Source organism: Chiloscyllium plagiosum, unplaced genomic scaffold, assembly GCF_037043375.1.
Source record: "Chiloscyllium plagiosum isolate Xiang-an unplaced genomic scaffold, Cpla_swu_hap1 HiC_scaffold_16, whole genome shotgun sequence".
Taxonomy (NCBI): Eukaryota; Metazoa; Chordata; class Chondrichthyes; order Orectolobiformes; family Hemiscylliidae; genus Chiloscyllium; species Chiloscyllium plagiosum.
Genome location: NW_028270154.1, coordinates 92,674,014 through 92,744,611, shown reverse-complemented (window position 1 = coordinate 92,744,611; position 70,598 = coordinate 92,674,014). Strand labels below are relative to the sequence as shown.

Genomic DNA, 70,598 nt, shown 5'->3' with positions numbered 1-70,598 from the left:
AGTGAGGAGTTGAACATGTGGCTACAGGGATGGTGCAGGAGTGAAGATTTCAGATACCTGGATAATTAGGGGCTCAATCTGGGGTAGGTTGGACCTCGACAAACAGGATGGTCTTCACCTGAACCAGAGGGGTGCCAATATCCTGGGGGGGGGGGGGGGCGAGGGGGAGATTTGCTAATGCTCTTGGGTGGGTTTAAACTAATTCAGCAGGGGGATGGGAACCCAAATTGTAGCTCCAGTATCCAGGATGAGAGTAGTGAGGTCAGAACTTAGACTTCGAGGTCACAAGAGTTCACCGGCAAGCACGAAGGTGGTTTGTCTACTTCACTGCCAGGAGCATCCTGAATAAGGTGGGTGAACTTCCAGCATGGATTGGTATCTGGGACTTGGATGTTGTGGCCATTTTAGAAACATGGATAAGGCAGGGACAAGGAATGGTTGTTGCAGGTTCCAGGATTGAGATGTTTCAGTAAGAACAGAGAAGATGATAAACGATGGGAGGGGGGGGCAGGGGTGGCATTGTTAATCAAGGACAGTATAACTGCAGCAGAAAGGATGTTTGAGGACTTATCTATTAGGGTAGTATGGGCTGTTTTAGTGTGTTGGTGGATTTGTGGGCTACCATGATGTCATGGGGTCTGAGTAGTCTGGCAGTCATTTCCGAGATGTCTTTGATGTAGGGAGAGTGGCTTGGGTTTCTGGACGTGGTCTTTTTCTGTTTGTTTGGGTTTGTTGCTGAGAAATCGGCAGACTGTGTTCAAAGGGTACCCATTGTTTTTGAATACACGATATAGGTGACAGCAGCTAATGAACTTGAAAGACCCTAAACAGACAAGAAGCAAAACTAATGTCATTTACAAAATACCATGAAAGAACTGTAACAAATACTATATTGGACAAACTGGCAGAAAACTAGCCACCAGGATATATGAACACCAACGAGCCACAAAATGACATGACCCTCTCTCACTAGTATCCTCACATACAGGTGAGGAAAGGCACCACTTCAACTGGGACAACACATCCATCCTGGGACAAGCCAAACAGAGACACGCATGAGAATTCCCAGAAGCATGGCGTCCAACTGGAACTCTATCAATAAACACATCAAGTTAGACCCCAGCTACCATCCCCTGAGAAAAAGAACAGGAAATGACATCATCACAGGAAATGACATCACATCCGGGAATTATAAGACCAACCCAAAGAAACCCAAACATATAAATAGAAAGCAGGAATCATGTACACTGCTTTGCCTGAGGCCCACTGAAGATGTTACCGAGTAAACATCTGAAAATGAACCTCCCAGCTCACAGAGCAAACCTACATCCAGAACCTCAACCTGAGCTACAAATCTTCTCCAAAAAAAAGCAATTAGGCAAGATTTAGGATGTATAGGATGGGGAAGGAAACAGCAGAGGATCGGCAAAATTGAAATGTGGAGCTTATTCAAGGAACAGCTACTGCGTGTCCTTGATAAGTATGTACCGGTCAGGCAGGGAAGAAGTGGTTGAGCGAGGATGCCATGGTTTACTAAAAAAAGTTGAAGCTCTTGTCAAGAGGAAGAAGAAGGCTTATGTTAGGGTGAGATTTGAAGGCTCAGTTATGGTGCTTGAGCGTTACAGGTTAGCCAGGAAAGACCTAAAGAGAGAGCTAAAAAGAGCCAAGAGAAGACATGAGAAGTCATTTGCGGATAGGATCAAGGAAAATCCTACGGCTTTCTCAAGGTATATCAGCAATAAAAGAATGACTAAAGTAAGATTAGGGCCAGTCAAGGAAAGTAGTGGGAAGTTGTGTGTGGAGTCTGAGGAGATAGGGAAGTGTTAAATGGATATTTTTCATTACTATTCACACAGGAAAAAAGACAATGTTGTCGAGAAAAATACAGAGATACAGACTATTGGACTAGACAGGATTGAGGTTTACAAGGAGGATGTGTAGCAATTCTGGAAAGTGGGAAAATAGATAAGTCCCCGGGTGAGATGTGATTTATCCTGGGATTTTCTGGGAAGCCAGGGAGGAGATTGCAGAGCCTTTGTCTTTGATCTTTATGTTGTCATTGTCTACAGGAATAGTGCCAGAAGACAGGAGGATAGCAAATATTGTTCCCTTGTTCAAGAAGGGGAGTACAGATAACTGTGGTAGTTATAGACCAGTGAGCCTTACTTCAGTTGTGAGTAAAGCATTGGAAATGGTTATATCAGATAGGATTTATAATCATTTAGAGAGGAATAATTGGGGATAGTCAACACATTTTGTGAAGTGTAAGTCATGCCTCACAAACCTTATTGAGTTCTTTGAGATGGTGACCAAACAGGTGGATGAGGGTAAAGCAGTTATGTGGTATATATGGATTTCAGTAAGGCATTTGATAAGGTTTCCCATGGTAGGCTACTGCACAAAATACGGAGGCATGGGATTGAGGGTGATTTAGCAGCTTGGATCAGAAGTTGGCTAGCTAAAAGAAGGTGGTGGTTGATGGGAAGTATTCATCCTGGAGTTCAGTTATTAGTAAGGTACCACAAGGATCTGTTTTGGGACCACTGCTGTTTGTCATTTTATAAATAACCTGGATGAGGGTGTAGAAGGATGGGTTAGTAAATTCGTGGATGACACTAAGTTCGGTGGAGTTGTGGACAGTGCCGAAGGAGGTTGTAGGTTACAGAGGGACGTATGTAAGCTGCAGAGCTGGGCTGAGAGGTGGCAAATTGAGTTTAATGCGGAAAGGTGTGAGGTGATTCACTCTGGAAGGAGTAACAGGAATAAAGAGTACTGGGCTAATGATAATATTCTTGGTGGTGTAGATGAGCAAAGAGATCTTGGTGTCTAGGTACATAGATCCCTGAAAGTTGCCACCCAAGTTGATAGCATTCTTAAGAAGGCATGCTGTGTGTTAGCTTTTATTGACAGAGGGTTTGAGTTTCTGAGCCATGAGGTTATGCTGCAGCTGTACAAAACTCTGGTGTGTTCGCTCTTAATGTATTACGTATAGTTTTGGTCACCACATTATAGGAAGGATATGGAAGCTTTAGAAAGAGTTCAGAGGAGATTTACCAGGATGTTGCCTGGTATGGAGGGAAGGTCTTATGAGGAAAGGCTGAGGGACTTGAGGCTGTTTTCGTTAGAGAGAGGAAAGTTGAGAGGTAACTTAATTGAGATATACAAGATAATCTGAGGGTTAGACAGAGTGGACAGTGAGAGCCTTTTTTCCTCAAATGGTGGTGGCTAGAACAAGGGGGTATGGCTTTAAATTGAGGGGTGATAGATATAGGATAGTTGTCAAAGGTAGTTTCTTTACTCAGACAGTAGGGGTGTGGAACGGCTTTCCTGCAACAATAGTAGGGCATTTAAATGGTCATTGGATAAACATATGGATGAAAATGGAATAGTGTAGGGAGATGGGCTTCAGATTGGTTCCACAGTTCTGCGCAACATCGAGGGTCGAAGCGTCTGTACTGTGCTGTAATGTTCTATGTGCTATATAATCATTGCTCCTTTAGAAGATGAGGAGGGCGATTTAGTAAGATGATATGAGGAAATGGCCGAGGTATTGAACAGGTATTGTGTGTCAGTCTTTACAGTGGTGGATTTAAATACCATGCCAGTAATTCACAGAGAGATGAAGGTAGGTGAGAACTTGAAATTAATCATTATCACAAAAGGGGTCATGTTGGTCACACTAATAGAGTTAAGGGTTGCCAAGTCTCCTGGCCTTGATGGAATGCATCCCAGAGGACCAGAAGAGATGATGGAAGAAATAGCAAATGCACTTGTGGTAATTTTCCAACATTTGCTGGATTCTGGGGCAGTTCCAGAGATTGCAAAACAGGAAATGTGATGTCACTGGTTGAAAAAGGAGGTAGATAAAAGATGGGGAATTATAGACTGGTTGGCTTAACCTCCATAGTGGGGAAAATGCTTGAATCTATCATCAAGGAAGAAATAACAACACATCTAAATAGAAATTGTCCTGTTGGGCAGATGCAGCATAGGTTCTTAAAAGGCAGGTCATACTTAACTAATCTACTGAAATTCTATGAAGACATTATGAACACAGTTAATGAAGGCGACCTAGTAGATGTGGTGTATCTAGATTACAAAAAGTCATTCAACAAAGTGCCACACAAAAGGCTGCTTCATAAGATAAAGATGCATGGCATTATGGGTACTATAATAGCATGGAGAGAATATTGGTTAAATAACAGAAAGCAGGGAGTGGGGATAAATGAGTGCATTTCTGATTGGTGATCAGTGGCTAGTGGTGTGCCTCAGGGATCAGTGTTGGGACCACAATTATTCACAAGTTATATAGATAATTTGGAGTTGGGGACCATGCGTATTGTGTCAAAGTTTGCTGATGACACTAAGATGAGTGAAACTTTACATAGGGACATAGATAGTTCAAATGAGTGCACAAAGATCTGGCAGATGGAGTACAATGTTAATAAATGTAATGTTGTCCATTTTGGTCAGAATAACAGTAAAAAGGACTACTTTTTGAATGGTTAAAATGCCAGCATGCTGCTATGCAGAGGGACCTGGGTGTCCTTGGGCATAAAGCACAGAAGGTTGGTTTGCAGGTGCAACAGGTAATTAAAAAGGCAAATGGCATTTTGTCCTTCCTTGCTAAAGGGATTGACTTTAAAAGCAGGGAGGTTATGTTGTAGCTGTGCAAGTTGTGGTGAGGCCACACCTGGAGTACTGTGTGCAGTTTTGGTCTCCTTGCTTAAGAAAGGATGTCCTGGCACTGGAGGGGCTACAAAGGAAGTTCACTTGGTTAACCCCAAAGTTGGCGTATGAGGAGAGACTGAGTAGACTGGGATTATATTCCTTGGAATTTAGAAGAACGAGGGGGATCTTATAGAAACATAAAATTATGACGGGAACAGATATAATAGACGTAGAGAGGATGTTTCCACTGGGAGAAACAAAGGCACGAGAGCATAACCTGAAAACTAGGATGAGCAGATTTAGGACCAAATTCAGGAGGAACTTCCTCGCCCAGAGGGTTATGAATCTGTGAAATTCCATGCTCAGTGAAGTGGTTGAGGCTTCCTCACTGAATGTTTTTAAAGCTAACATGGATAATTACAGGGTGACCCCCGTATCCGCGGAATCGTTTTCCAAAGTTTCAGTTACCCACGGTTTATCATGGCCGGAACGTTCCAGAGCCGGGACCAGGGGCTACCGCAAAGGTATGTTTCCCATTTAAATGAATGATTTTGCTCCTAACCACAGTTTCAGCTTCCGCGGTAGGGTCTTGGAACATCTCCCTCGCTCACCCCTCTCCCCCGTGAGTACAAGGGTCGGCTGTAATGAACAGTAAAGGAATTAAACGTTACATAGAACATAGAACATAGAACATTACAGTACAGTACAGGCCCTTCGGCCCTCAATGTTGTGCCGACCTGTGGAACCAATCTGAAGTCTATCTAACCTATACTATTCCATTATCATCCAAATATTTATCAGATGACCATTTAAATGCCCTTAAAGTTGGCGAGTCTACTCCTGTTGCAGGCAGTGCGTTCCATGCCCCTACTACTCTCTGATTAAAGAAACTACCTCTGACATCTGTCCTACATCTATACCACTCACCCTCATGCTAGCCATCACCATCCGAGGGAAAAGGCTCTCCCTGCCCACCCTATCTAACCCTCTGATTATCTTATATGTCTCAACTAAGTCACCTCTCAACCTTCTTCTCTCGAACAAAAACAGCCTCAAGTCCCTCAGCCTTTCCTCATAAGACCTTCCCTCCATACCAGGCAACATCCTAGTAAATCTCCTCCGAACCCTGTCCAAAGCTTCCACATCCTTCCTATGATGCGGTGACCAGAACTGTACACAACATTTCAAGTGCGGCCATACCAGAGTTTTGTACAGCTGCAGCATGACCTAGTGGCTCCGAAACGCAATCCCTCTACCAATAAAAGAGAACACACCGTATGCCTTCTTAACAATGCTATCAACCTGGGTGGTAACTTTCAGGGATCTGTGCACATGGACACAAAGATCCCTCTGCCCATCTATACTCCCAAGAATCTTACCACGGTGAGAGAGCGGGTAAGTGGAGCTGAGGCCACGGAAAGATCAGCCATGATCTCATTGAATGGTGGAGCAGACTCAAAGAGACAAATGGCCTACTCCTGCTCCAAATTCTTATGTTCTTATGGGCCCTAATCCTATTGGACCCTAAACCTCACCCTATCCCTCACCCTATTGAATCCTAACCCTGCCATTCTAACCCTTTCCTGTCACACTCTGTCCTTACTCTAACCCTAGCGCTAATATGAACCCAAGCCCAAACCTAACCAACATCCTAACCCTCTCTTGACTAATCCTTTTCTGACTAACTTTAGCACAACCCTCACCCTAAATCCTAACTAACCCCTAACCCTTAACCCTAAACCGTAAACCAAGCTTAATCCTATCCTGACTAACTCTAGCACACACACAGACACACTCACACGCACACAAAAACACATGCACTCTCACACCCACACACTCTCTCTCACACACACACAAACACACATCAACCCTATAACTAACCCTAACACACAGACACACTTCCTAAATCCTAACCCCTAACCCTATCACAGGTGAGACTAACCCTAACCCTAGCCCTAACACTAATCCTAACCTCAACTCTCATGCTCATCCTTAACCCTTATACAAGGGAGACTAACCCTAACTTGAACCCTCACCCTATCGTAGGTGAGGCTAACCATTACCCTGACTTGAACCTTAATCCTGATTCAACTCTGATATTAACCATGACTCTAACCCAAGCCCTGACCCTAACTCTAACACAAGACTTAACCCCTGAATTTGACACTAAGCTATACCATAATCCAAACCCTAACATTTAAATTCTAACCCTAGCCCTAATCCAAACCAGAATCCAAACCCTGACCCTGTTCCTGACCCTAATTCCTAAACCCTAACCCAACCCGAAGTGTAACCCTAACCCTATCGCAGGTGAGACTAATCCTAACCCTAATTTCCAATCACACTAGTTAAAACCTTTCTGAAGCTCTGGCAAACCTCCTGCCCTGGATATTGGTGCCCCTCCAGTTCAGGTGCAACCTGTTCTTCTTGTACAGGTCCCACCTTCCCCAGTAGACATATCAATGATCCATAAATCTAAAACCCTCCCTCCTACACCAGTTCTGTAACCACATATTCTCTGTTTGTAGCTTCTCTAATCCTGAGATTACTACCTGTTAATTGTGCTTTTTAGCTCACTACCTAACTCACTGAGTTGTCATCACAGGAGCGTTTCCTTCTTCCTCCCAATGCTATTTGTGCCAATATGGTGAGTGAATACTGCCTGTCTTCCCTCCCGTTTCAGGATGTCCTGTACCCACTCAGAGATATCCAGGACTCTGGCACCATGGAGGCAACACATCATCTTAGAGTCTCGTTCACAGCCACAGAAACGCCTGTCTGTGCACATCACTATTGAGTTACTCACTACTATCGCTCGCCGGACTTTGCCCCACCCTGCACCACACCAGTTGTGACGCCAGAGGCCTGCTGTTGCTCGTACCATCTGCTGAGAGGCTATTCCCCAAACAATATCCAAAATGGTGTACCTGTTTGAGAGAGGAATAACTATAGGAGTCTCCTGCACTACCTACCTGACATGCCTGGTGGTCACCCATCTATCAGAATCTGTGGTGTGATCACCTCCCTAAAGCTAGTGTCCATCATTCTCTCTGCCTCCTGTATGCACCACAGTGAGTCCAGCAGCTTCTACAACCGAATCATACGGTCTGTGAGGAGCTGCAGTTGGTCACATGTCCTACACTTGTAGTTGCTGAAAATGTGTTGCTGGAAAAGCGCAGCAGGTCAGGCAGCATCCAAGGAGCAGGAGAATCACGTTTCGGGCATGAGCCCTTCTTCAGGAATGAGGAAAGTGTGCCAAGCTGGCTAAGATAAAAGGTAGGGAGGAGGGACTTGGGGGAGGGGCGTTGGAAATGCGATAGGTGGAAGGAGGTTAAGGTGAGGGTGATAGGCCGGAGTGGGGATGGGGGCGGAGAGGTCAGGAAGAAGATTGCAGGTTAGGAAGGTGGTGCCTGAGTTCGAGGGATTTGACTGAGACAAGGTGGGGGAAGGGGAAATGAGGAAACTGGAGAAATCTGAGTTCATCCCTTGTTGTTGGAGGGTTCCTGGGCGGAAGATGAGGCGCTCTTCCTCCAACCGTCGTGTTGCTATGGTCTGGCGTTGGAGGAGTCCAAGGACCTGCATGTCCATGGTGGAGTGGGAGGAGGAGTTGAAGTGTTGAGCCACAGGGTGGTTGGGTGTCCCAGAGGTGTTCTCTGAAATGTTCCGCAAGTAGGCAGCCTGCCTCCCCAATATAGCCTGCTTGGCACACTTTCCTCATTCCTTAAGAAGGGCTCATGCCCGAAACATCGATTCTCCTGCTCCTTGAATGCTACCTGACCTGCTGCGCTTTTCCAGTAACACATTTTCAGCTCTGATCTCCAGCATCTGCAGTCCTCACTTTCTCCTACACTTGTAGTTGACCAGTTTCCTCAACGTCACTCTCCCCACCTCATCCCAGATCCAACCCTCCAATTCAGCACCTCCCTCTTGAACTGTCCCACCTGTCCAACTTCCTTCCCACATATCCGCTCTATCCTCCCCTCTGACCTATCACCTGGAGTAATGGACAATTTAGAAGAATGTTACAGATTGGGGGAGACTTGGATAATCTGCAGGATTAGGCTGAGAGATGACAAATGGAGTTCAATGCAGCTAAATGTGAGATGATGCACTTTGGGAAGAATAACAGGAAGGCAGAGTACTGGGTCAATGGAAAGATTCTTGGTAGTGTGGATGTGCAGAGGGATCTTGGAGTCCATGTACATAGATCCCTGAAAGTTGCCACCCAGGTTGATGGTGCTGTTAAGAAGACATACGGTGTGTTCGGTTTCATTGGTAGAGGGATTGAGTTCCGGAGCTGCAATATCATGCTGCAACTGTACAAAACGTTAGTGTGGCCACACTTGGAATATTGTGTATTGTTCTGGTTGCCATATTTCGGGAAGGATGTGGAAGAATTGGAAAAGGTGCAGAGGAGATTTACCAGGGTGTTGCCTGGTCTGGAGGGAAGGTCTTATGAGGAAAGGCTGAGAGACTTGGGTCTGTTCTTATTGGAGAGAAGAAGGCTAAGAGGGGATTTGATAGAGACATACAAGATGATCAGAGGATTACATAGGGTAGATAGTGAAAGTCATTTTCCTAGGATGATGACGTCAGCTTGTATGAGGGGACATAACTATAAATTAATGGATGATAGATTTAAGACTAATGTCAGTGGCAGGTTCTTTACTCAGAGAGTGGTAAGGGCGTGGAATGCCCTACTTGCCAATGTAGTTACTCAGCCACATTAGGGAGATTTAAACAATCCTTGGATGAGCACATGTATGATGATGGGATAGTGTAGGGGGATGAGCTGTGAATAGTTCATGGGTTGGTGCAACATTGAGGGCCAAAGGGCCTGTTCTGCGCTGTATTGTTCTATGTTCTATGTTCTATCACCATCACCCCTTACCTGCACCTACCTATCGCCTTCTCAGCTACCTTTCCCCCCGCTCTCCTATTTATCTCTCAGCCCCCTTGACCCCACCCATATTCCTGATGAAAGGCTTATGCCCGAAACATCAATTCTCATGCTCCTCCATGCTGCCTGACCTGTTGTGCTTTTCTAGCACCACACATTTCAACCACAGATGTAGCTGTCAGGAACACTAGACTGCTCACTGATTTCCCACAACTGGCAGGATGAGCATACCACTGCCCTAACTGTCATCTCTGCACTTGCGCACTTAAAACAACAAGACAAGAATCTTACCTTGCCTGTCGTCCTTGCATTGATCACTGAAGGTGTCCTGTCGGAATCCACTCCCCAGTCATGATGGCTGCAGAGTCGTCTCCCAGAATTCCTCTCAGTGACGTCTCTGCCACCCTCTAAGACGGATTTAGGAAAACAAGTTAAGCCAGTGAATTTTGTTAAAGTGGTAAAGGAAAGCAGTTTGGAGGCTAAAAGGTTGCACCAGAATGTACAGCCTGGTCTATTGTTGGTTGAGAAGAAAGTGCCAGATCTTCTTAAACCATTTGCTTGCAAAGGTAAGATTTACTTGCATAAGCCAAGCACAGCAGGTAAAGGAATTACAATATTAGGGCATATGGGATCAATCTTTGACATTGAGAGATGAGGAGACATGTAACTCAGAAAGACTATTGCCTGAAAATGTGCCAGTGTGTGGAATTCATGATGAGATGAGATGGGCTCCATTATATAGTGTGAGGTTGGAATGTCCACTGAACAGTGGAGAAATGGTGGTGGGAGGACAGGAGAAACTCTCAGCTCCAGGAATACAACTTGTCCTTAGTAATGATATAGCTGGATCACAGATAGGAGTGCTGCCCACTGTGGTTAAAAAGTCAGTGGGAAATCAGGCAACTGAGGTATTACAGGAAGTATATCCTGGGACCTTTCCTGATTGTGTAGTAACATTGTCATAAAGACACCTATTGAAACAGGGGGGAATTCAAAGCATACAGATAAGGCAGTCGAAGTAGAATTATCAGAGGCCATGTTTGGGGTGAGATTGGGGAGAGTGAGGGAGTGCGAGACAGAGAAAGAGAGAAAGACAGGAAGAGAGAGGGACAAAGAGAAGCAGAGAGTTACAGGCAGAGAGTGAGGGGGGGGGGGAGAGGCTGGAGAGAGAGGCAGGGAAAGTGGGAGATACAGAAAGAGATGGACAGAAAGGGGGGTGGAGACAAAGAGATAGTGAGAGAGCTTGGGAGTGTGAGGGAGAGTGAGGGAGAGAGGGTGAGAGTGAGAGAGAGAGGGAGAGAGAGAAAGGGAGAGAGAGGGAGAAAGAGGGAGAGTGGGAGAGAGTGGAAGAGAGAGGGAGAAAGTGGGAGCAAGAGGGAGAGTGAGGGAGAGAGAGGGAGAGTGAGAGAGAGAGGGAGAAAGAGTAAGAGACAGAGAGAAGGACAGGGCAGGGAGAGGAAGAAATAGATGGAGAGAGAAATGGAGAGACAGAGGGTTAGAAAGAATGGGAAAGTGAAGCCAGGAGAGATATGGAGAGAGAGGGAGGAAGAGATAGGGAGAGAGTGAGAGCAATACAAGGACAGAGAGGGAGAGTGGAAAAAAGGAGAGAGAGAGACAGAGAGAAAGAGAGGGAGTGAAAAGGGTACAGGGAAAGAGGTGTGAAAGATATAGATAGAGAATGGGACAGTGAGGGAAGGTGAGAGAGATAGAGCTGAAAATGTGTTGCTGGAAAAGCGCAGCAGGTCAGGCAGCATCCAAGGAGCAGGAGAATCGACGTTTCGGGCATGAGCCCTTCTTCAGGAATCTTCTTCCTGAAGAAGGGCTCATGCCCGAAACGTCGATTCTCCGGCTCCTTGGATGCTGCCTGACCTGCTGCGCTTTTCCAGCAACACATTTTCAGCTCTGATCTCCAGCATCTGCAGTCCTCACTTTCTCCTCCTGAGAGAGATAGAAAGGTTCCAGGTCTTTCTCCCGAGTGCTCCCTTGTGTTTAAAGTGATGCAATGCCACCCTCTGCTGGCCTAATCATGTATTGCACAGGGATGCTGAGTAGCTCAAATTTGAAATTGGAGAACTCAACGTTGAGTCCTCCGGGCTGTAGGCTGCCCAGGCAGAAGATGAGGCGATGTTTCTCCAGTAGGATTGGAGGAAGCCAAGGATGATCATGATGGAAAGGGAGTAGGAAGGGGAATTGAAATGGGCAGTGACTGGGAGGTCTGGTTGGCCCCTGCGGGCCCGGCTGAGATGCTCTGTGGACTATTCCCTCAGTTTACCATTGGTCTCCTGGATGTAGAGAAGACCACATTGGGAGCACCTGATGCAGTAAACTAGGTTGGATGGGAGGCAGGTGAACCTCTGGTCTGGTTGGCACCTGCGGGCCCGGCTGAGATGCTCTGTGGACTATTCCCTCAGTTTACCATTGGTCTCCTGGATGTAGAGAAGACCACATTGGGAGCACCTGATGCAGTAAACTAGGTTGGTGGGCGGCACGGTGGCACAGTGGTTAGCACTGCTGCCTCGCAGCGCCAGAGACCCGGGTTCAATTCCCGACTCAGGCGACTGACTGTGTGGAGTTTGCACGTTCTCCCCGTGTCTGCGTGGGTTTCCTCCGGGTGCTCCGGTTTCCTCCCACAGTCCAAAGATGTGCAGGTTAGGTGAATTGGCCATGCTAAATTGCCCGTAGTGTTAGGTTAAAGGGGTAAATGTAGGGGTATGGGTGGGTTGCGCTTCGGCGGGTCGGTGTGGACTTGTTGGGCCGAAGGGCCTGTTTCCACACTGTAAGTAATCTAATCTAATCTGTAAGTAATCTAATCTAATCTCTGTCTCATCTGGAAGGACTGTTTGGGGCCTGAAATGAAGGTGAGGGGAATGCTGTACTGGCAGATTTTGCATGTTTTCTGGTTGCAGGGGAAGGTACCTGAGGGTTTCGGGGTGTTGTTGGGGAAAGTGGCACAGACCAAGGATTCTCAAAAGAATTCTTGGGCCTTATGGAAGACAGGGATGGGGAGGGGAAGATGTTCTTGGTGGTTGGGTTTAATTGGATTTGGCGGAAGTGTTTAAAGATGATGCATTGGATGCGGAGACTGGTGGGATTGTAGGACAAGGGGTCTGTGTCTTTATTGCGTTGGGAGGAGGAGTTTAGAGCAGTGGAACGGGAAATGGAGGTGGTACAGTGGAGGGCTATCTGGATGACAGAGGAAGGAAAAGCACGTAGTTCAAAATAGATGGACACCTGGGATCCTTGAGAGTGGAATCTCTCCTCATCCGAGCAGGTACAACGGAGTCAGAGGAATTGGGAGAATGGGATGAAGTTCTTGCAGGATACTGGAAGGGAGGAGGTGTAGTCCAGGTAGTTATGGGTGTCCGCAGGCTTTAACTCCCTGGGCCAGATAGGATTTATCCTGGGATTCTCTGGGAAGCCAGGGAGGAGATTGGAGAGCCTTTGGCTTTGATCTTTATGTCGTCATTGTCTACAGGAATAGTGCCAGAAGACTGGAGGATAGCAAATGTTGTCCCCTTGTTCAAGAAGGGGAGCAGAGACAACCCTGGAAATTATAGACCTGTGAGCCTTACTTCGGTTGTGTTAAAGAAAGGTTATAGGAGATAGGTTTTATAATCATCTAGAAAGGAATAAGTTGACTAGTGATAGTCAACACAGTTTTGTTGAGGGTAGGTCATGTCTCACAAACCTCATTGAGTTCTTTGAGAAGGTGACCAAACAGGTGGATGAGGGTAAAACAGTTGATGTGGTGTTTATGGATTTCAGAAAGGTATTTGATAAGGATCCCCATGGTAGGCTATTGCACAAAATATGGAGTTTCGGGATTGAAGGTGATTTAGAAATTGGCTAGCTGAAAGAAGGCAGAGGGTGGTGGTCGATGGGAAATATTCATCCTGGAGCTCAATTACCAGTGGCGTACCACAAGGATCTGTTTTGGGGCCACTGCTGTTTGTCATTTTTATAAATGAACTGGATGAGGGCATAGAAGGATGGGTTAGTAAATTTACGGATTACAATAAGGTCAGTGGAGTTCTGGATAACGCTGAAGGATGTTGCAGGTTACAGAGCGACATAGATATGCTGCAGAGCTGGGCTGAAAGGTGGCAAATGGAGTTTAATGTGGAAACGTTTGAGGTGATTCACTTTGGAAGGAGTAACAGGAAAAAAGAATACTGGGCTAAGGGTCAGATTCTTGGTAGTGTAGATGAACAGAGAGATCTCGCTGTCCATGTGTATAGATCCCTGAAAGTTGCCACCCAGGTAGATAGCGTTGTTAAGAAGGCACACGGTGTGTTAGCTTTTATTGGTAGAGGGATTGGTAGAGGTCATGCTGCAACTGTACAAAACTCTGTTGCAACCACACTTGGAGTATTGCGTACAGTTCAAGTCACCACATTATAAGAAGGATGTGGAAGCTTTGGAAAGGGTTAGAGGAGATTTACTAGGATGTTGCCTGGTATGGAGTGAAGGTCTTATGAAGAAGGGCTGAGGGACTTGAGGCTGTTTTCATTAGAAAGAAGAAGGTTGAGAGGTGACTTAATAGACATAAAAGGTGAACAGAGGATTAAAAAGGGTGGACAGTGAGAGCCTTTTTCCTCAGATGGTGATGACGAGTATGAGGGGAGAGAGCTTTAAATCGAGAGGGAATAGATATAGGACAGATGCCAGAGGTAGTTTGTTTACTCAGAGAGAAGTAGGGACATGGAATGCACTGCCTGCAACAGTAGTAAACTCGCCAACTTTAAGGGCATTTAAATGGTCATTGGATAAACATATGGATGAAAACGGAATAGTGTAGGTTAGATGGGCTTCGGATAAAGGGCCAAAGGGCCTGTACTGCACTGTAATGTTCTGTATTCTATGTATGTAGTACATGTCCATCTTGAGACTGTCACCAGATCTGGAAATGGAGAGGTCAAGAAAAGGGAGGGTGGTGTCCGAGATGGACCAAGTGATTTTGAGGGTGGGGTAGAAGTTGTGGGTGAAGTCAATGAATTGCTCCAGTTCAGCTTGGCTGCAGGAGGCTGCACCGATGCAATCATCGATGTAAAGGCAGAAGAGTTGGGGCACAGTGCGCCTGTAGGGACTGAAGAGGCACTGTTCGATATAGCCAACAATGCGGCAGGTGTAGCTGGGGCCCATCCGGATGCCCATGGCCAGCCCCTGGATTTGGAGGAAATGGGAGGAGTTAAAGGAAAAGTTATTGAGGGTGAAGACCAGTTCGGTGAGGCAGAGGAGGGTTTTAGTGGAGGGGGACCAGATGGGTCTGTTGGAGAGGAAAAAGCAGAGGGCTTGGAGGCCATTCTTGTGGGGTATGGACGTGTAAAAGGCTGGGGGTCAGGAATGTGAAGTTGCTGAAGAGATGGAGGATGTGGTTAGTATCGCAGGTGTAGGTGGGGAATGCCTGAACGAAGGGGGAGAGGATAGAGTCAAGGTAGGACGAGATACATTTGGTGGGGCAGGAGCATGCCGACTCGATGGGTCACCCAGGGTAATTGGGCTTGTGGATCTTGGGAAGGCGGTAGAATCGGGCAGTACGGCACTGGAGGAGATCACCAGAGGCAATGAGGGCACGGACAGCGCGTTCGACTTTGGTCTGATGAGTCACTGGCAAGGGGGAGGTAGGACATGGTGACAGAGAGTTGGCGTTCAGCCTCTGAGGTCTGTTCTCCAGACTACTACTGCCCCGCCTTTTTCAGTGAGTTTGATGGTGAACCAGGGGTTGTTGCTGAGCAAGTGGAGAGCTGCACATTTGGAGGGGCTGAGGTTGGAGTGGGTGAAGGGGATGAAGAAATTGAGGCTGCCGCTGTTATGTTGGCAGTCTGTAATGAAGAGGTCTAGACTGGGTACAAGGCCTTCAGGTGGTGACCAACTGGAGGATAAAGATTGGAGGCGGGAGAAGGGGTTGTCCGAGGGAGGTTGGGAGTATTTGTCAAAGAAGAAGGCACGGAGCATGAGTTGGGGGAAGAAGACCTCCACTGCGTGGTAGATCTTCAATTCGCTGAGGTGGGAGCAGAGGAGTATGAATATGAGCCCTTTCCTGAGGACAGACCGTTCAGCCTCAGAGAGTTCGCAGTCAAGGAGGGGGAGGGGAATAGTGATTTTGTGGCAAGACTCGGGGTTGGGGTTTTTGGGGGGGTTCCGGGGTGGCTGATGGGGGAGAGGGGGGAGGATGATGGTATATGGTGGGTGAGGTTTGGATGGGGTGTTGTGGGGGAATGGATGTGGGAGAGAAAGGAGATTGCAGGGGGTGGACTGGAGAGTGGGTTAGGGGCCTGGGAAGGGGTGGAGGGGGAATAAGGTGAAGACGGAGAGGTGGAGGGGTGAGGTGCATTGTGGGAGTGGATAGGTGAGGAGGGAGAGCTGGTGTGCTGGTTGGCTGCAGGTCAGCAGTAGGATCCAGGGCTGACCCTGGGAAATGTAATCCAAGACATGCTTGCAGTAGCAAGAGCTCAGAGAGTGAGTAGCTCACAGCAGCAACAACATAGGTAGACACAATCAATGCCGGTGTGGAGAAATTTGCAATTTCGCTGAAGCTTCCTCAGAGTGAAACATGCTCATGTTCAGAAATCTAAGTGTTCCCTCTGCAATGTGGAAATGATTTATCTTTGAGCAGTTGTCCTGACATTATATACATTAAATGATGTTAATGGTTGTCAAAACTTCTGATCTTCTTATACTATTGACACGGTTTGTGACATCAGCAACATACAAAACATCTTCATTTTGTGAAATTTGCCTTTCGCTCAATTAATTTGGTCACAAAACAAAAGCATACTTTCACTAATATGTGATACTTCAAATGACCCAAGATGGAGTCTGAGACCTAAGAATGCTCAGGTCACATGCTAAAATACAGTGATAATGTTATGAGCAAGTCTGTTGAAGACATCCTTTACCTCATATTATTAGACTGACATACTATACTAGCTATAAGACATAATATTATAAACAGATTTGCAAAACAGTGTCAGAGGGAAGAGGCTTATGATTAGCATAAACACTAGCTATTGGCCTTTGTCAGAGCTGTAAATTCTAATGTAAATTCTATGCGAATTTGATGTAATGCTATTTAAGTTTAAACATTTTAACATTTGTTTTAGAAACACTGATATATATGCATGATTCCTACAACTGAAAAATCAAATGCTACACAAGGTGTATACAGGCCAAAATTAATGATTTATTTACAAATTAATGCAATAACATATCAATGTGACAACATAATAAATAACAAAATGTAATGTTGTCATGCATAAAACGAAGCAAGTCTTTAGTATGCGAATGCCTTTTCCTTCAACAGAAGTCAGTCTGCCACAATCTTTCAAAGTAAACAGGCAGGAGGCTGGAAGAACACAGCAAGCTGAGCAGCATTGGAAGGTAGAGGAGTCGATGTTTCGGGTGAAACCCTTCTTCAGGACTTGGGGGCGGAGGGGGGAGCTGCAGATAAAGGGGTTGGCGGGGACAGGATGGTGAGGTGGGGATAGGTGGAGGGTATGACCTGGTTGGTCACTCGGAGGAGTCAAGACTACATATTCTTTTTAAATATGATGATCAATCAAGAACAATGCTATTGAGGCGTGTCAAAGGTCAGGTTCTCTTGGTCAGGTGTCTCTAAGGTGAAAACATAAAACTCCAGGGAAGTAGTGGACCTTTATGATAATTATACACCTTGGAGGTCTTGTGGTGCAGTGGGAAGCATTCCTGAGCCTGAAGCTCGAGGTTAAAGTCCTACTTTGGAACTTGATGATTGCTGAAGGTGCACTCATGGTATGGTGAAACAGATTGATTATCAATCTGCAAATCCTTCCATCTATCATTGGCAAGTGGTAAGAGTAAAGGACATATGGTCAGCCAGAGATGGTAGAAGGTTACAGGGCACCACTGCGGTATCTTGTCAACCATAATCAGGACCCAACAAATAGAAATCCATTATTGCCAACACCCACATAGGGCGTCGTACTTAAAGAGAGTGAAAATGCCTGTTGTACAATGCTACAGAGTAACTGACAGCAAAGTTATCTGAATACTTCTTTGATCTGCTTCAATGTGCACTTTATTTTAACCTCTGTTTAATGTTTTTAAGTACAAATTGTGATGTATGTTTTGGAAATAAGTGCTATCCCTTTAAGAGTGCAGATCAGGTGACTCGGAGCAGGGAGCTTGGGAGCCAGTCTCAGTCCGACTGTGTAGCTGTAAAGACACATAATTCAAGTTTCTACAAGCCTATCGCATGGTCTTTAGCAACTTATAATTAGACCCAAACATAATAATGGACAATGAGACTGAGTCACAACAGCACAGTGACTCAGTGCTTAGCACTACTGCCTCACAGCACCAGGGATGCAGGTTCAATTCCAGCTTTGGGCAACTGTGTGGAGTTTGCACGTTCTTCCCACGCCTGCATGTTTTTCTGCTGGATGTTCCAGTTTCCTCCCACAGTCCAAAGACATGCAGGTTAGGTGAATTGGCCATGGGAAATGCAAGGGATGGTGTTGGGGGCCATATTTAAGTGGGATGTTCTTCAGAGGGTGGGTGAATGGTCTCTTTTCACATTTAGGGATTCTATGATTCTATGAACTGTATGACTGAAATATACCACCTTTTTCGGAAGAAAGGAAGGAGATCAAACGTTGCCCATGCTTTGAAAATGGCACGAGATTGAGGAGGTCGTGTGGTAGAGTTGCTGGAAAACAGATCAAAATGTCATCAGAAGTGATCATGAGAGAACTTGGGCTGCAGTCGATGCTGGGGAAGCATAGCACTCGCTAGCGAGCAGGACGAGAGTGGTGGTCGTGCGGGGACTCGGGCTATCACCAACGGCTGAAGAGGGGAATGCTTATCTGGAAGCTTAATGAAAGTTTTTCAGAAAGCATTCTCCAAGGGGACTTGGCTGCATGTGACAACTGACTACTTAGACTTAAAATGGTAGGCAAACAAAACAGTGGGCCAATTCGGAGCAATAGGACCTTGTAACATAGAGACAGAAAATTTGATTGTTTACACCGAGTATTTCAGTTCACATTTGAAGGCTGAAGACTGAGGAGCTGAAGACTTAATGGCAATAGTTTTCTTGAGCACCATTGAGAGGAAGACCTTCATGAATCGAAGGAATCTGGTGCAACCAGAGAAACCTGCAAAGAAGACAGAACAAGACCAACGCAAAGTATTGGGGAATTATTTTACATGAAAGCCACTGATGATCTCAGAATGTTTCCATTTCTATAAATGGATATAAAATGCAGGAGAATACTTCACCCAAGTGTTGGCTAAATAAACAAATCAGTGAAACACTGGAATTCAGAGGGTTCCTCCTCGATGCTTTGTGGGACTGTTGGGTTTGTGGTCTCCAATATGAATCCATTCAATGGAAGCTATTCACAAGGAGAGACCCCGATTTCAAGGCCACTTTGGAAATTGTTATCCCAATGGAGGTGGCCACCAGCGAAAAAACACAGTTGGGTATCAATGCCCAGCTGCATAAAGAAGCAAAGTTCAACAGAGTGCAGTAGCAACCCTAGCATGCTGCTGATATGACAAGAGCTGTCGTAAGGAGTCAGCGTGTTGGACTCAAGAGGTTCATCGCTGCAGAGGTAAGTGAGTGGGCCATATTGCCTGAAATTGGCAAATAAACTCAAGCAAGAGAAGGTGTCTCAAAAGGACCTACAGACCATAAGACTTAGGGACAGAAATTAGGCCATTCAGCCCATCGAGTCTGCTCCATCATTCTACCATGGCTGCTAAGTTTTCAACCCCCATTCTCCCACTTTCTCCCTGTAACCTTTGATCCCCTTGACAATCAAGAACCTTTCAATCTCTGTCTTAAATAAATTAAATTCAGAGGACCCAATCTTTGTGTGCAGAACAACACCCACTCCCACCCATTGCGGACTTGTTCAGTAGACTGGCTGGGAGAAAGAAATTCTCAAAACAGGATCTGTTGCCGGCCTAATTGCAGATGGGGGTCAGAAAGGAGACCCAGCCTTTGCTGATACTGATAGATAGTGACACACAGGGGACTGTTCCACTACAAGGATCAATGAGGATTCTGGGTAAACCAAGATGGAGGATGGAAAAGAAATTGTGGCTGTAAGAGCTGCTCCTTTTTTGAGGTAATTTAGGTGTTGGAAGTGATTTCCTCGAATTTCAGGAGCAGCAATTACTGCTTTATATGCTTTTGCATTGTTTTGGAACTTTGGAGAAACAACAGTCAAAACAACAGCATTTTTAAAAGGGAGAAGGACAGATAATAGGCAGCACATGGTCAGTGAAGGAGAGAGCGGAAGAAACCCACGCTGCTAACTGACACAGCAGTGAATCTGCACAATTACTGCCTTTGCTGTTTGAGTTCATGTACCTCTGGACATTGGAATGCGTCTAGGAAAAATTAACAAACAGCAAAATTCACAGCTGACCTTAGAGGAACCGGTGTGTGAGAGCTCAGAGTACAGGAACAGATAAGTGCATAGTTTTTAAGTGCAGCCTTGCTGCAAATCTACAATAGTGAGTAGAGTGGGTTCTTTCTTGATTATATGTTTTATTGAGATCTGTCTCTTGATTAAATTTTAACAACATAAACCATAAATACTAAGTTAATCTGCAGCTGTGTTTTTTTAGAGCAAAAAGACGGTGCTATTTTCTGGGTCTGTAGACTGTGAAGGAACAAAGATGGCCTTCAGTGGAATGATGTGCTCTTCCCTTCGGATGTGGAAGTTTAGGGACAGTTTCCATGTTACTGATGATTATGTCTGCAATCAAAGTGTCTTTGATTGAAAATCCTATCAGATCACATAGATCAGTTAGAACGACAGTTTTGAAGCAATGAGGAATTTACAAGAGCAAGGGGATGTGATGGATGGCAGTTATAGAAAGGGAGAAAAGCTGCAGATATAGTCAGATAGATGGGTTAAACCCAGGAAAGATAGGAGGAGTAGGTAGGTAGTGCAGGAGTCTTCTGTAGCTATCCCCATCTCAAACAAGTATACTATTTTATGGAAAATGTAAGGGGTGATGGATTCTCAGGGGAATATTGCATGAACAGCCAAATTCCTGGTATTGAGACTGGCTCTAATGCAATGTGGGGTATATCGGGTTCCAAGCGATCGATTGTGATAGGTGACTGTCTAGTCAGAGACATAGACAGATGTTTCTGCAGTCAACAGTGAAAAGTCAGAATGGCATGTTGCCTCCCTGGTGCCAGGATCAAGGATATCTCAGGGTGCAGAATGTTCTCAAAGGGGAGAGAGACCTGCAGGGGATCTTTGTATACATTAGAACTAATGACATAGGAATGGAAAAGGATGAGATTCTGAAGGGAGAATGTAGAAAGTCAGGTTGAAAATTAAAAAGGAGGCCCTCGTGGGTAGTAATATCTGGATACTCCTGGTGCTACAAGCGAGTGAAGGGAAGAATAGGAGGATATAGCAGAGGAATGCATGGGAGATGGATTCTCATTTTTGTGTCATTGGAATCTCTTCTGGGGTAGAAGTGACCTGTACAAGAAGGACAGATTACACCTGAATTGGAAGAGGACTAATATACTGGCAGGGAGATTAGCTAGAGCTGCTCGGGAGGATTTAAACTAGTAAGGTGGGGGGGAGGTGGGGAGACCCAGGGAGATAGTGAGGAAAGAGATCAATCTGAGATTGGTACAGTTGAGCAAAGGAGTGAGTCAAACAGTCAGGGCAGGCAGGGACATAGCAGAGAACAAGGTAGGACTTATGAATTAAACTGCGTTTACTTTATTGCAAGAGGCTTAACAGAGAAGGCAGATAAACTCGGCATAGTTTACAATTACAGAAATGTGGCTCAGGAGTTGGCAGGACTGGCAGCTTAATGTTCCAGGATACAAATGCTACAGGAAGGATAGAAAAGGAGGCAAGAGAGGAGGGGGGTATGTCATTTTTGATAAGGGATAGCATTACAGCTGTACTGAGGGAGGATATTTCCATAAATACATCCAGGGAAGTTATTTGGGTGGAACTGAGAAATAAGAAAGGGATGATCACCTTATTGGGATTGTATTATAGACCCCCCCAAATAGTCAGAGGGAAATTGAGAAACAAATTTGTAAGGAGATTATAGTTATCTGTAAAATAACATGGTGGTTATGGTAGGGTATTTTAACTTTCCAAACATAGACAGGGACTGCCATATTGTTAAGTGTGTACAAGAACATTTTCTGATTCAGTATGTGATGTACCTACTAGAGAAGGTGCAAAACTTGACCTCCTCATGGGAAATAAGGCAGGGCAGGTGACTGAGGTGTCAGTGGGGGAGCACTTTGGGGCCAGTGACCATAATGCTATTAGATTTTAAATAATGATGGAAAAGGATAGACCAGATCTAAAAGGTGAAGTTCTAAATTGGAGGAAGGCCAATTTTGACAGTATTAGGCAAGAACTTTCAAAAGCTGATTGGGGGCAGATGTTCGCGCATAAAGGAACAGCTGGAAAATGGGAAGCCTTCTGAAATGAGATGACGAGAGTCCAGAGATAATATTTTCCCGTGAGGTTGAAAGGAAAGGCTGGTAGGTATAGGGAATGCTGGATGACTAAAGAAATTGAGGGTTTGGTTAAGAAAAAGAAGGAAGTAAATATAGACAGGATAGATCGAGCGAATCCTTAGAAGAGTATAAAGAAAGTAGGAGTATACTTAAGAGGGAAATTAGGACAAAAAGGGGACATGAGATAGCTTTGGTAAATAGGGTTAAGGATAATCCAAAGGGTTTTTATGTATACATTAAGGACAAAAGGGTAACTAGAAAGAGAATAGAACCCCTCAAAGATCAGCAAGTCAAGCCTATATGTGGAGTCGCAGGAGATGGGGCAGGTACTAAACCAGTATTTTGCATCAGTATTTACTGTGGAAAAAGACATGGAAGATATAGAATGTGGGGAAATAGATGGTGACATCTTGAAAAATGGAGAAAGTGAGGACTGCAGATGCTGGAGATCAGAGCTTAAAAATGTGTTGCCATTATCGCTTATGCCTGAAACGTCGATTCTCCTGTTCCTTTGATGCTGCCTGACATCTTGAAAATGTCCATTTTACAGAGGAGGAAGTGCTCTGAAACGCATAAAAGTGGATAAATCCCCAGGACCTGGTCAGGTGTACCCTAGAACTCTGTGGGAAGCTAGGGAAGTTGAGTGATAGGCCACTTGCTGAGATATTTGTATCATTGATAGTCACAGGTGAGGTGCCAGATGACTGGAGGTTGGCTAACATGGTACCACTGTTTACGAAAGGTGGTAAGGATAAGCCAGGGAACTATAGACCGGTGAGCCTGATATCGGTGGTAGGCAAGTTGTTGGAGGGAATCCTGAGGGACGTGATTTACACGTATTTGGAAAGGCAAGAACTGATTAGGGATAGTCAACATGGGAAATCATGTCTTATGAACTTGATTGAGTTTTTTGAGGAAGTAACAAAGAGGATTGATGAAGACAGAGTGGTGGATGTGATCTATTTGGACTTCAATAAGGCGTTTGACAAGGTTCCCCATGGGAGACTGTAGAGCAATGTTAGATCTCATGGAATACAGGGATAACTAGCTATTTGGATGCAGACCTGGCTCAAAGGTAGAAGACAGAGGTTGACGGTGGAGGGGCATGGATAGGGTAAATGGACAAAGTCTTTTCCCTGGGGTGGGGGAGTCCAGAACTAGAGGGCATAGGGTTAGGGTGAGAGGGGAAAGATTTAAAAGGGATGTAAGGGGTACCTTTTTCACACATGGAGTGGTGTGTGTATGGAATGAGCTGCCAGAGGAAGTGGTGGAGGCTAGTACAATTGCAACATTTAAAAGGCATCTGGATGGGTATATGAATAGGAAGGGTTTAGAGGGATATGTGCCAAATGCTGTTAATGGGACTAGATTGGGTTGGGATATCTGGTCAGCATGGACAAGATGGACCGAAGGGTCTGTTTCCATGCTGTGAATCTCTATGACTGTATGACTAAGTGACTGCCTTTTGGCATCACATCAGTGCCGGCTCTGTTCCAGAGGACCATGAACCAAATCTTCAGTGGATTGACAGGTATCTGGTGTTACGAGAAAGTGAGGACTGCAGATGCTGGAGACCAGAGTAGAAAAGTGTGGTGCTGGAAAAGCGCAGCAGGCCAGGCAGCATCCGAGGATCAGGAGAACCGACGTTTCGGGCATTCCTGAAGGGCTTAAAAAAAAAGACATGACCCTCTCTCCCTCGTAGCCCTACACACGGATGAAAAAAACCACCACTTCGACTGGGACAACACATCTATCCTGGAACAGGCTAAGCAAAGACATGCCAGAGAATTCCTAGAGGCCTGGCACTCCAACCACAACGCCATAAACATCACATAGATCTAGATGCCATCTATCAACCCCTCAGAAAACGAACAGGAAATGACAACACCACAAACCCCAGGAACCCCATCCAGGAGAAAGATATAAATAGAAAGCAGGAGACAACACCTTCGCTTCACTTGGAGGTCACCACTGATGATGTTACCTAGCCAGGTAATGAAACGTTTGGATATCAAACCTACAGCTCAGCGAGCAAACCTACACCCTAGAGGAGAAATATATCCAAGTGGAAAAGGAAGGATTGGGCATTATGTTTGGTGTTGAGAAGTTCACCCATTTCTTTATGGCAACCATTTTGTGCTGCTGGCAGACCACCGGCTGCTCACCCCATTTTCCGTATGGGGGTGCGGTCAATGATGGCAGCACACTGGCAGTGATGGGCACTGACTCTGTCAGCTTACCCATATGAAATCAGATATCGACAGGTGGAGAAACACAGCAATACAGATGCTCTGTCAAGGTGCTGCTACCAGGGAATAAAGATATTCCCAACTGGAATCTGATAATGGTGTACTTTTCCCAGGGTGACAAGGTGTCGGTGTCAGTGATTCAGATGTCAAATGCCAATCGGAATGACCCAGTTTGAGCTGAGTGTGGACTCTGTCTTGAGAGGGAGGACCAGTCATGGAACCCACCCAGAATTACTTAGCCCTTACTTGTCCAGGAAGTGGGAGTTTTCTGTATCGGATGAGTGTTTAATGTAGGATATGAGAGTTGTTATCCCTCTCCTGTTAAAAGGAAAGGTGCTGGAACAAAGGTACTCAGGGCACTCTGGTGCGGTGCTAACGTAGGAGATAGCCAGGAGCTACTTTTGGTGCCGAATGTGATCTTCCAGATTGAGGGGAAGGCAGGGTCATGAGAATCCTGCGCATCAGTAAGGAATGCACTGGCATTGTCACCCCCTCCTCCATGGAAATGGCCTCATACACCATGGCAGCGGATTTATATTGATTACATGGGACTGGTAGAGAGATGGATATTACTAGTGGTCATGGATGCCCACTCCAAGTGGCCCAAGGTGGTGGTCTGGAAGTCGGTATCAGCAGAAGCAACAACAGACTGACTGGATGAAATATTTGCCAAATTCAGGAATCCCGAACAAGTCATAATGGACAATGAGTCAAGAGAGGTTCTGGAATAGCACAGCTGGTCAGGCAGCATCCAACAAGCGGGAGAATCAATGTTTCGGGCAAAGCCCCAGTTTCACCATGAGTAACAATGGTCCACAGTTTGTGGTGCAAGAGTTCAAGGAGTTCTAGGAAAATCACACAGTCAGACACGAGAGATCGGCTCAGTGTCACCCTGTGACAAACAGACGGGTAGAGACATTTGTACAAACCCTGAAGTGGATCCTAAAGTCTTCACAAGGGGACAGGTCACTAGGAAGGTGATTTAACAAGTTCCTCAGTGTGTACAGCAACACACCACATGCAACGACACAGTAGCTGCCAGATTCCTTAGTGTTTAACCACGAGCTGATAACCATGTTTGACTTACTGCATCCAGAAGAGACCAGAGAGGTGGTAGAATGAAATCAAGAAGGACAGATCTCCGGAAGGGTGGAAACACTAAGGCCAAGGATATTCCAAAGAGACAGTCTGTCTTAGCAAGAAATTATACGTCTTGAGAGAAATGGCTCCCCGTGGTGGTGGTGGCTCAAACAGACCATTGGCCTATGTGATGAAAACTCAGGATGCACTGGTCTGGAGGTGACGTGGGCACCATTTAGTCATCTAACCTCACCAACGGGTGGGGGTGAGTCTCAACATTAAGAGCCAGACTAAATGGAACTTGTGCTGTCAACTGAGCAATTGGTCTCTGAGCCAGGGTTGGCCATACCCAGGGAGGAGACAAAAGCAGCATCACAGCCAATCAGAGAGGGATGTATCTGTTGAATGCATCTAGAGCTTCTGGAAGTTTGGGAGACTATATCAGAAATGGGTCCTCAGACAAGGAGACGATCTAGAAACTGCTATCCCCTGACAGACTGATCATGTTGATGTAGACTGTAGAAGGAAAGGCTTGCATAAGGTGGATGGGAGTGGATGTGGTCATTGTCCCATGTTTTCCAAGCTTTTGTAAATATTCCTGACTATGTATACATATGTTGGCTACAATGCCGAAATAATATTGACCAATATTAATGGGAGTTTTTGAGATGTAGTTAGAGGTGCATGCTGCCCCTTTATGAGTGTGGTCAGGTGACCCGAAGGCAGGGAGCTCCATGGTCATTCTTGTTCAGGCTGTGCAGCTGTAAAGACGCAGAATAAACTGTTTCTGGTTCAAGTTTCTACAAGCCTACCTCTTTTATTAGTTTATAATTATAAACCCAGCGGTGGAAAGGACGATGGATGAGGACTTGCCATCTGAGGTAGTTTGGGCTGAGGTTAGGAATAGGAAAGGTGAGGTCACCCTGTTAGGAGTCTTTTACAGGCCTCCTAATAGTCCTAGAATCATTGAAGAAAGGATTGGGAAGGTGATTCAGGAGATGAGTGACAGTAATAGGGTGGTTGTTATGGGGGACTTTAACTTTCCTGATATTGATTGGGAAAGCTATAGCTCAAGTTCGTTAGATGGGTCAGTGTTTGTTCAATGTGTGCAGGAGAGTTTCCTGACACAATATGTAGACAGGCCAACAAGAGGTGAGGCCATACTGGATTTGGTTCTGGGTAACGAACCAGGCCAGGTGTTAGAATTAGAGGTAGGTGAGCACTTTGGGGATAGTGACCATAATTCGGTGATTTTTACACTCGTGATGGAGAGGGATAAGTGTGTACTACAGGGCAAGAATTATAGCTGGGGTAAGGGAAATTATGATGCGGTGAGGCATGACTTAGGATGTGTGGCTTGGAAAAGTAGACTCCAAGGCAAGAGTGTAAATGATATGTGGAACTTGTTCAAGGGGCAACTATTGAGTGTCCTTGATAATTATGTACCTGTCAGGCAGGAAGGAAAGGGTCGTGCGAGGGAGCCGTGGTTTAATAAGGAATTGGAATCCCTTGTTAAATGGAAGAGGGCGGCCTATCTCAAGATGAGACGTGAAGGTTCAATTGGGGCGATTGAGAGTTATAGGGTAGCCAGGAAGGACCTGAAGAGAGAGCTAAAAGCAGCAAGGAGGGGACATGAAAGGTCCTTAGTAGATAGGATTAGGGAAAACCCTAAGGCTTTCTATAGGTATGTTAGGAATAAAAGAATGACTAGGGTAGGAATAGGTCCAGTCAAGGATAGTAGGGGGAAGTTGCGTGTGGAGGCGGAAGAGATTGGGGAGACACTGAATGAATACTTTTCTTCAGTATTCACTCAGGAACAGGGCATTGTTGTCGATGAGAATATTGAGGCACAAATAAGTAGAATGGATGGCTTTGAGGTATGTAGAGAAGAGGTGTTGGAAATCCTGGAAAAGGTGAAAATAGATAAGTCCCCTGGGCCTGATGGCATTTATCCTAGGATTCTCTGGGAAGCAAGGGAGGAGATTGCAGAGCCATTGGCCTTGATTTTTATGTCCTCTTTGTCTACAGGAGTAGTCCCAGAAGACTGGAGGATAGCAAATGTGGTTCCCTTGTTCAAAAAGGGGAGTAGGGATAGCCCTAGTAACTATAGGCCGGTGAGTCTCACTTCTGTTGTGGGCAAAGTCTTAGAGAGAATTGTAAGGGATAGGATTTATGCACATCTAGATAGGAATAAGGTGATCAAGGATAGTCAGCATGGTTTTGTGAAGGGCAAGTCGTGCCTCACAAACCTTATTGAATTCTTTGAAAAGGTGACGAAGGAGGTTGATGAGGGGAAAGCGGTAGATGTGGTATATATGGATTTTAGTAAGGCGTTTGATAAGGTTCCCCATGGTAGGCTACTGCAGAAAATACGGAGATATGGCATTGAGGGTGAGTTGGAGGTTTGGATTAGGAATTGGCTGGATGGAAGAAGACAGAGGGTAGTAGTTGATGGCAAAGTTTCTTCATGGAGTGCCGTCACTAGCGGTGTTCCGCAAGGATCTGTTTTGGGACCATTGCTGTTTGTCATTTTTATAAATGACCTGGAAGAGGGGTTAGAAGGTTGGGTGAGCAAGTTTGCGGATGATACGAAAGTCGGAGGAGTTGTTGACAGTGAGGAAGCATGTGGCAGGTTACAGCAGGATATAGAGAAGCTGCAGAGCTGGGCAGAAAGGTGGCAGATGGAATTCAATGTAGCTAAGTGCGAGGTGATTCACTTTGGGAAGAATAACAAAAAGATGGGGTACTGGGCTAATGGTCGGATACTTGGTAGTGTGGATGAGCAGAGGGATCTTGGTGTCCATGTACACAGATCTCTGAAAGTTGCCACCCAGGTAAATAGTGCGGTGAGGAAGGCATATGGCGTACTGGCTTTTATTGGTAGAGGAATTGAGTTCCGGAGTCCTGAGGTCATGATGCAGTTGTATAAGACTCTGGTACGGCCGCATCTGGAATATTGTGTGCAGTTTTGGTCGCCATACTATAGGAAGGATGTGGAGGCATTGGAACGGGTGCAGAGGAGGTTTACCAGGATGTTGCCTGGTATGGAAGGAAAATCGTATGAGGAAAGACTGAGGCACTTGGGGCTGTTTTCACTAGAGAAAAGAAGGTTTAGGGGTGACTTGATTGAGGTGTACAAGATGATTAGGGGGTTAGATAGGGTCGACAGTATGAACCTTTTCCCGCGTATTGAGTCGGGTATTACAAGGGGGCATAGCTTTAAATTAAGGGGGGGTAGATATAGGACTGATGTTAGGGGTAGGTTCTTCACTCAGCGAGTCGTTAGTTCATGGAATGCCCTGCCAGTAACAGTGGTGGACTCTCCCTCTTTATGGGCATTTAAGAGGGCATTGGATAGGTATATGGAGGATAGTGGGTTAGTGTAGTTTAGGTGGGCTTGGATCGGCGCAACATCGAGGGCCCAAGGGCCTGTACTGCGCTGTATTCTTCTATGTTCTATGTTCTATGTAATACAGTACTTATTTAGTGGATTTTGTTTTGCTTTCAATGGGCTTGTTGGATTAAATTAATGAAAGTAGTTGCATTAACTTGACTTGTATTCTCTTGAGTGTAGGACAGTGAGGTCTAAAATTGTTGAGTTTTTTAAAGACGTTTAAAGAATTAGTTAAGACAGATGTGGAAAACCTGATGGGGGTGTCAAACAACAGGGGGCATAGTCTTAAAGTCAGAATTTAGTCAGGATTTGAAAGTAGTTTTTTTTTGATTGAACAATTTAGAAGTGTCTCTCCAAAGAGTTGTGAATGCTTAAGAATTCGAAAATTCAAGACTGCAATAGATTTTAAAGGCAATACAAATAAACTGCTCTTCTTATTAAATAGTGGAATAAGCCCAAAGGTCAGAATAGCCTTTCCTTGTTCCCAATATCTCTCGATGATATATCCTAGACAGAGCATCTGTGGCTCTCCATTCCTCAAACAAGAATAGGATACACAAACATCCATCATGTTAAAATGCTGTTTGCCTTATAAGTGGTTCTTGTTTTATCGCTGAAAAAAAACTCGAAGGAATATTTACTGTAAGAGGAAAGAAGGATTTATTTTGTAGCTGGATACTAGAGCACTGCTGTGTAGTGAGGTGCATAAATTCATCATTAAATAGCCAGACTGATCATCCTGTCTTAGTCAATAAATGCTAGCTGAACCAGTGAAACACACATTCCCATGAATGATTTTGTTTTTAAATTTATGCCAACATAAAGATATATAGATTGCATTATCTGAATTAATTAATCCTGCCATCTACCTTAAAAGCTAAGTCAGTCATTCAACATTATATACGTTTTCTTCCGCCGCATGATGCATGTGTATTCCAATAGCACTTTTTGCACTGTGGGTACAAACAGAGAGTACAAAAATAAACAAACACTGTGTTAAAATGAGTAAAGTATTTGCAAGGTTTGTGAAGGTTTGTAACTCAGGTTGAGGTTTAGGGTGTAGGTTTACTCGCTGAGCTGTAGGTTTGATATCCAAACGTTTCATTACCTGGCTAGGTAACATCATCAGTGGTGACCTCCAAGTGAAGCGAAGCTGTTGTCTCCTGCTTTCTGTTTATACCTTTCTCCTGGATGGGGTTTCTGGGGTTTGTGGTGATGTCATTTCCTGTTCGTTTTCTGAGGGGTTGATAGATGGCATCTGGATCTATGTGTTTGTTTATCGCGTTGTGGTTGGAGTGCCAGGCCTCTAGGAATTCTCTGGCATGTCTTTGCCAGGAACCCCATCCAGGAGAAAGATATAAATAGAAAGCAGGAGACAACAGCTTCGCTTCACTTGGAGGTCGCCACTGATGATGTTACCTAGCCAGGTAATGAAACGTCTGGATATCAAACCTACAGCTCAGCGAGCAAACCTACACCCTAAATGAGTAAAGTATCAGTGATAAAATTTGCTTTCAAAAGAAATAGTTTAAGATTGAAATTTTACCTGTCATCTTTTTGGAAAACTTTCACTAAAAGACAAAAATACACATCAGTTAAGGAATGGCAAACATTTCCACAGCCTCCATTTTGGAACGTATTTTATTTTGTAGTATCATTATTTTTAAAATGAATTCTGTCTTTTATTTTAAAGTAAGTGGTGGAATATTCCCCTTCCTGGTGTACCATTGGCAATGGCAAGAAAATTGAAAAAAATGGCGAGAGTGAAAAAAAATCAGAATCTCAACTTCAAGAAACATCCAGGGCGGCACAGTGGCACAGTGGTTAGCACTGCTGCCTCACAGTGCCAGAGACCCAGGTTCAATTCCCGCCTCAGGCGACTGACTGTGTGGAGTTTGCACATTCTCCTCGTGTCTGCATGGGTTTCCTCCGGGTGCTCCGGTTTCCTCCCACAGTCCAAAGATGTGCAGGTCAGGTGAATTGGCCATGCTAAATTGCCCGTAGTGTTAGGTGAAGGGGTAAATGTGTGGGTGGCGGGTCGGTATGGACTTGTTGGGCCAAAGGGCCTGTTTCCACACTGTAAGTAATCTAATCTAATCCAATTTTAACTGGTAATTTAGGAATTAGGAGTGGTGCATGTCTTATTTCCCTGCATTTGTATTGCATTGTTATCTTTACTCACCTTATTTTTCCACCTCTTCCAATTCTCCTATTCTTCCATGAAAAGTTCCTGAGATGTAACTCACAGAGAGCACCTGGTGGCTGTAGCTCACTGAATGATTGGCTCAGCCACTGCTTGCGGGAGGTGGAGGTGCAGTATAATGTCACTGGGCAATAATACAGAACCCAGGGAGATATTCTTTAGATAGGAGTTCAAATCCTATCGTAACAAATGGCAAAGTTTGAATTCAGCAAAGGTTTGGAATTAAAACTTAACTGTGGCACGGTGGCACAGTGGTTAGCACTGCTGCCTCACAGCGCCGGAGACCCGGGTTCAATTCCCGCCTCAGGCGACTGACTGTGTGGAGTTTGCACGTTCTCCCCGTGTCTGCGTGGGTTTCCTCCGGGTGCTCCGGTTTCCTCCCACAGTCCAAAGATGTGCAGGTCAGGTGAATTGGCCATGCTAAATTGCCCGTAGTGTTAGGTAAGGGGTAAATGTAGGGGTATGGGTGGGTTGCGCTTCGGCGGGTCGGTGTGGACTAGTTGGGCCGAAGGGCCTGTTTCCACACTGTAATGTAATGTAATGTAATCTAATCTAATCTAATCTAATGTAATCTAATCTTAAGTGTGACTATGCAACCATTGTCATAAAAATGTAAAAACCGTTATTGCCCTTTAGGGAAGGAAATCTGACATACTTACCAGTTTGGCTTGTATATAACTCCAAACCCACAGCAATGTGGGCAATTATTAACTGCCTTTAACAATTAGTAATTTGTGATAAATGGCCTAGCCTGAGATTTCTACAGCTCATGAATGAACAAAACAAAATTTCATCATCCAACTGTGTGTGCAGCCCAATGTCCCTTCATACACCTTGAACATCATCTTCCACAACTCTTCACTTATGCAGAAACATCTGAAAATCAATGGCTTCTTGGACAAATTCACACACTAACTCAACTCTTTGACACTTTATATTGGAGTCCAGGCACACCTTTGACTTGTACGGTTCTGTCAGGTTGTTTTGCATGTAGGATCACACATACAAGTCATGTACTTGCAAAGAATATACCTAATAGTTCATTCTTTTCAGTGTTCACTTATGTTGTGCTTACCTGGAGGTGGCCTGCCTATGTGCTTTGCATTGCTTTTGAGCACAGAGCTGAAAATGTGTTGCTGGAAAAGCGCAGCAGGTCAGGCAGCATCCAAGGAGCAGGAGAATCGACGTTTCGGGCATAAGCCCTTCTTCAGGAAATAGGGCTCATGCCCGAAACATCAATTCTCCTGTTCCCTGGATGCTGCCTGACCTGCTGCGCTTTTCCAGCAACACATTTTCAGCTCTGATCTCCAGCATCTGCAGTCCTCACTTTCTCCTTTGAGCACAGAGGGTCAATATCACTTTTTATGGATTCCTGATGAATGAGGCTCTCTGCAGTCAAGAAGTCAGTGCTTAAAATGAGCCATACTTGTCCTTTACGGAACTGAAAGTCAATGATGTGAATGGTGTCAACTTAGATTAGATTAGATTACAGTGTGGAAACAGGCCCTTCGGCCCAACAAGTCCACACCGACCCGCCGAAGCGAAACCCACCCATACCCCTACATTTACCCATTACCTAACACTACGGGCAATTTAGTATGGCCAATTCACCTGACCCTGCACATCTTTGGACTGTGGGAGGAAACCGGAGCACCCGGAGGAAACCCACGCAGACACGGGGAGAACGTGCAAACTCCACACAGTCAGTCGCCTGAGTCGGGAATTGAACCCGGGTCTCTGGCGCTGCGAGGCAGCAGTGCTAACCACTGTGCCACCGTGCCGCCCACACGGCGGTCACCCTGCGTGGACCTACAGAGCAGCTGCATACACGTAACAACCGTGCAACTGTTGGTCTGTCAAAGCCAGCATTGTTGCGACTGTTGATGCCCCCTCCTCCCACAGTACTGCAATATAGTCTTTCTTGGGTGGTGGTGCTGGTTTTTTTTGTATGGAGCGTCAAGATTTCCATTGTCCTGCTGCACTTGCAATTTCCTTCTGTGCTGAATGGTTTCTGCTACTACCATCAGAATAAGGACCACAATGTAAAAGTTCCAGGTAGAGGCAGTAAATCAGAAGAACTAAGATCATTACTTACACTTCTTCTTGAAGATAAATATAGCTATTCCAGTGAGAAAGATAAAAATCCCCAAGCCAACGCCAGTCCAAACTTGAAGATGTGCATTTGATGAACTTTTGTCCTGGAACACAGTAAGATTAAGTAACACTTACTTGAAATGCATTCTATATGAAGAGATGTCAATGTAAAATTACAGAGATATTCATCATCTTTTCTTTACAATTCACCCTTAAACCAAAGAGATATTTAAAAATTCAGACATTTTTGTCCTCTACTTTACATTATGTATTTCTACTGTCGGGAGTAAGTTGCAAATCTTCTCAAAACTTGCTAAGTTGCAAAGCTAAACCTAGTCTTCAGTATCAATCCTGAGGACATACAAGTTCGAAATTAAAGCCAGCTATTTTTATAAATTACAGCACCACACTCTTCGACTCCTGTCATTAACTGTATATTTTCCCTTAACATTTGATCTCCCAAACTGCAACACCTCACACTTGCCCAGATTAAACACCATTTGCCATTTCTCTGTCCATTTCTGCAACTGTATATATCCCACTGTACCCTTTGAGAACTTTCTGCAATATTCACAACTCCTTTGATCTTTGTGTCATCTTCAAACTTACTAACCCATTGATCTATGTTTTCATCCAAGTCATTTATATATATCACAAACAGCAGAGGTCCCAAATGGATCCGTGTGGAACATCACTAACCATGGATCTTCAGCCAGAAACACCCTTCCACCACTACACCCTGCCTACTATGGGCATGCCAATTCTAAATACAAACTTCACCATAGCTCCCATACATTGTAATCTTCTTAATGAGCCTACTATGAGGGACCTTGTCGAAAGCCTTATTAAAATCCACGTAAACAATATCTACTGATTTAGCCTCATCGATCGGTTTTGTCACTTCCTCAAAAAAATCAACCAAGTTAGTAAGAAATGACCTGCCCTGCACAAAGCCACATTGACTGCCCTTAATTAGGCTATGCTCTTCCAAATGCACATAAATTCTATCCCTAACGAATCCTGTCAAATAGCTTCTGAACTTCTGATGTGAGACTCAGCGGCCTATAATTTCCTGAATTCTCCCTATTTCCCTTCTTGAACAGAGGAACAACATTAGCTATTTGCCAGTACTCAGAAACTTCTCCAGGAACTATAAGGAATACAAAGATCTTGGGCAAGGTACTGGTCATCTCCTCTCTTGACTGTCCCAATAACCTGAAGTTTATCCCATCGGGCCCTGGGGACTTATCCACCTTAATGCTCTTCAAGAGACCTAGCACCATTTCTTTCTTGACCTCAAAATGCCCTAGCATGCTAGTATACCTCAAATTAATCTTACTATCCTCCATGTCCTTCTCCTTTGTGAATAAAGGTATACAAGTTTGTAGAAGTTCTCTGAAATATCAATGTATTGTTAACATTAATTTCTTCAAACTTTATAATATTTGAACTAGGCTTAATACAGAATATAAATCGCCTAGTGGAGCACTAACATTTATGTAAATATTGAAAGACTGAAAAACAGTATCCCAATGCATACAATAAAAATGTTCCAAAATTTTATATGATTTTGGCCTTGTTTTAAGATCTTTAACCTTTAATGTATACTCACAATATTTTTAACAAGGTTGCTGGTCTCTGCAGGAGATGTTGTAAAAGCGGAATTCAGATTTCCTGTAATGCCTTAAGAGAAATAATGTAAGTTGAGTTGATACCACAGATAATGTGTAAAGTTTGATGTGAAAATAAAGTGGGGCATTGAGAAAATATTCCACAGGAAGGATCCACAATTGTGCTATTGTCAAATTCATTGTGCAATACTCATCCTAAAAATGCATTTCAAACATACATAAAACCTATGTTTCATACAAGCTGTAAAATCTATTAGAGTCATAGAGATGTACAGCATGGAAACAGACCCTTCGGTCCAACCTGTCCATGCCGACCAGATATCCCAACCCAATGTAGTCCCACCTGCCAGCACTCAGCCCATATCCCTCCAAACCCTTCTGTATCCAAATGGTTAGTTAAGCCCTGTATTCCGTGAGATCTAACCTTGCTAATCAGTCTCCCAGGGGGAACCTTGTCGAACGCCTTACTGAAGTCCATATAGATCACATCTATCGCTCTGCCCTCATCAATCCTCTTTGTTGCTTCCCCAAAAAACTCAATGAAGTTTGTGAGACATGATTTCCCATGCACAAAGCCATGTTGACTATCCCTAATCAGTCCTTGCCTTTCCAAATACATGCACATCCTGTCCCTCAGGATTCCCTCCAACAATGTGCCCACCACTGACATCAGGCTCACTGGTCTATGGTTTCCTGGCTTGTCTTTACCGCCCTTCTTAAACAGTGGCACCACGTTAGCCAACCTCCAGTCTTCTGGCACCTCACCTGTTAAAATTGATGATACAAATATCTCAGCAAGAGGCCCAGCAATCACGTCTTTAGCTTTCCACAGAGTTCTCGGGTACACCTGATTAGGTCCTGGGGATTTATCCATTTTTATGCGTTTCAAGACATCCAGCACTTCCTCCTCTGTAATCTGGACATTTTTCGAGATGTCACCATCTATTTCCCTACAGTCTACATCTTCCATATCCTTTTCCACAGTAAATACTGATGCAAATTACTCATTTAGTAACTCCCCCATTTTCTGTGGCTCCACACAAAAGCCGCCTTACTGATCTTTGAGGGGCCCTATTCTCTACCTAGTTACCCTTTTGTCCTTAATGTATTTTTAAAAGGCCTTTGGATTCTCCTTAATTCTATTTGCCAAAGCTATCTCATGTCCCCATTTTGCCCTCCTGATTTCCCTCTTAAGTACACTCCTACTTCCTTTATACTCTTCTAAGGATTCACTCGATCTATCCTGTCTATACCTTACATATGCTTCCTTCTTTTACTTAACCAAACCCTCAATTTCTCTAGTAATCTAGCATTCCCTATACCTACCAGCCTTTCCTTTCACCCTAACAGGAATATACTTTCTCTGGATTCTCGTTATCTCATTTCTGATGGCTTCCCATTTTCCAGCCGTCCCTTTACCTGCGAACATCTGCCTCCAATCAGCTTTCGAAAGTTCTTGCCTAATACCGTCAAAATTGGCCTTTCTCCAATTTAGAACTTCAACTTTTAGACCTAGTCTATCCTTTTCCATCACTATTTTAAATCTAATAGCATTATGGTCGCTGGCCCCAAAGTGCTCCCCCACTGACACCTCAGTCACCTGTCCTGCCTTATTTCCCAAGAGTAGGTCAAGTTTTGCACCTTCTCTAGTAGGTACATCCACATACTGAATCAGAAAATTGTCTTGTACACACTTAACAAATTCCTCTCCATCTAAACCATTAACAATATGGCAGTCCCAGTCCATGTTTGGAAAGTTAAAATCCCCTACTATAACCACCCTATTATTTTTACAGATAGCTGAGATCTCCTTACAAATTTGTTTCTCAATTTCTCTCTGACTATTAGGGGGTCTATAATACAACCCCAATAAGGTGATCATCCCTTTCTTATTTCTCAGTTCCACCCAAATAACTTCCCTGGATGTATTTCTGGAAATATCCTCCCTCAGCACAGCTGTAATGCTATCCCTTATCAAAAATGCCACACACACCCTCCTTTCTTACCTCCCTTTCTATCCTTCCTGTAGCATATGTATCCTGGAACATTTAACTGCCAGTCCTGCCCATCCCTGAGCCATATTTCTGTAATTGCTATGATATCCCAGTCCCATGTTTCTAACCATGCCCTGAGTTCATCTGCCTTCCCTGTTAGGCCCCTTGCATTGAATCTTACCACCTAGTCTCAGATCCTAGCACCTCTTCCGCAGACTGACATTTGAGCTATGTACTATTAAGTCTGTGGGAAATGTGTTCTCTGTGGGCGGCACGGTGGCACAGTGGTTAGCACTGCTGCCTCACAGCGCTAGAGAACCGGGTTCAATTCCCGCCTCAGGTGACTGATTGTGTGAAGTTTGCACGTTCCCCCCGGGTTTGCTCTGGTTTCCTCCCACAGTCCAAAAATGTGCAGGTGAGGTGAATTGGCCATGCTAAATTGCCTATAGTGTTAGGTAAAGGGGTAAATGTAGGGGAATGGGTCTGGGTGGGTTGCGTTTCGCCGAGTCGATGTGGACCTGTTGGGCCGAAGGGCCTGTTTCCACACTGTAAGTAATCTAAGAAACCTCATATTTCCGCAGTTAAACTTTGGAAATGAACCAGGAGGCCAGGAATCATCTTATCAATTTGAAGAGAAAATTAATACAATTTCATTATAAATGATAGCGAATCAAATAATTTCTGGATTCTCAGTAAGTGAGACATCTAGCAGTTGAATTGTCAGGAGGTTAGTTCCCAGGAGTAAATGAAGTTGAAACAGGCTGTTTATTACCTTTGCTGTGTAGCTGCCTTGCAGCTGATTCAATGAGTTTCAGGGAGTCTTTCTATCTGCAAAGTCATAGAGTCCTACAGCAGGAAGACAGGCCCTTTGGCTCAAACTGGTCCATGCTGATCAAAATGTCCATCCATGCTAACCCCATTTCTCTGCACTTGGCCCATATCCTTCTAAACCTTCCTATCCATGTATTTGTCCAAATGCCTTTTAAATGTTGTTAATGTACCTGCCTCAACCACTTCCACTGGAAGCTCATTCCATATGCGTACCACCCTCTGTGTAAAAACATTGCCCCTCTAACCTAAAACTGATGCCTTCTAGTCCTCGATTCCCCAAACCCGGGAAAAAGACTGAGTGCATTCACCCGATCCATGCCTCTCATGATCCTTATACCACTCAGTCTCCTATGCTCTAAATAAAAAGGTTCTAGCTTGTCCAACCTCTCCGTATAATTCAGACCGTTGAGTCCAGGCAGCATCCTTGTAATTTTTTTTTCTGCACTCTTTCCAGTTTAATAGCATTGTTCCTATAACAAGATGACCAGAACTGAACAGAATACTGCAACTGTGGCCTCACCAATATCGTGTGTATATACAATATAACTTCCTAACTTCTATACTCAGTGCCCGGACTGAGTATGGTTGCATTCCGTCATGAATGGTCGCAGACAATTAAACCACCAATAGGAGTTTGAGGCTTCATCTTTAACAATGGAGGAGCCCAGCACATTAGCACAAAAGGCAAAGATGAAACATTTACAGCAATATTCAGACAGAAGTGGATGATCCAACTTGACCTCTTCCTTTAGTCTCCAGCACCACAGATGCCAATCAGAAGCCATGATTTGGAGATGCCGGATGTTGGACTTGGGTGTACAAAATTAAAAATCACACAACACCAGGTTATACTCCAACAGGTTTAATTGGAAGCACACTAGCGATGCTCCGAAAGCTAGTGTGCTTCCAATTAAACCTGTTGGACTATACCCTGGTGTTGTGTGATTTTTAAATCAGAAGTCAATGTGAGTCACTCCAAATGATATCAAGAAATAGCTAAAAACATTGCATATAGCAAAAGCTATATATCCTGACAACATTCCACCAATAGTATTGAAGTCATGTGCTCCAAAACTAACCACACCAATAGCCATTGTGACCAGTTCAGTTACAATACTGGCATCCACCCTGCAATGTGGACAACGCCCAGATATGTTCCGTTAGCAAACACCAATCCGGCGAATTGCTACCCGATCGGGGTACTCTCAACCATTAGTAAATTGATAGAAGGGCCATCCAGTGACATTTACTCAACAACAATCATTTCCACTGATGCTCATCTTGGTTCTGCTTATCCCCACGTCCTCCATAAAGATGAGGCCTAACATGAACCAAGAAGCTGAACACAAGAGGTGAAGTGAGGTGATTATCTTGACAGTAGAGCAGAATTAGATTGAATATGGCATCAATGAGACCTACATTATACCCTTGACTTCAGTTGAGGTTCTCCAACTCCCATCCAGACAAATATTCCAAACTCTTAAGCTCCCAGGTAAGGCGGATGAATTCACTTTCCTTCTCGGTTGTTTGCAATAAGATTTATCTTTAATAAAAGGATCGTTTCCTTTGTTGACACATTTCTACCAGACTTGCCTTTTAAAGGGGCCAACTTACACAGGCATTTTTTGAAAATCAGTGAGCTTATTTTTTTACTACACAAGAAGCAATATTAACACAACATACATGCACACAGATTAGAAATAAGAAGCAAACCCAAAAAACATAAAAGCTTTTTCTTTAAAATATACATATCAATCTCTGAATTGTTCACAAAGAGCAGATAGTTGAATATTGTGGCTGTTGCAGTGAATGATACCAGCAATATTGTTAACTTAACACGCGGTTTCATGATCTTAGTTTTACAGATTAATTGAAATTTTGTGGTTTTGATTCATTTTGAATGTGATTGAATGTCAGCATTTTGGGATAGAAAAAGTATTTTTTGTCCTGTTTCCTTTTATCTGGACTGCAGCACTCAGAGTGAGAAAGTCTTTACCTACAACATAGAGTTAACTGTAGCATGCCTTGACCATTGTAACGTTCACAGTATGCTAACTTTCAGAATCAGACTGGAACACATGGGAGTGCTTAGCTCCGCAAACCCACTCCAGCAGAGTAGAAACTGTTTTTCTTTAAACACTGTTCTCTTTAAAAGGTAAAACATAAACAGCATCTGCTAATTCGGACACTCTTATCAGGTGGTGACTTGCTGTTGAGCAGGGGATCATCTGCTCCTCATTATATTTGTAATCACCAGAGATCACTGTTCAAACTGCTTGGACTTGCCAGTTTTTTGTTTTGAAGGGCTGTTGTTTGAAGTCCCCTTTGTAACTGTGGGTGTGAAACCCTGCGTGCAAGTCTCTCTTGATTTACACCTGCAGCCTTTGTTGACTTTAACAAACCTCTTTTTAAAAAGAAAAATGGAATGATATATTAAAATTTTCCGCAGCACTTTAAGGTGCTGACCCATGGTCATGACACCTAGCAAAACTGGAGTCAATGGGAATCAGGGGTTTGACCTTCTGCTGATCAGAATCGTATCTTACACAACGGAAGATGGATATAGTTGTTGGAGATTGGTCCTCTCAACAACAGAGTATCTCAGCATCAATACTTTGTAATCAACCTGTAGATTACAATACTTTTTAAAAATGTCTGGAGCAGGTGGGACTTGAACTCAGATTAATTGAAACTACACTGCACCCCAAGAGCCCCCTAGCACTTTCCCGGCATCATGTCATAGGCTCAATCATCAACTACTCCATCAATGTCCTTCTCTTAATCATAAGGTCAGGCAGGACATTGTTCAATATTTAGTACCATTTCAGACTCCTCGGATACTGAGGCAGCCTGTGTGCAAGTGCAGCAAGATCTGAACAACATTCATGCCTGAGCTAATAAGTGGCAACTAATATTCATGCTACACAAATGCTATATAATCACAGCCTCCAACAAGAAAGTAATGAACATGTCCTCATGGCAATTAATAGCATTACCTTGGCAGAATCTCCCATAATCAACACCAGGGTTGCCAGTGACAGTAACAGAACTGGACTAACCATAGAAATATGTTGACTACAAGAGCAGAATAAAGGCTGTGATTTCTGCTCTGAGTAACTCATTTCTTAACTTCTCAATGTCAGTTCACCACCTACAAGGCACAAATCAGAAGTGTGGTGCAATACTTTCCACTCACCTGGATGGTGCAGCTTCACTAACAGTTAAGAAACTCAACGCCATTCAGGTATATTGGAATACCATCTGGCAAGCTCACCTCTAAGCTACTCACCATCCAGATTTGGACATTCATTTCCATTCCTTCATTATCATTCAGTCAAAACCTTGGAACTCATTCCCTAACAGCGATGTTGATCTATCTACATTACATCAATTGCTGTGGCTCAAAAAGGCAGCTCACCATCACCTTCTCAAGGGCAATAATAATGAGAAATAACGCTAACCTAACCAGCAATGCCCACATCCCACGTATGAAGAACTATAGTTATCTTGTTTCCATACATTTCAGCGTAGGCTGTTAAATTACAATCAGAGAGGGAACACTGCTCTGATTTCCTTCCCTGTTCCAGAGACAGTGAAGCAAATGTAACAACATTGCCAGGCCCAAGAAACAAAGTTAATTCTGTGACAACATCTTAGCCATGATAGAATTATGAGCCAAATTAGCACCAATTGCCTGAAGATAGTTTGCATTTTGTAGAATCAAAACTCCAACCCACAACTTTAAATTGATAGAGGTTGTTACTGACTGTCTCAGCAACCAGGCACCAAGGTGGAAGTTCCCCTTTTCTAAAAATATCTCATTATCAGTCAGAGTTATTACAAAGAAAAATCTCCATTTGCAAATAAATTGACAGTTGATAATTGACAATCAACCAATCAGTTAACCATAGTGCCACACCCAACATTTGCAATATTTGACTGAATTTAAAACAGTAATATTTCTTTAAATTTAAAGTCTAAACATTGAGTAAAAATATGTGTTTTACTTTTTTACATAAGACATTATATATCAAATGTTGGAAATAACATAAAAGTAGCAGGATAAGCTCAGTAGGTTATGCAGCAACCATGAAGGGAAACAGCCTTTCAGACTGATGACCTTCTGAAATGATGGGCAGAACCTTATCGGGGTCTGAGAGTGATGGACTATGGTGAGAAGTTCAGTGAGAGCTATCTTGATGTTGAGATCATCTCACCACTTCATTTACACTTCTCTCAAGCAGTGCAGTGAGGATCTCACCAGGCAGCAGTGAGATGCCATTATTGATGCTCATTATTACTTAGAAACTTAGGAGTTGCTAACAATACAACTCTCGTAATTAATATTCTGGTTGCAATTTTACTAAGCTTGCAAAACAAGTAGCTGCAGGTAAAACTGGAGACATGGAAACCAGAATGGGTTCTTAGTGGGTTCAACTTGCTGCTTACTCCAAATGACCTCTGTGTTGGATGTCAGATATCAACATCTCAGGGTTCATGTGCACTGGCCATATGTATCCCATGTCCGTGGATATTAGCATCCGATACCTGCTATTCTCTGAGAATCTTATGTCACATCTCCAATACCCATACAGGACATTTCTAATCTGAAAAACTGCACCGTGCGCTACACCAGAAAGTATCATTGTGATGCTGCAGCAAGGATACTCTGTGTTCAAGAACACGCACCCAGCTCATGGATTGGATCTCTGAGCTCTTCACTTGTTGACATAGCACTCATGCACTCTGGCCTTGGCTTACAGCATTGCCTTGGCTTGTCTTTTAACACCAGGCCTTTCAAATGTACTGTTTAGCAAAAGCACAAAGCCAGAAAGCTTATCATAGCTGTCGGGAGCCCTCAGTCAAGTCATAGGGGGATAGCATTCACTGAAGGGTTCCTGGCACAGTAATTAAAAGACACATCCAATAGTAGCCCAGACTCTGCTCAGGGCAGTCACAGTCAGAATCCTCTCTTCATAAAGGGTGAGGAACCAATTGACAGGAACCACACCATTCATCTTGGCTCTTTTTACCCTATTCTGGGCCATTGTGAGAGAGGCGCTCTTCCTCCAACCGTCGTGTTGCTATGGTCTGGCGATGCAGGAGTCCAAGGACCTGCATGACCTTGGTGGAGTGGGATGGGGAGTGAAGTGTTGAGCCACAGGGTAGTTGGGTTGGTTGGTCCGGGTGTCCCAGAGGTGTTCTCTGAAATGTTCCGCAAGTAGGCGGCCTGTCTCCCCAATATAGAGGAGGCCACATCGGGTGCAGCGGATGCAATAGATGATGTGTGTGGAGGTGCAGGTGAATCTGTGGCGGATATGGAAGTATCCTTTGGGGCCTTGGAGGGAAGTAAGGGGGGAGGTGTGGGCGCAAGTTTTGCATTTTTTGCGGTTGCAGGGGAAGGTGCCGGGAGTGGAGGTTGGGTTGGTGGGGGGTGTAGACCTGACGAGGGAGTCACGGAGGGAGTGGTATTTTCGGAACGCTGATAGGGGAGGGGAGGGAAATATATCCCTGGTGGTGGGGTCCGTTTGGAGGTGGCGGAAATGACGGCGGATGATACGCTGTACATGGAGGTTGGTGGGGTGGTAGGTGAGGACCAGTGGGGTTCTGTCCTGGTGGCGGTTGGAGGGGCGGGGCTCAAGGGCAGAGGAGCGGGAAGTGGAAGAGATGCAGTGGAGGGCATCGTCGACCACGGGCGGTTGGAAGGGTGAGGCTCAAGGGCGGAGGAGCAGGAAGTGGAAGTATATCTTCCATCGGCCTCCGAAATCAGTCCGGCGCCATTAACCACGCGGCCGCTACAGCGCCTGCAGCAACAACCGCCGCCACAGACAATGACGTCACTTCCGCCCCCACCGACCTCGCAGCCTCCGCAATCGCCACCCAGACAACCACCTTCACGATTGCCGCCCAGACAATCGCCTCCACGATTGCCAGGAAGACCATCGCCGACAGATTCGCGGCCTCTGCAGGTATCGGGAATAACACTGTCTCTGTCGTCGCCACAGCCACATCCGCCCCCTGGGTTGCCGTCGCCTCAGCCACTTCCGCCCCCAGTGACATCACTAACCTGCACGAACACAACGCCGCATGTGTCTCCACCCCCACGCTGATCTCTGTTACCATGCCTAACCCCGCCCCCACGCCGATCCGTCACCACGCCTAACCCCGCCCCCACGCCGATCTCCATCATCACGCCCAACTCCGCCCCCACTCCCAGCTCCGTCCCCACGCCCAACCCCACCCCCACTCCCAGCTCCAGCCCCACACCTGGTCCTAGCTCCCAGCCCTGCCATGTTTTCACCATCCCTCCAGAACTACCCCTCTCTGAGGATGAAAGATCAGTCCTCAGCAGAGGCCTCACCTTCATTCCCCTACGCTCTCGGATTAACGAGTTCAACATGCGGCGTAAATCGAACAATTCTTCCGCCGCCTTCGCCTCCGTGCCTACTTCTTCAACCAAGACTCTCGCCCACCCTCTGACGACCCCTTCTCCCGCCTCCAACACACCCCATCCACCTGGACACTCCGTGCTGGCCTCTGACCCATCCTTGATCTCTTCATAGCCAACTGCCGCCGCGACATTAACCGCCTCAACTTCTCCACCCCTCTCACCCATTCCAACCTCTCACCCTCGGAACGTGCAGCCCTCCACTCCCTCCGTTCCAACCCCAACCTCACTATCAAACCGGCAGACAAGGGAGGCACGGTGGTAGTTTGGCGCACCGACCTTTACACCGCTGAGGCTAAACACCAGCTCGCGGACACCTCCTCCTACCGTCCCCTTGACCATGACCCCACCCCCCACCACCAAACCATCATCTCCCAGACCATCCATAACCTCATCACCTCAGGGGATCTCCCATCCACCGCCTCCAACCTCATAGTCCCACAACCCCGCACCGCCCCTTTCTACCTCCTGCCCAAAATCCACAAACCTGACTGCCCCGGCCGACCCATTGTCTCTGCCTGCTCCTGCCCCACCGAACTCATCTCTGCATACCTCGACACGGTCCTGTCCCCCTTAGTCCAAGAACTCCCCACCTACGTTTGGGACACCACCCACGCCCTCCACCTCCTCCATGATTTTCGCTTCCCCGGTCCCCAATGCCTTATCTTCACCATGGACATCCAATCCCTGTACACCTCCATCCCCCATCACGAAGGACTCAAAGCCCTCCACTTATTCCTTTCCCGCCGTACCAACCAGTACCCTTCCACTGACACCCTCCTTCGACTGACTGAACTGGTCCTCACCCTGAACTACTTCTCTTTCCAATCCTCCCACTTCCTCCAAACCAAAGGAGTAGCCATGGGCACCCACATGGGCTCCAGCTATGCCTGCCTCTTCATAGGATATGTGGAACAGTCCATCTTCCGCAGCTACACTGGCACCAACCCCCACCTTTTCCTCCGCTACATCGATGACTGTATCGGCGCTGCCTCGTGCTCCCACGAGGAGGTTGAACAGTTCATCCACTTTACCAACACCTTCCACCCGACCACAAATTCACCTGGACCGTCTCAGACTCCTCCCTCCCCTTCCTCGACCTTTCCATTTCTATCTCAGGCGACTGAATCAACACGGACATTTACTATAAACCGACCGACTCCCACAGCTACCTAGACTACACCTTCTCCCACCCTGCCCCCTGTAAAAATGCCATCCCATATTCCCAATTCCTTTGTCTCTGCCGCATCTGCTCCCAGGAGGACCAGTTCCAAAACCGTACAACCCAGATGACCTCCTTCTTCAAAGATCTCCAATTTCCCCCCAGACGTGGTCGATGATGCCCTCCACCGCATCTCTTCCACTTCCCGCTCCTCCGCCCTTGAGCCCCGCCCCTCCAACCGCCACCAGGACAGAACCCCACTGGTCCTCACCTACCACCCCACCAACCTCCATGTACAGCGTATCATCCGCCGTCATTTCCGCCACCTCCAAACGGACCCCACCACCAGGGATATATTTCCCTCCCCTCCCCTATCAGAGTTCCGAAAAGACCACTCCCTCCGTGACTCCCTCGTCAGGTCCACACCCCCCACCAACCCAACCTCCACTCCCGGCACCTTCCCCTGCAACCGCAAGAAATGCAAAACATGCACCCACACCTCCCCCTTTACTTCCCTCCAAGGCCCCAAGGGATACTTCCATATCCGCCACAGATTCACCTGCACCTCCACACACATCATCTATTTTATCCGCTGCACCCGATGTGGCCTCCTCTATATTGGGGAGACAGGCCGCCTACTTGCGGAACGTTTCAGAGAACACCTCTGGGACACCCGGACCAACCAACCCAACCACCCCGTGGCTCTACACTTCAACTCTCTCTCCCACTCCACCAAGGACATGCAGGTCCTTGGACTCCTCCATCGCCAGACCATAGCAACACGACGGTTGGAGGAAGAGCGCCTCATCTTCCACCTAGGAACCCTCCAACCACAAGGGATGAACTCAGATTTCTCCAGTTTCCTCATTTCCCCTCCCCCCACCTTGTCTCAGTCAAATCCCTCGAACTCAGCACCACCTTCCTAACCTGCAATCTTCTTCCTGACCTCTCCGCCCCCACCTCACTCCGGCCTATCACCCTCACCTTGACCTCCTTCCACCTATCGCATTTCCACGCCCCTCCCCCAAGTCCCTCCTCCCTACCTTTTATCTTAGCCTGCTGGACACACTTTCCTCATTCCTGAAGAATGCACGAAACGTCGATATCCCTGTTCCTTGGATGCTGCCTGACCTGCTGCGCCTTTCCAGCAACACATTTTCAGCTCTGATCTCCAGCATCTGCAGTCCTCACTTTCTCCATTGTGAGAGAGGTAGGTATTACAGAAGAGGAAAGTGGGTGGCACAGCTGTTACTCCTTGTTGTAGGTAGGGAGGTGATCTGAGTGAGTGAGTAGGTAGAATGTTGAAGGGTATTGGGGAGTGAGAGTATGGGGGGAAGGTGTTGCAGGCAATAGTGAGAGTGGTAGCACAAGAGCCTTGTTGGGAAGTGGGCACATTGGTAGAGGTCGACTAAGTGTGCAATATCGAAGAGAAGGTGGTTGCATTACAGTTGCAGAGTGGAGAAAGTCATTGACATTTTCCAGTGCTGAGCATTTCTTCAGTTGACTAAGACTGCTTTAACCTGGGTAGGAATCTTAGACCAGGCTGGCCTGGTCTGGTGTTGGGCCTCCTCTGCGGCCCCTGGGGTAAGAAGTCCTGTAAGAAGTCCTTTTGCAAGGGATGCTGGTCAATTCTGGGATATCTGGTGAGTGGTGTGTTGTTCCAGGAATGTCACATAGTAAGATGGGGCAGAAATCAGACACAATACTCATAGGGACAGAATTGCAGTTAATGCAATGATTTCTGTAAGGTTCAACGAGAAAACATGTTTGCCCTCGCAGTAGGAATCAATCCATCAAACTCAATGTGACTCGCAGTTAGCTGAAACACTGTAAGATTCAGTCCATTAAGTTCATTTCTGTCCATTATGCTACCTACCATTGAGCTTCTCCAGTTTTTGTTTTCTTATTTCTTTAAGCATACACTTTGTTACCTTGATTATCAAAAATCAGATGGTCTCAAGACTGTTCACATGCAAATGAATATGAAATACTGTTGTGTTACAGATTAAAAGATGACATGGCATATCTTACTGCAGACTTACTTTCAATTGTATTTGAAGTCAAACAGTTACCACAGTCTGTCGTATAGAATGTAGTCGAAGATGGAGGAGGTGTGCTGGAGCCTGTAACAGAAACAAATGTATTACTCTCTTGTGCTAATATTGTTGTAGACCTGAGTCATTCTCACTTGCTATTTAGCCCCACATTACATTAACCAAGCTAAAGGTAGCAACCACTTGCAAATCAATGCAAAAGCTACATGTAAAATGAGCTTTCAGATATGTGGAAAAGTAAGACAAATTAGTATCTTATTCTCATTCCTTACTTTGCAGAAAGTGGTCACCTCTGATCAGAATGTTGTTTTGGCATCAGATTTATAATGAGGAAGACAACAAACCTCAAACCCTGGAGCACATCCTGTTCTCCTTTCATTTCACATATTTTTAGTTGCAATTTCTTTTGGACAGATGTATCTTCTGTAGACAGGAACCTGTGACTTCTATGTTCAGGAAAATGGAACACACTTTGTCAAGTCATTTGCAGTGACTGGAAGACAGATTTGTGTTGCACACTACAAACTGGATTGAGACTTTCTAAAGTAATTCATGGATCCAAGCCACACAGAATGTAAATCTCTATCCATTGATTTACAGTCAATCAACTTTGGGTAAACAGCAGAATCAGCAATCAAAAAAAAGAATAAAATATTCCCACAACCAGCATATCAAATCAAAGTTCAGCAGCACTCTCTTACGCATTTGTGCATTGTGACGGACAATAAAACAACAAACAAAAGAAGAAGCCTCCACAAACACCTTGATCATCAGTGCTGGAATAATTCAGCACATCAGTGATAAAGGCAAGGTTGAAACAGTTTCAGCAATGTTTGGTCTGCGTGGGTGATCCATCTCAGCTTCCTCCTGAAGGTTTCACCACAACAAAACAATTCAATTCAATTCAATCCAATCCGTCAGATATTAAGAAATAGTCAAAGGCTACTGAGTATAAGAAGTATTTGGATCTGACAATATGCTTGCAGTAGTACTAGAACATAGAACATAGAAAAGTACAGCACAGAACAGGCCCTTTGGCCCATGCGTTGTGCCGAGATTTAATCCTAATGTAAAATATAGTAACTTAACCTATGCACCCCTCAACTCATTGCTATCCATGTGCATGTCCAGCAGTCGCTTAAATGTCCCCAATGACTCTGCTTCCACCACCACAGCTGGCAATGCAGTCCAAGCATTCACAACTCTCTGCATAAAGAACCTACCTCTGACGTCTCCTTTATACGTTCCTCCTAATATCTTCAAACTATGACTTCTTGTACCAGTCAATCCTGCCCCGGGGAAAAGTCTCTCGCTGTTGACTGTATCCAAGCTTCTCATTACCTTGTATACCTCGATCAGGTCTCTTCTCTTCCTCCTTCTCTCCAGAGAGAAAAGTCCAAGCTTATTCAACCTTTCTTCATAAGACAAGCCTTCCAGTTCAGGCAGCATCCTGGTATACCTTCTTTGCACCTTCTCCAAAGCCTCGGTATCTTTCCTATAGTAGGGCGACCAGAACTGGACACAATATTCTAAGTGTGGTCTCACCAGTGACTTGTAGAGCTGCAGCAAAACCTTGTGGCTCTTAAACTCGATCCCCCTGTTAATGAAAGCCAAAACACCATATGCTTTCTTAACAACCCTATCGACTTGGGTGGCAACTTTGAGGGATCTATGTACTTGCACACCTAGATCCCTCTGTTCCTCCACACTGCCAAGAATCCTGTCTTTAATCCTGTATTCAGCATTCAACTTCGATCTTTCAAAATGCATCACTTAGCAGGTATCCAGGTTGAATTCCATCTGCCATTTCTCAGCCCAGCTCTGCATCCTATCTATGTCGCGCTGCAGCCTGCAGTAGCCCTTTATACTATCGACGACACCTCCAACCTTTGTGTCATCTGCAAATTCACTAACCCACCCCTCAACCTCCTCATCCAAGTCATTTATAAAAAGTACAAAGAGCAGAGGCCCAAGAACAGAGTCCTGTGGGACCCCACTCAACACTGTCCTCCAGGCAGAATACTTTCCATCTACCACCACTCTCTGCCTTCTGTCAGCCAGCCGATTCTGAATCCAGATAGCCAAATCTCCCTATATCCCATACTTCCTGACTTTATGAATGAGCCTACCATGGAGAACCCTATCAAATGCCTTGCTGAAGTCCATATACACCACATCCACTGCTCAACCGTCGTTGACACCTCCTCAAAGAACTCAATAAGATTTGTGAGGCATGACCTGCTCCTCACAAAGCCATGCTGACTGCCTTTAATCACACTATGCTTTGCCAAATAGTCATAAATCCTATCCCTCAGAATTCTTTCCAAAACTTTGCTGACCACAGACGTAAGACTGACTGGTCTGTAATTGCCAGGGATTTCCCTATTACCCTTCTTGTAAAGAGGAACAACATTTGCCTCCTTCCAATCCTCCGGTACAGCTCCTGTGGAGAATGATGAGACAAATATCCTCGCCAGCGGCTTAGCAACCTCCTTTCTCGCTTCCCGGAGCAGCCTAGGATAAATCTGGTCTGGCTCTGGGAACTTATCAATCTTAATGTTTTCCAAAATATCTAGCACATCAACTTCATCAATCTTGATCTGGTCAAGACTGCATCCCAGCTCCTCTAAATTTTCATTTACAACAAGACTTGTGTGTTAGAACTAGCCTCATCCTTAGTCAAATTGTACCAGTATAGCTATAATGCTGGCAACTACCTGGCAATGTGGTCACTTCTCTAACACCAACAATGTAGCGGGTACCACTTGAGCAGAAATTTAAATGGGCCAGCTTTATAATGACTATGGCAATGATCAGGTTAGAGGATCAAGATTTGGAGGCAAGCAACTCACCTCCTGACTCACCAGAGTCTGAGGAGCATTTATAAGGTTACAAGTCAGGAGTGTGATGAAATATTCTCCATTTGCTCGGTTGAGTGCAGCTCCAAAAACAGTCAAAAAGATCAACACCTTCCAGAACGAAGCCTCCCACTTTATTGGCAAACCATTTACCACCTTGAACACTCACTCTCTCCACCTACAGAGCACAAAGTCAGAAGTCACACAACACCAGGTTATAGTCCAACCGGTTTATTTGAAATCACAAGCTTTCAGAGCACATCCCTTTGTCAGATGAAGTGATGAAGGAGCACCGCTCCAAACCCTTGTGGTTTCAATAAACGTGTTGGACTATAACCTGGTGTCATGTGACTTCTGTACTTGTAACACAGATTCAATGATTTTTACACACATAAAGAATATAATCCCAATAATCATAAAATATCCCTTTATATTTGTATAGTACCCAATCCACATCCCTAGTACTGTACAGATCCCAAAATCAAATGTTGTAAAACTCCCACAGTACTTACACCAGAGACCATTTTAATAGATTTAACTCACTTGTGACTTTAATGTATAGATTGATACTACTGATATCTTCTTTCTGGAACAATTCAGGCACATGATACTTCTTTTCTGGAACTAACATTAACCCCACTTTAAGGTAATCAGTTTTACACAAACTCCCTCATTGCTCCAAACTGCACTGCCAAGTTCTCTTGAGAGGGAGGGAACAGCTTTACTTGCTTTCGTGTCAATGTGCTGTTAGTATGTTTTGCAGTCGATTCAACTGCCATGAATACTGAAGGTAATGCCATTCTCCTAAGATACATTATTCATCCAGTGTTTCACCACTTTCAGATAATGCAGGCATCATGGATAAATGATGGTATCAGGTCTATTCCAAAGAAGACTACAATTCCATCAAACTGACAGTGAAACAGACTGTGGGTTCTGCAGATCTTGCCAATGTTCATCATTAAGATCATCAGTAATCATCATCTCATGTACTGACCTCAGTTTCAGATCCCTTTATTCCTATTTTCTTCAAATATCTTTCTGATCTGTCCAAACAGATAAACAATGGACTCCATTTCAATCACTACCTTTGGTTTTGCATTTCACAGTGTTACAACCCTCTCTGTAGAATCAATGATAGCATTAGGGTTAAGGTTAGGATCATTATCTGAACTAATATTGATCTTTTCTGTTCATCAACAACATGGGATTGTTGTAAGGAGAGCTGGTTATATGGGAACTACATGTGGGAGTTTCTACTTGAGGGAACCATGGCAACCAGTGAGAGCTTTCAGTGCTATCCAACTAATGTCTCTGTACCACAGCAAAAATCATTGTCAGTTATTTGAACCAAAAAGACTGAAAAATGTGAAGTCTGTGACATAGTGTTTTAAACCTCACTTATGTAGAGAGAGTTAAAAATCACACACCAGGTTATAGTGCAACAGGTTTATTTGGAAGTACAAGCTTTCAGAGTGATGTTGCTTCATCTTTCCAGCCTGCGAGACATTATCGATGAGGATGAGCATTTCACCAAGACCATCCCTAAGCCTTCAACTTCTCACCTTTTAAATAACCGCTAAATCTTAAACTGATCGTTGTTCACAGCAAACTTCCCAGCCTTCAGGACAACATCGGACACAACAGCACACAACCCTATTATGGCAGTAACTGCAAGACTTGTCAGAGTGTGGACATGGATACCACCATTACACGTGGGGACACCACCCACCATGTATACAACAGGTGCTCATGTGATTCGGCCAACATTGTCAAACTTATGCGCTGCAGGCAAGGATACCCCCGGCATGGTACATTGGCGAGACCAAACAAACACTACAACAACAGATGAATGGACACCACGCAACAATTTCCTGACAGGCATGTTCCCTCCCAGTTGGGGAATACTTCAGCAGTCAGGGACATTCGCCCTCATCTTCGGGTGCCTGTCCTCCAAGGTGGACTTCGGGATACGCAACAACGGAGAGTTGTAGTTCTGTTCACCGAGCCGGGAATTTGTGTTGCAGACGTTTCGTCCCCTGTCTAGGTGACATCCTCAGTGCTTGGGAGCCTCTGTGATCTTTCCTCCGGCATTTGTAGTGGTTTGAATCTACAAACGCTTCACAGGAGGCTCCCAAGCACTGAGGATGTCACTTAGACAGGGGACGAAACGTCTGCAACACAAATTCCTGGCTCGGCGAACAGAACCACAACAACGAGCACCCGAGCTACAAATCTTCTCACAAACTTTGAACAACGGAGAGTGGCCGAGCAGAGGCTGATAGCCAAGTTCAGTACCCATCGGGATGGCCTCAACCGGGACCTTGGGTTCATGTCACAATACAGGTGACCCCACTACACTATATTCTCTCACACACAAGCACAATTACACACATGTTCTTACATGCTCACACACTCACACAGACCCTCTCTCATACATATGCCGTCTCTCAGACACACACACCTACACCCCACATACTCTCACCCACGTGCACACCCTCTCACAGCCTTATACTCTGTCACACTGAAACACAGACTCTACCAAGCATGCACACACATACACACTCTTACACTCACAGACACACACACACACTCTCTCTCTCTCTCTCTCCCCCCTCTCAACATGCACACACACATACATATATAAATCTCTGGGGTGAATTTGCATTTGCAGAACTGTATTTGCAGATACATTCCATTCTGTTCAAAAAGCACACAATCTGCAGGCAGTCAGGCAATGTAACATTTTATAAATTCCTACTTTGGAAATAGAACCAGTCTGAGTCAAGATTGAAATACAGACAGACTTTAATGCATTGTCTTAGCTGAGATGTCACCATTTTTTATAAAATCTTAAGTTATCTCAGAAATGTGACTTAAAAGAAGCTCTGGGATTTACATATTAATGAACCGAAATCTGCAACCCATTCTAAAAGATGAAAGACTTAACAGTAATCTAGGTTTGTTCAATATATTGTTTTAATTGCATGATCTTTTGCTATAAATTCTGTGTATTATGATCCTGCCCCACTAATTACCTGATGAAGGAGCAGCGCTCTGAAAGCTAATGTTTCCAAATAAACCTGTTGGACTATAACCTGGTGTTGTGTAATTTTTAACTTTGTCCACCCCAGTCCAACACTGGACCTCCACATTGTGTAGTGGGGCTTTGAGTGATTAGTTTTTACAGAGATCATTGTGCCAAACTCAGCATTTATTGTCTCTTCTGTCTGAGTTGCATTGATTTACCTTCAAATTATGTTCCTCTCAATCACAAACATTCAACATGTTCAGAACCTCATAATGAATACCCAGTTCCATCACTTGGTTTGGCATAACTGGAATATCAGCAGAAATTAAGGAAAATTAAGTCAAACTATTGGCAGGGAGACCAACTGAATAATTGTAAAGTGGAGGTTAAACCATCAAAACCAGTAAAAGAAGAGAGCAAAGTCAAGGAAGAAGGAAATAAACTTAAGCATGTGTTATGAGCAGATTTAGACCTGTATACATGCCTTATGGAAAGACAGTGCAGTGTGTAACATGAGAATATTAATGGAATGAGAATATTAATGGAATGATTTATTTTATACAGTGAGCTCAGAAATCACCCATCAAAATATTAATGTGAATGTAAATATTAGTTATACTTCTAATGCATAAGTTATGTACATGCAATGCATTGTTAGCAACAATTGATTGCTTCAATATTGCTGCCAAACATTTCAATCTCATCCCATTTTCAGCAAGTCATGCAGGAGAAACCTGAGGATTGAGTTCACATGCTTCTAGCTGTGAGAGAGACCAGGGCACTGAGTAAAATCAATCTCTTGTCCATGTACAGTCACAGGAACAAATACACAAAGTCATTTGCATAGAATCGTAACAGATTCATTGTCAGCTTACACTAAATCTGCTGCACATTCCTCTGCATTCTATACACTTACTACATCCCATGCTACTGAACAGAGATATCAACAGCTAGAATCTGTATCAATATGACAGAACTATGAGGAATAGGTAATATTAAAGTGACTTACTCTCTGAAACCACGAGGTTGATGCTCACTTTCTGATCATTAAAAAGACCAGAAATCTGTACACGACAGCAATACCAACCACTGTCTCCTTTCTGTAGATGGTTCACTGTGAGCGATACATCTCCTTCCTCTATTTTACCATCCATATGGTATTTTGTGAGTATTGGTGAAATTACAGTTGTCCCATTTGTTCTCAACAATGGACCTGAACAGCCACTTGAAGGGCATTGGCCCCTGCCCCAGCACATTTCAGTCTTACCATGCTTTTGGACAGAGTATGTGCACAGCAGTGTGACTGACTGTCCCAGGATTCCTTGCACTTCTAATCCTCTCACACAGGTGGCTGGGCCTGAAATATTTAAACATTATAATCATTCAGTTTTCATGGCAGTCATGGTAAATTGTGCAGTATACAGAGGAACCTCAATTATCCGAATGTCAATTATCCGAATATCAGATTGTCCGAAGGAGATCTCGAGGTCCAGATAGAAACATTACATCAAAGACGTGTTTCCAACACTGATCTTGTCTTTTGTTTACAGTGATTACACAGGCACCACTGCCAAATGCCTGACCTCTCTCTTTCCCCCACACTTTCCCTGGAGGGGTGTACTCAAAACCCTCCTTCCCCAGATAATCTGTCCCACAGTGTACAATACAGGCAGGGGTGGAACCTGTCAAAACGCTGCAGTAAAAAGGTGTGTGTGTGTGTGCGTGCGCGCACGCGCGCTATTTGGAGACTCACCACCACCACACACAAAACGCAGCAGTAGCAGCAGCAGTTTTGTTGTTGATGTCCAGTCCGGCTGCCCCACAGACGGGGCGGGGTCGGGTGAGCAGGGGTGGGGATTTTGGATGGGGTTGGGGGGGCAGGCAGGAGGCAGGTTTGGACAGGGGCAGCGGGAGCAGTTTTGGAGGCAGGACAGGGGGTGGATTTGGACGGGGTGGGGAAATGGGCAGGGGGCAGTTTTGGACGGGGTGGGGGAATGGGCAGGGGGCAGTTTTGGACGGGGTGGGGAAATGGGCAGGGGGCGGTTTTGGATGGGTTGGGAAAATGGGCAGAGGGAGGTTTTGGACGGGGTGGGGAAATGGGCAGGGAAATGGGCAGGGGTACAGTTTTGGACAGGGTGGGGGAATGGGCAGGGGGTGGTTTTGGACAGGGTGGGGGAATGGGCAGGGGGCAGTTTTGGATCGGGTTGGGGAATGGGCAGGGAGCGGTTTTGGACAGGGTGGGGAAATGGGCAGGGGAATGGGCAGGGGGCAGTTTTGGACGGGGTGGGGGAATGGGCAGGGGGCGGTTTTGGACGGGGTGGGGAATGGGCATGGGATGGTTTTGGATGGGGTGGGGGAATGGGCAGGGGATGGTTTTGGATGGGGTGGGGTAATGGGCAGGGGACGTTTTTGGACAGGGTGTGGGAATGGGCAGGGGACAGTTTTGGATGGGGTGGCGGAATGGGCAGGGGGCGGTTTTGGACAGGGTGGGGGAATGGGCAGGGGACGGCTTTGGACGGGGTGGGGGAATGGGCAGGGGACGGTTTTGGACAGGGTGGGGGAATGGGCAGGGGGCGGTTTTGGATGGGGTGGGGGAATGGGCAGGGGGCAGTTTTGGATGGGGTGGGGGAATGGGCAGGGGACGGTTTTGGACAGGGTGGGGGAATGGGCAGGGGACGGCTTTGGACGGGGTGGGGGAATGGGCAGGGGGCAGTTTTGGATGGGGTGGGGGAATGGGCAGGGGACGGTTTTGGACAGGGTGGGGGAATGGGCAAGGGACGGCTTTGGACGGGGTGGGGGAATGGGCAGGGGGCAGTTTTGGATGGGGTGGGGGAATGGGCAGGGGGCAGTTTTGGACGGGGGAGTAGCAGCTGTTTTGGATGACACGGGCAGGGGCAGAGTAAGACGGAGTTGGGGAGCCTGCACGGTGCGGGTGAGGGTGGTTTTGGATGGGGTGTGGTGGGCGCGGGGGCTCACATGCACTGTGCTGCTGACTAGTCTCTGAATGGGGAGCGAACTTAAAAAACTCTGAGACCCAGAGGAAAGGTATTTAATCGATTAACCGAATAATCGGTTATCCAAACAAAATAGTGCCCACCCATCTCATTCAGATAATCGAGGTTCTTCTGTATTCACATATTCAATAATCAACCAGTCACTAACCATTAATATGTATCACTGGAACAGTGATATTATAACACAAGAACATTCTGTCATTAAGTCTGTTCCAGCATTTAATTACTGTAGATTGAGACTGATCTGCAGTATAATTCCACTTAACCACGTTTGCTTCCAATGCTTCCATAATTCCAATGAACAAAAATCAATCCATTTTTATTGAGCCCAGATCCAGAGAGATGCTTCCAGATTTTTACTGCACTTACTTGTGATGTAGTTCCTGCTGTGCTCATCCCTAAGTGGGTTTTCCCTAATTTAAGATTGGGCCCAATTGTCCTGAACTCCCCACAGGAGAGATAGTTTTTCTATCTTTAGTTTTGAGTTCCTTTATCTATTTAAGATTGGGCCCATTTGTCCTGAACTCTGCACTATAGAGAATATTTTTTCTATCTTTAGTTTTGAGTTCCTTTATCTATTTAAAAGCCTTCAGTAAGTCATCCAACATTCTAAACTGAAAGGAATACAAAATGTAGTCTCTGCAGCCAAGCCCTTGTTATTTAATCTTGTAACCTCACCCACACAGTCTCTGGTAAAATTGGACTGTATCCTCTCAAAATGCAGTCAGTCACACACAGAAACACTTTGTCCTTGGTACAAGAAGAATTTGTGTTAATATAATAAACAATGTATGAACTCAATTTTTAAATTCACAAACTTACCTAAAATCACAAGTAGTGCAGATAAATGAGCCACACACCCAGTATTAGACATTGTGCTGGACACTGCAGACCGGAACTATCTGAGTTACAGCTGCTGCAGAATTGTGTGGTCAGAGTTAAACTTTCTGTTTCCAGTTCCAGTTTTCACCGACATCAGTGGTGAGAGTTTCCTTTATACATTCATGAGTTGTGCTTCCAGTAATGTATAACCCCATGAAATGAAGCAGGCAGCTTCATTCAAATATTTCCTGCATTGGCTTTACTACTGATACACAATGGACACAAAATTAATTTTCATCACAAGTTTATTTTGAGAAAATCTCATCTCTGTATGATTAACTTTCAGTTTGAGTCTGTTGGAAAATCTCTGAAAGGTCAGTTCTGCTAAATTTGCATCACTGAGCTCAAACATGCAACCACCAACACTCAGAAAATGTGAGCCCCTTGTATTTTCAGGGGCCCACTCATTAATATGTCCATTTCAAAGCTCATGGAAAATGGCATCATGGGATAGCTGTTTGAGAATGTACAGATTTTCAAAAGGCCAACTTTCACTGAAGAGTACAACAGTAAATTGGGGAGAATTGGTAACGAAACAATTGTTGAACAGAGCGAGTTATCTGTCAGGTAATTCCCAAAGGGGAAGACCAATGTACAATACTATATCTCAAATTTGAAACCCTTTGAAAAACAAGTGAGTCCCTCAAGCACCTCCCCTGATTGCATTAGTGGTCTCCAATACACTTGTCTTCTGCATGGTTCTGCTCAGGCTGCAGGCATCACCAGTGCTCTCCAATTCCACCCAGCTATCCCAGAATAGGACAGATCGGTAGCATGTGCTTAGCTCTTCCGGCCCTACTTTTGTGTATGTAGTTGGGAGAATGGTGCCCCTTTAAGAGAGAAGGTCAGGTGACCTGGAGGCAGTAGCTAGAGGTGCAGACTAAAATAGACCATGGAGTTGAAAGGATGCACAATAAAGTATTCCCTGTTCAAGTTTACTTTTCATCAATCTTGTGTTTTATTTATGATCGTAATGGACCGCAAACACACTAACTGGTAACAAAAGTGGGATCTGGCCCATAAAGTGTGCAAACACCTTTTTTTATTGTTGAGAAGAAGGGCATCATCTGGACTTTGAAAATGGCATGGGATTGCAGATGTATGTCAAGGAAAGTTGTTGCGAGGGGACTTGGGCAGTAATGATGCCATGGAAGAATGATGTACATCAGGGAGAGGTCCAAGAGCAGCAGTCGTGAGGGGACTCAGGCCACAGTCGATGGCTCAAGAGGGGTGTACTCAGCTGGGAGCTTACCAAAGTCAGTGTGGTGAGCAGTCATGATGAGACTCAGGCTGCACTCGATTCCAGAGAAGAACGATACACTAACACAGTCCAAGAGGGAACAGCAGCATAGAAAATATTTACTGAAGGAATTCTGGCTGTGAAAAATTACTAGATTTGAGTGGCAGGAAAAGTTTGGTTTGTGACCTCCATCACAAGTCATCCAATGGAACCTAGTAACAAGGAAAGACCTGGATTTTGAGGGATCATTTAAAATTGCTCGCTCAATGGAGTTGGCTGCCAATGAAGCAACACAGTTGAGTGACAACACCTGGGTGCATAAAATGGAAAATCAGTGGAGGGTGGTACCAACCATAGGATGCCACCGATGTAGCAAGAGTGTCTACAAGGTGTCAACATGTTGTACTTGGAAGCCCAGTGCCACAGGTGTAAGCTAGTGGGCAAGGAGCCTCAAATTGCCAAGTACAACTCAAGCGAAGGAAGGGGTATGTAAAGGACCCAAATCACAAGACAAGACATTAGGTCCATGCTGCCAGTCAGGGAGTAAACCTGGAGTCAGCCAGGTCTGTGGGAGAAGCAGACAGCCCAGAGGCAGCAGAGTTTCAGTGAAATATCTTGTCAGTACAGTGTGAAGCTGATTGTTTCTGTATTCTTCCCAAATTAAAAGGTCTCAGCAAAGATGGAAGTGAATATGGGTGCAGCAGTGCCTCTGATTCTGGAAACAATATGTTGGAAAAAGTTAAAGGAACTTCCATTGAAGCGTGCCAAGATTATACAACAGACATTCACAGAATAAGTGGTGCCACTGGAGGGGTTTTGGTTTCCGTCAGTTTTACCTCCGACTTCTCAGGAATTCAAATTGTTTCCAGCCCCTGGTTCAAGGCACTGGACTTATTAATCAGGATGCTTGAGAAGGATGTTTGAGAGCAAAGGAATCGCTGTATTTAGTGACATAAAATAAAAGATAAAATACAATACACGATTATGAGGCCTTACAATACATCGATATTACCTGCTTCTCACTACTAACTAACTTACAAGATAATGCATGGCTTAGAAAGGATGGACGCTGGGAAGTTGTTTCCATTAGGCGGGGGGACTAGGACCTGTGGATCCATCCTTAGAATTAGAGGAGGTAAATTTAGAACGGAAATGAGGAGACATTTCTTCAGCCAGACAGTGGTGGGCCTGTGGAGCACACGGAGCACAGTGGAGGCCGGGACGCTAAATGTCTTCAAGGCAGAGATTGATAAATTCTTGATCTCACAAGGAATTAAGGTTTACGGGGAGAATGAGGGTAAGTGGAGTTGAAATGCTCATCACCCATGATTAAATGGCAGAGTGGACTCAATGGGCTGAATGGCCTTACTTCCACTCCTATGTCTTATGGTCTTATGAACTCTAGTGTCTTGAGATTATGCTCAGTGTGGTTTCAAGGTTCACTGGATGACTGCATTGGCACCACCTCGTGCTCCCGTGAGGAGGTTGAGCAATTCATCAACTTCACCAACACATTCCACCCGACCTTAAATTCACCTGGACCATCTGTGACATCTCCCTCCCCTTCCTGGACCTCTCCATCTCCATTAATGACGACCGACTTGACACCGACATTTCTTACAAACCCACTGACTCCCACAGCTACCTGGATTATAGCTCTTCCCACCCCACCTCCTGCAAAAATGCCATCCTGTATTCCCAATTCCTCCACCTCCGCCGCACCTGCTCCCAGGAGGACCAGTTGCACCACAGGACACACCAGATGGCCTCCATCTTTAGAGACCGTAATTTCCCTTTCCACATGGTTAAAGATGCCCTCCAACGCATCTCATCCACATCCCGCACCACCGCCATCAAACTCCACCCCTCCAACCGTAACAAGGACAGAACGCCCCTGGTGCTCACCTTCCACCCTACCAACCTTCGCATAAACCAAATCATCCACTGACATTTCTGCCACATCCAAACAGAACCCACCACCAGAGATATATTTCCCTCTCCACCCCTTTCCGCCTTCCACAAAGACTGTTCCCTCCGTGACTACCTGGTTAGGTCCATGCCCATCCTGGCACCTTCCCCTGCCACTGCAGGAATTGCAAAACCTGCGCCCACACCTCCTCCCTCACCTCCATCCATGACCCTAAAGGAGCCTTCCACATCCATCAAAGCTTTACCTGCACATCCACCAATATCATTTATTGTATCCGTTGCTCCCAATGCGGTCTCCTCTACATTGGGGAGACTGGACGCCTCCTAGCAGAGCGCTTTAGGGAACATCTCCGAGACACCCGCACCAATCAACCACACTGCCCTGTGGCACAACATTTCAACTCCCTCTCCCACTCTGCCGAGGACATGGAGGTCCTGGGCCTCCTTCACCGCCACTCCCTCACCACCCGACGCCTGGAGGAAGAACACCTCATCTTCCGCCTCGCAACACTTCAACCCCAGGGCATCAATGTGGACTTCAACTGTTTCCTCATTTCCCCTTCCCCCACCTCACCCCAGTTCCAAACTTCCAGCTCAGCACTGTCCCCATGACTTGTCCTACCTGCCTATCTTCTTTTCCACCTATCCACTCCACCCTCCTCTCTGACCTATCACCTTCATCCCACCCCCATCCACCCATTGTACGCTTTGCTACCTTCCCCACCCTCCTCCCTGACCTATCACCTTCATTCCCTCCCCCACTCACCTATTGTACTCTATGCTACTTTCTCCCTACCCCTACCCTCCTCTCATTTATCTCTCCAACCTTCAGGCACTCTGCCTCTATTCCTGATGAAGGGCTTTTGCCCAAAACATCGATTTTACTGCTCCTCGGATGCTGCCTGAACTGCTGTGCTTTTCCAGCACCACTCTAATCCAGAATCGGGGATTTTACGTTACTGTGGCAAGTTTGGGTTTGATCTGACAACTGTGCCAAAACCCCTGCATCAGTTGCTGGCAAAAGGAAAGCCATGGAAACTGATCCACGAATAAGGAGGGAGAAGCAAGCCCTGAAAAAGTCGAAATGTTGACTCATTTCAATCTGCAGTTGTCACTGCAGTTGGCATGTGATGCCTCACCTTATGGGGTTGGTACTACACTGTCACACATCTTACCGAATAGAGAGGAAAGGCCCATTGTGTTCACATCCAGGTCACTAACGAAGCCAGAGGAGAAATATATCCAAGTGGAAAGGGAAGGATTAGGCATTGTGTTTGGTGTTGAGAAGTTCACCCATTTCTTTACGGCAACCATCTTGTGCTGCTGGCAGACCACAGGCTGCTCACCCCATTTTCCATATGGGGATGCAGTCAATGGTGGCAGCACACTGGCAGTGATGGGCACTGACTCTGTCAGCTTACCCATATGAAATCAGATACCGACAGATGGAGAAACACAGCAATACAGATGCTCTGTCAAGGTGCTGCTACCAGGGAATAAAGATATTCCCAACTGGAACTGTAAGACCATTAAACATAGGAGCAGAAAATGAGCCATTCAGCCCATCGAGTCTACTCCACCATTCAATCATGGCTGATACTTTTCTCAACCCCTTTTTCCTGCCTTTTCCCTGAAACATTTGATCCCCTTAGCCATCAAGAAATTTTCTGTCTCTGTCTTAAATACATTTAGTGACCTGGCCTCCACAGCCCTCTGTGGCAATTAATTCCATAGATTCACCACTCTCTCAGTGAAGAAGTTTCTCCTGATCCCCATTCTAAAGAGTCTTCCCTTTACTCTCGGGCTATGCCCTCAAGTCCTAGTCTCTTCTGCTAATGGAAATATCTTCCCACTCTATTGAGGCCTTTCAGTATTCTGTAAGTTTCAAATAGATCCCCCCACCCCATCCTTCTAATATCCATCAAGTATAGCCCCAAAATCCTCAAACATTTCTCGTATATTAAGCCTTTCATTTCTGGGATTATGCTTGTGATCCGCCTTCGGACCTGTTCCAGGGCCAGTCCATCCTCTGGAGATATGAGCCCCAATATTGCTCACAATATTCTAAATAATGTCTGACCAGAGCCTTATAAAGCATCAGACGTACATTCCCATTTTTATATTCTAGTCCTCTCAAAATAAATGCCATCATTACATTTGCCTTCCTAACTACTGACTCAGCCTGCAAGTTTACCTTGAGTGAATCCTGGACTCAGAGTTTCAAGTCCCTTGGTGCTTCAGCCTTCTGAATTTTCTCCTCATTTAGAAAATAGTCCATACCTCTATTCTTCCGACTAAAGTACATGACCTAACACTTTCCCATGTTATACTCCATCTGCCAATTCTTTGCCCACTCTCCTAACCTGTCCAAATTATTCTGCAGCCTCCCCACCTCCTCTATGCTACCTGCCCCTTTACCTATCTTTATATCATTTGTAAAAATAGCCAGAATGCCTTCGGTTCCTTCATCTAGATCGTAATGTATAAAGTGAAATGTTGTACTCCCAACGCTGACTCTTGTGGAACACCACTTGTCACCGGCTGCCATTTTGAGAAAGTCACTTTTGTACCCACTCTCTGCTTTCTGCCAGACATCCAACCTTGCTTCTAACACCAAAGGCCCTTATCTTAGTCAGATGCCTCCTGTGTGGCAGCTTGTCAAAGGCCTTCTTTAAGTCCAAGTAGATAATATCCATTGGCTCTCTTTGGTCTAACCTGCTCATTACCTCCTCTACAAATTCTAACAGATTTGACAGGCATGACCTCCCCTTGATAGAACCATGCTGTCTTTGCCCGAGTTTACCATACACTTCCAAGTATTCAGAAATCTCATCCTTCACAATGGATTCCAAAATCTTACCAACAACAAAGGTCAAGCTAATTGGCCTGTAATTTCCCATTTTTTGGGAAGGGGAGGGATTACATTAGCAATTTTCCTCTGAGACCCTCCCTGATTCTAGTGATTCCTGAAAGATCACCAACAACACCTCCACTATCTCTTCAGATATTTCCTTTTGAACTCTGGGGTATAGTCCATCTAGTCCAGGTGATTTATCCACATTCAGACCTTTCGGTTTTTCTAGCACTTTTTCCTTGGTGATGGCCACCACACTCACATCTGCCCGCCAACTCACTTGAATTTTTGGGCTATTACTTGTGTCTTCCATCATGAAGACTGACACAAAGTACTTTTTCAGTTCCTCCGCCATTTCTTTGTTCCCCACTACTATCTCTCCAGCGTTGTTTTCCAGCAGACCAATGTCCACTTCTGCCTCTCTTTTAGCCTTTATATACCTAAACAAACTCTTGCAATCTTCTTTTATTTTAGTGGCTAGCTTACTCTCATATTTAATCTTCTCCCTCCTTATTTATCTTTTAGTTGATCTTTGTAAGCTTCCCAATCCTCTTGCTTCCCACCTCCTTTCTCTGTTTTATATGCTTTCTCTTTTGCTTTTATGTTCTCGCTGACTTCCTTTATCACCCATGGTTGCCTCATCATCCCTTGAGTATGTTTCTCTTGCCTTGGGTGAGTTTTTGCTGTGTCTCCCGAATTATTCCTGAAAACTCCTGCCATTGCTGTCCACTGTCTTTCCTGCTAGGTTTGTCTGCCAGTCAATGATGGTCAGCTCCTTCCTCATGTCTCTGTAGTTGCCTTCATTCAGTTGTAATACTGTTACATCCAATTCCAGCTTCTCTCTCTCAAATTGTAGAGTAAATTCTGTCACCTTATGGTCACTGCCTCCTAATGGTTCATTTACCTTAAGTTCACTGATGAAGTCTGCCTCATTGCACAGTGGTCTCCACCACAAGATGCCCCAAACAGCCATCTTGTAGATATTCTACAAATTCCTTTTCTTGTGATCCACTACCAAACTGATTTTCCCAGTCTACCTCCTGAATCCATTTAACAAAACCACTTTCTGGGATAGTGGGGCTGCATGGGATGCATGGTGACTTGGCTTTCCTATAGAAGACAGAGGGTAGTGATGAAAGGGTGTTTTTTTTCTGGCGGGAGATCAGTGATGCTCCACAGGGATCCATTCAGGGACCTCCGCTGTTTGTGATATATAAAAATGTCTTGGATGAAAATGTAGGTGGATCGTTTCGTAAGTTTGCAGATGATACAAAGGTCAGTGGAGTTGTGGATAGTGTAGAAAATTGTCAAAGGATACAACTGGGATATAGATCAGTTGCAAATATGGGCAGAGAAATGGCAGACGGAGTTTAATCCGGGCAAGTGTGAGATGCTATACTTTGGGAGATCAAATGTTCAGGAAAAGTATACAGTTAACGGCAGGACCCTGAACAACATTGACGTGCAGAGGGATCTTGGGGTTCAAGTCCATAGCTCCCTGAAAGTGGCCACGTAAGTAGATGGGGTGGTAAAGAAGAGGTATGGCATGTTGCCTTTATTGGTTGGGGAATTGAGTACTAGAGTCAAGATATCATGTTGCAGCTTTATAAAACTTTGGTTAGGCCACATAGTATTGCATTCTAGTTGCTATATTTCAGGAAGGATGTGGAGGCTTTGGAGAGGGTGCAGAAGAAGTTTACCAGGAACCTGCCTGGATTAGAGGGTATGAGCTATAAAGAAAGGCTAGAAAACTGGTGATTTTCTCTGGAGCAGTGAAGACTGAGGGGAGACTTAATAGAAATCTACAAAATTATGAGATGCATCGATAGGGTTGACAGTCAGAATCTTCTTCCCAGAGTTGAAATGCTTAATACTAGGGCATGCATTTAAGGTGAGAGGGGGAAAATTCAAAGGAGGTGTGAGGAGCACGTTTTTTACACAGAGTGTGGTAGGAGTCTGGAACACGCTGCCAGGGGAAATGGGGGATGGATGCAGATATGACAGGGGCATTTAAGAGACTTTTAGATAATCACATGAATTTGCAAGGAATGGAGGGATTTGGATCAAGGGCAGGCAGAAGGGGTCAGTATACTTTGGTTTCATGTCTGACATAACATTGTAGGCCGAAGGGCCCATCCCAGTGCTGTGGTGTTCTATGTGCTAAGTATGGGGTTGCCAGAAGACTGGAGAAATGTAAGAGATAGTGTCTTACAACAAAAGGAGAAAAGATGTGTCCAGCAAATACAGACAAGTTAGTTTAACCTTAGTGTTGGAGAAATATGTAGGGACAATACGGTGGAATAAAATGAACAATTCACTGGAGTAGTAGGGAAAGACAGCACAGACTTGGATGTGGCAAAATGGCATTGCTTGTAACTAACTGGGAATTCCAATTGAAAAGATTTAAACTCTAAGTTTTATAATGGTCTCTTTCCCCCATTGGTTTACCTGATTGTGGAGTTCAATGCAGCTACAACCAACATCAAGGCAAAATTACTTTGAGTTCATGCGACCAGACTTTTAAAATTTATTTAAATTCACAGACACATGAAATAGCCAATCACTGAGCAGTAGAAGTACCTGTTGACCACCCAGAATGAGGGTTGGATGGAATTTCAAATTTAAACTTTCTGTGGAGTAGACGGTAGTGCCTAAAGTTGAGGACCTTGGGACTATTTATATATTTTTCCAAAGACAGAAATTAAGCATTTTCTCTGTTAAAGTAGCTTTATGCTACACCTAACAATCCCATATTAATACATATGTATTCACTTTCATCCATCTTGTGGATAATTCTTGTCAAATCTTATTTCTCAATTATTTCTTCATTGTTTCAACACAAAAAAACCTGGTTTAGTTTTAATTCCACTGGCCATTGCCATCTTAATTGTCTTAAACTCTGTTTCTCTCAAATGTTTTCTTATTCTTCAAGCTGTAACCATTTTTCATTCCATTTCCTGAAGCTGACATTATGCAACAGCATGAACAAACAATGGCACAGCTTTGGTGATTTCCTCTAAGAATTACCATTTCCTTTACAACAGAGCAGAAAAAAAATTGACTGAAGCACCAACGTTTACTTCAAAACCACACTCTGCATTTTGATGTATAAGTATACCCAGTTAGCTGAATGAAAATTACTTCTTGAATTAGTGGTTTCCAAACAGAGAACAATTAGATTAGATTAGATTAGATTACATTACATTACAGTGTAGAAACAGGCCCTTCGGCCCAACAAGTCCACACCGACCCGCAGAAGCGAAACCCACCCATACCCCTACATTTACCCCTTACCTAACACTACGGGCAATTTAGCATGGCCAATTCACCTGACCCTGCACATCTTTTGGACTGTGGGAGGAAACCGGAGCACCCGGAGGAAACCCACGCAGACACGGGGAGAACGTGCAAACTCCACACAGTCAGTCGCCTGAGGCGGGAATTGAACCCGGGTGTCAGGCGCTGTGAGGCAGCAGTGCTAACCACTGTGCCACCGTGCCGCCCACGCAGCACGATGGCACGTGGGCGGCACGGTGGCACAGTGGTTAGCACTGCTGCCTCACAGCGCCAGAGACCCGGGTTCAATTCCTGCCTCAGGCGACTGACTGTGTGGAGTTTGCACGTTCTCCCCATGTCTGCGTGGGTTTCCTCCGGGTGCTCCGGTTTCCTCCCACAGTCCAAAGATGTGCAGGGTCAGGTGAATTGGCTATACTAAATTGCCTGTAGTGTTAGGTAAGGGGTAAATGTAGGGGTATGGGTGGGTTTCGCTTCGGCGGGTCGGTGTGGACTTGTTGGGCCGAAGGGCCTGTTTCCACACTGTAATCTAATCTAAACAATACAGCATAGGAACAGGCCCTTTAGCCCACTAAGCCTGCACCAACATTTTTTGCCATTCCGTACTAAAACTAAAATATCTTCATTTTGCTGAATATAAAACAAAGAACTGCTATGCTAGAGATTTGAAACAATCAAAAACAGAAATTGCTGGAGAAGCTCAGCAGGTTGGAAGCATCTGTTGAGAGAGAGAGAGAAAAACAGAGTTAACATTTCCAAAATACTTCAGAAGGCTGGAGAGAAAGCAGCTGTTACCCCTAGTTGAAAGGTTAATAACAAGGGAGCATACATCTAAGGTGCAAAGCAGGAGGTTTAGAGGAGACTTGAGGAAAAATGTTTTACCCAGAGGATGGTGGGAATCTGGAATCCACTGGCTGGGAGCATAGTTGAGGTGGGAAATCTCACAGGCTTTATAAAGTGCTTGGAAGAGCACTTGAAGTATCTTTGCATTTAAGGCTATGGGCCTTGAGTGGGACTTGAGTAGATTTAACGTAATTTTGGCAGCATATACTCAGTGGGCCAAAGGGCCTCTTCTATACTGTTTGCTTTTATATTCTCTATTTAAATGGACAAGGTCAGAAGTCACACGACACCAGGTTACAGTCCAACAGGTTAATTTGAAATAACAAGCTTTCAGAGTGCTGCTCCTTCATCAGGTGAATTGAAGGGAACCACCTGAAGAAGGAGAAGCGCTTCGAAGGCTTGTGATTTCAAATAAACATGTTGGACTATAACCTGATGACATGTGACTTCTGACTTTGTCCAGCCCAGTCTAACACCGGTACCTCCACATTATGTTTAAATGGAGACACTGATTTTTAAACAGTGACCCTAGTTCTGGGTTCTCTGGTAAGAGGAAACATCCTCTCCATATCTACTATGTCTTGTTAGGACCCCTCATAATTTAATATGTTTCAATCAAACCACTCTCACTCTCTAAACTACCATGAATATTAGCTGTTCAGTCCTTCCTCATAATGTCAATGTACTCTCCCAGGTACTAGTTTGGTCAAATTTCTCTGAACTGCCTCCAATGCATTTATATCCTTCCATAAATATGATAACTAATACTTTATACAATGGTACCTAGATAGATGCAAACTGATTCATCCTGTTTCATTTCTTCATTAAGACTTCATAATGATTAATCCAACAGAGTGGTTTGATGGACCATTTCAGAGAGCAGTTGAGAGTCAACTTCAACTTCACTTTCCTGCCTATTTCCCATAATCCCTTGAATTCCTCAAGAACTAAGAATCAGTTCACCTCAATCTTAAATATTTTGTGACTGTGCTGAGGCTTTCAAGAGGTTATCTTCTCCTGGCTATTTTGTAAGGCAAAGATGCAGAGCCAGCTACTGAAGACCATGAGAGTAAACAGCTTGTGAGGCCTTGGGAATTTTTAAAATTTGGAATAATGGAAGCAGCCTGGGTGTGGCCAGCTCTCACAGACTAGACTTTCTAGTTTTATGTTGTAGATTTTAGGATTAGATTTAAGCAAAAGCCTTTGGGGTCTCAAAGAATTGGAAGCTTTAGTAAATGTCTTGTAACTGCTACTTTTTCTGAATTTTCTCTTGATGTTTTTTTTTCCTGGATTGGAGAAGTGCATGTGAGAATCTGTGTTGAAATTTGCCCTTTTTGCCAAAGGGTGTGTTAATGGGATGTTAATATATTGGAACATTCACAGAGTCATAGAGATTTACAGCATAGAAAGTGACCCTTCTTGTCCAAATTGTCCATCCGACCAGATACCCTAAATTAATCTAGTCCCATTTGCCAGCATTTGGCCCATATCTCTCTAAACCCTTCCTATTTATGTACCCATCCAGATGTCTTTTAAATGTTGTAATTGTACCAGCCTCCACTACATCCTCTGGCAGTTCATTCCATCCACGAACTACTCTTTGCGTGAAAAAGTTATCCCTTAGGTCTCTTTTAAATCTTTCCCCTCTCATCCTTATACCTATGCCCTCTAGTTTTGGACTTCCCACCCCAGGGAAAAGACTTTGTCTATTTGCCCTATCCATGCCCCTCATGATTTTATAAACCTCAATAAGGTCACCCCTCAGCCTCCAACGCTCCAGGTAAAACAGCCCCAGCCTATTCAACCTGTCCCTATAGCTCAAACCATCCAACCCTGACAACATCCTTGTAAATCTTTTCTGAACCCTTTCAAGTTTCACAACATCCTTCTGATAGGAAGGAGATCAGAATTTTATGCAGTATTCCAAAAGTGACCCAATCAACGTCCTGTACAGCCATAACATGACCTCCCAACTCAATGCACTGACCAATAAAGGAAAGCATACCAAATGCCTTCTTCACTATCCTGTCTACCTGGGACTCCATTTTAAAGGAGCTATGAACCTGCACTCCAAGGTCTCTTTGTTCAGCAACACATCCCAGGGCCTTACCATTAAGTGTATAAGTCCTGCCCTGACTTGCCTTTCCAAAATGCAGCACCTGACATTTATCTAAATTAAACTGTATTTGCCACTCCTTGGCCTAATGACCCATCTCATCAAGGTCCCTTTTTAGTCTGAGGTAGCCTTCTTCACTGTCCACTGCACCTCCAATTTTGGTGTCATTGCAAACTTATGAACCATACCCACTATCGTTGCATCCAAAAAATTTATATAAATGACAGAAAGTACTGGACACAGCACTGATCTTGTGGCACACCACTGTTCACAGGCCTCCAGTCTGCAAAACAACCCTCCCCCATCACTCTTTGTCTTCCAAACCAGTTCTGTATCCAAATGGCTAGTTCTCCTTGTATTCCATGTGATCTAACCTTGCTAACCAGTCTACCATAAGGAACCTTGCAATTATTAATTGTCACCATATCTATCGTTCTGTTAAGTTTTCCAATGAAGTTAAGTTATTCTAAATTCCTCTTTCTTTAATTGTATTTTAATGACAATGTTTAAATAAATTGTTTTGTTTAACCAGTTTGACCAGTTTCATTGCATTGGATACAGACTCTTTACTTTTTTTAAAAAAAGTAGGGTCTGGGCTACCTTCTAAACTATTTTGGGAGGGTCTGATCTGGTCCATAATAATTTCAGCAATGAAGCATCTACAGTCCTCTAAGTTAGAGAATCCCAAGTATACTCGCCTTCTCCCAGACAATTGATCTTAATCAGATGGGCCAACAGGCTGAGGACTGACAGATGGAGTTTACTTTAGATAAATACGAGGTGCTGCATTTTGGGAAAGCAAATATGAGCAGGATTTATACACTTAATGGTAAGGTCCTAGGGAATGTTGCTGAACAGAGACCTTGGAGTGCAGGTTCATAGCTCCTAGAAAGTGGAGTCGTGGGTAGATAGGATAGTGAAGAAGGCTTTTGCTATGCTTTCCTTTATTGGTCTGAGTATTGAGTACAGGAGTTGGGAGGACATGTTGTTGCTGTACAGGGCATTGGTTAGGCCACTTTTGGAATATTGCGTGCAATTCTGGTCTCCCTGCTATGGAAAGAATGTTGTGAAACTTGAAAGGGTTAAGAAAAGAATTCCAAGAATGTTGCCAGAGTTGAGGATTTGAGCTATGGGGAGAGGCTGAATAGGCTGGGGTTGTTATCCCTGGAGCATCAGAGGCTGAGGGGTGACCTTATAGAAGTTTATAAAATCATGAGAGACATGGATAAGTTAAATTTTCCCTGGGGTGGGGGACGGCATAGGTTTAGAGTGAGAGGGGAAAGATATAAAAGAGACCGAAGGGGCAAAGTTTTCACACAGG

The 70,598-nt window shown here is 44.8% G+C and overlaps 1 protein-coding gene across 3 annotated transcripts; it reads right to left on the bottom strand.

Moving 5' to 3' along the window:
* Nucleotides 1–9,868: 9,868 nt before the first annotated feature.
* On the bottom strand, nucleotides 9,869–57,037 carry LOC122556815 (hepatitis A virus cellular receptor 2 homolog). Of its 3 annotated transcripts, none has more exons than XM_087995546.1 (8): nucleotides 56,942–57,037; nucleotides 54,115–54,462; nucleotides 47,205–47,285; nucleotides 34,709–34,779; nucleotides 33,098–33,200; nucleotides 30,346–30,370; nucleotides 29,669–29,752; nucleotides 9,869–9,978 (listed from the first exon to the last, which is right to left on the bottom strand). In XM_087995546.1, the coding sequence occupies exons 1-7, from the start codon at nucleotides 56,991–56,993 to the stop codon at nucleotides 29,686–29,688; spliced, it is 747 nt and encodes a 248-aa protein (XP_087851672.1). In that variant the 5' UTR covers nucleotides 56,994–57,037; the 3' UTR covers nucleotides 9,869–9,978; nucleotides 29,669–29,685. The 3 variants fall into 3 exon arrangements, with proteins under 3 accessions (XP_087851672.1, XP_043559955.1, XP_087851671.1); XM_043704020.2 differs by lacking the exon at nucleotides 9,869–9,978 and adding an exon at nucleotides 16,741–18,257; XM_087995545.1 differs by lacking the exon at nucleotides 9,869–9,978 and having other exon boundaries at nucleotides 28,773–29,752.
* Between the last annotated feature and the right edge of the window lie 13,561 nt (nucleotides 57,038–70,598).

Bases quoted from the DNA above. Each gene is read 5' to 3' on its own strand.
- LOC122556815 (XM_087995546.1), bottom strand. From the start codon at position 56,993: ATGTCTAATACTGGGTGTGTGGCTCATTTATCTGCACTACTTGTGATT. The intron at 54,463-56,941 runs GTAAGTTTGTGA...TAAATATTTCAG, and splicing joins TGCACTACTTGTGATTTTAG to GCCCAGCCACCTGTGTGAGA. The intron at 47,286-54,114 runs GTAAGTCACTTT...TTTCTGTTACAG, and splicing joins CAACCTCGTGGTTTCAGAGA to GCTCCAGCACACCTCCTCCA.